The 72,089-nt window shown below is 47.0% G+C and overlaps 2 protein-coding genes across 2 annotated transcripts; both read right to left on the bottom strand.

The window, feature by feature from the left end:
- Positions 1-19,461: 19,461 nt before the first annotated feature.
- Positions 19,462-37,490, bottom strand: LOC140489411 (endoplasmic reticulum resident protein 27). Its single transcript, XM_072588939.1, has 7 exons — positions 36,549-37,490; positions 30,449-30,540; positions 28,711-28,848; positions 27,131-27,244; positions 24,892-25,017; positions 23,455-23,652; positions 19,462-19,579 (listed from the first exon to the last, which is right to left on the bottom strand). The coding sequence occupies exons 1-7, from the start codon at positions 36,688-36,690 to the stop codon at positions 19,538-19,540; spliced, it is 852 nt and encodes a 283-aa protein (XP_072445040.1). The 5' UTR covers positions 36,691-37,490; the 3' UTR covers positions 19,462-19,537.
- Positions 37,491-38,849: 1,359 nt separating this feature from the next.
- Positions 38,850-58,717, bottom strand: LOC140489410 (rho GDP-dissociation inhibitor 1-like). The gene is made up of 6 exons (XM_072588938.1): positions 58,612-58,717; positions 53,698-53,880; positions 52,826-52,909; positions 46,935-47,011; positions 44,925-44,988; positions 38,850-39,846 (listed from the first exon to the last, which is right to left on the bottom strand). The coding sequence occupies exons 2-6, from the start codon at positions 53,873-53,875 to the stop codon at positions 39,647-39,649; spliced, it is 603 nt and encodes a 200-aa protein (XP_072445039.1). The 5' UTR covers positions 53,876-53,880; positions 58,612-58,717; the 3' UTR covers positions 38,850-39,646.
- Between the last annotated feature and the right edge of the window lie 13,372 nt (positions 58,718-72,089).

Genomic DNA, 72,089 nt, shown 5'->3' with positions numbered 1-72,089 from the left:
CATCTTGAAAAATGTCCATATTACAGAGGAGGAAGTGCTGGATGTCTTGAAATAGTTAAAAGTGGATAAATCCCCAGGACCTGATCAGGTGTACCCGAGAACTCTGTGAGAAGCTAGAGAAGTGATTGCTGGGCCTCTTGCTGAGATATTTGTATCATCAATAGTCACAGGTGAGGTGCCTGAAGACTGGAGGTTGGCAAACGTGGTGCCACTGTTTAAGAAGGGCGGTAAAGACAAGCCAGGGAACTATAGACCAGTGAGCCTGACCTCAGTGGTGGGCAAGTTGTTGGAGGGAATCCGGAGGGACAGGATGTACATGTATTTGGAAAGGCAAGGACTGATTTGGGATAGTCAACATGGCTTTTTTGCGTGGGAAATCATGTCTCACAAACTTGATTGAGTTTTTTGAAGAAGTAACAAAGAAGATTGATGAGGGCAGAGCAGTAGATGTGATCTATATGGACTTCAGTAAGGCGTTTGACAAGGTTCCCCATGGGAGACTGATCAGCAATGTTAGATCTCATGGAATACAGGGAGAACTAGCCATTTGGATACAGAACTGGCTCAAAGGTAGAAGTTAGAGGGTGGTGGTGGAGGGTTGTTTTTCAGTCTGGAGGGCTGTGACCAGTGGAGTGCCCTCTACGTTTTGTCATTTACATAAATGATTTGGATGCGGTGCTGGGTCCTCTACTTTTTGTCATTGATATAAATGATTTGGATGCAAGCATAAGAGGTACAGTTAGTAAATTTGCAGATGACTCCAAAATTGGAGGTGTAGTGGACAGCGAAGAGTTTACCTCAGATTACAACAGGATCTGGACCAGATGGGCCAATGGGCTGAGAAGTGGCAGATGGAGTTTAATTCAGATAAATGCGAGGTGCTGCATTTTGGGAAAGCAAATCTTAGCAGGACTTACACACTTAATGGTAAGGTCCTAGGGAGTTTTGCTGAACAAAGAGACCTTGGGGTGCAGATAGATAAGATAGTGAAGAAGGCGTTTGGTATGCTTTCCTTTATTGGTCAGAGTATTGAGTACAGGAGTTGGGAGGTCATGTTGCGGCTGTACAGGACATTGATTCAGCCACTGTTGGAATATTGCGTGCAATTCTGGTCTCCTTCCTATAAGAAAGATGTTGTGAAACTTGAAAGTCTTCAGAAAAAGTTTACAAGGATGTTGCCAGGGTTGGAGGATCTGAGCTACAGGGAGAGGCTGAACAGGCTGGGGCTGTTTTCCCTGGAGTGTTGGAGGCTAAGGGGTGACCTTATAGAGGTTTACAAAATTATGAGGGGCATGGATAGGGTAAATAGACAAAGTCTTTTCCCTGGGGTCGGGGAGTCCAGAACTAGAGGGCATAGGTTTAGGGTGAGAGGGGCAACTTTTTCATGCAGAGGGTAGTACGTGTACGAAATGAGCTGCCAGAGGATGTGGTGGAGGCTGGTACAATTGCAACATTTAAGAGGCATTTGGATTGGTATATGAATAGGAAGGGTTTGGAGGGATATGGACCAGGTACTGGCAGGTGGGACTAGATTGGGTTGGGATATCTGGTCGGCATGGACGGGTTGGACCGAAGAGTCTATTTCCATGCTGTACATCTCTATGACTATAACTCACCATTTGGATACAGAACTGGCTTAAAGGTAGAAAACAGAGGGTGGTGGTGGAGGGTTGTTTTTCAGACTGGAGGCCTGTCACCAGTAGAGTGCCACAAGGATCGGTGCTGGGCCCTCTACTTTTCATCATTTATATAAATGATTTGGATGGGAGCATAAGAGGTACAAATAGTATGTTTGCTGATGACACCAAAATTGGAGGTGTAGTGGACAGTGACGAAGATTACCTCAGATTACAACAGGATCTTGATCAGATAGGTCAATGGGCTGAGAAGTAGCAGATGGAGTTTAATTCAGATAAATGCGAGGTGCTGCATTTTGGGAAATCAAATCTTAGCAGGACTTATACACTTAATGGTAAGGTCCTAGAGAGTGTTGCTGAACAAAGAGACCTTGGGGTGCAGGTTCATAGTTCCTTGAAAGTGGAGTCGTAGGTAGATAGGATAGGGAAGGTGGCATTTGGTATGCTTTCCTTTATTGGTCAGAGTACTGAGTTCAGGAGATGGGAGATCATGTTGCGACTGCACAGGACATTGGTTAGGCCATTGTTGGAATATTGCGTGCAATTCTGGTCTCCTTCCTATCAGAAAGATGTTGTGAAACTTGAAAGGGTTCAGAAAAGATTAACAAGAATGTTGCCAGGGTTAGAGAATTTGAGCTATCGGGAGAGGGTGAATAGGTTGGGGCTGTTTTCCCTGGAGCATCGGAGGCTGAGGGGTGACCTTATAGAGGTTTACAAAATTAAGAGGGGCATGGATAGGGTAAATAGACAAAGTCTTTTCCCTGTGGTGGGGGAGTCTAGAACTAGAGGGCATAGGTTTAGGGTGAGAGGGGAAAGATATAAAAGAGACCTAAGGGGCAACTTTTTCACTCAGAGGGTGGTATGTGTATGAATGAGCTGCCAGAGGAAGTGGTGGAGGCTGGTACAATTGCAACATTTAAGAGGCATTTGGATGGGTATATGATTAGGAAGGGTTTGGAGGGATATGGGCTGGGTGCTGGTGGGTGGGACTAGATTGGGTTGGGATATCTGATCAGCATGGACGAGTTGGACCAAAGTGTTTGTTTGTGTGCTGTACATCTCTATGACTATGATAATTATTTACTGTCTACGTTAACAACTTGGAAGCTAAGGTAGAGTACAATGTATCCAAATTTGCTGACAATACAAGCTAGATCGGACAGCATGTTGTAGAGGACATAAGGAATCTGAAAGAAAATATAGATAAAACAAAACAAAGAACTGTGGATGCTGGAAATCTGAAACAAAAACAGAAACTACTGAAGAAACTCAGCCTTCACTGGAACATAGAACATTGCAGTGCAGTACAGTCTCTTTGGTCCTCGATGTTGCACTGACCTGAGAAACCAATCTGAAGCCCATCTAACCTACACTATTCCATTTTCATCACTGCGTCTATCCAGTGATCATTTAAATGCCCTTAAAGTTGGCGAGTCTACTACTGTTGTAGCAGGCCGTTCCTCGCCCCTACTACACTCTGAGTAAAGAAACTACCTCTGACATCTATCTTATGCCTATCACTCCTCAATTTAAAGCTGTGTCCCCTCGTGTTAGCTATCACCATCAAAAAGGCTCTCACTGTCCACCCTATCTAATGCTAAGGTTATCTTTTATGTCTTAATTAAGTCAATTCTCAATCTTCTTCTCTGTAATGAAAACAGCCTTATGATTAGATTAGATTACTTACAGTGTGGAAACAGGCCCTTCAGCCCAACAAGTCCACACCGCCCCGCCGAAGCGCAACCCACCCATACCCCTACATCTACCCCTTACCTAACACTACGGGCAATTTAGCACGGCCAATTCACCTGATCTGCACATCTTTTGGACTGTGGGAGGAAACCGGAGCACCCGGAGGAAACCCACGCAGACAATGTGCAAACTCCACACAGTCAGTCGCCTGAGGCGGGAAATGAACCCGGGTCTCTGGTACTGTGAGGCAGCAGTGCTAACCACTGTGCCACCGTGCCGCCCACAGCTTTTATGTCCCTCAGCTTTTCCCCATAAGACCATAATGGTGCTGCTGAACCAATCTTGAGGACTTAAAACATTAATCCTGCTTTCTGTCCAGGGGATATATGTAGATTGAGTGATTGGGTAAAAGCTTAGCCTTTGGAAATTAATGTATGAAAATGTGAGGTAATGTACTTTAGGTGGAAATAGTCAAAAGGCAGACTTTTATTCAAATGGAGGGAGACTCCAAAAAAGAGCAGTGCAGAAGGATCAGTGTGTTTCTGTGCATGAGACGCAAACAGTTTACCTGCAGTGCACATATCAGTGAGACCTTCAATCAGAGCTCCTGCTATGGAGCTCAGTTTTTGATTAGATTCCCTACAGTATGGAAACAGGCAATTTGGCCAAACAAGTCCACACCAACCCTCCAAAGAATAACCCATCCTGACGCATTCCCCAACCCGATATTTACTCCTGACTAATGCACCTAACACCATGGGCAATTTAGCATGGACAATTCATCTAACCTGCACATCTTTGAATTGTGTACATACTGCTCTCAGAACTAACATTGTCTGAGGGCAAGTACCTCCTCGCCCCCCCCTCGCCTTCTTAGATGTTGGCACTTGCTCTCATTGATAATGAAATTCCACCCAGCCCCCCGTGTTATCCCATTGGTCATTAGGCTTGATGACAGAGACTTCACACTCGCCCAAAACTCCTGGTATACAGTAGTACAATCTGCTCTTCTGGTTGTATCAGAGACTTGGACAATGCACAGCAGATATCTCATATCTCTACAGTGATATCACCAGCCATGTCTCTGCAAAGTCCTACAAATTCACCAGCAGGATAGAATCTTCAATATCAGTGTCCTTTCTCAGGCCAAACTCCTCAGCACTGAAGCACTGGCTTCTGTCAATCAGCTGCATTGATTGATCCACAACATCTTTTTTTTCCACAAGTTTACAAAAGAAAACTAAAAAAAAGACCCAAGTATTAACATTGATATACAGTTAAAATCTTAAATAAATGATAACCAAAATCTATCAAACAAGAAAACAGAAATACCAAGAGAAAAAAAAGACAAAACTCAACTAACTACTCATCTAACTTACAACTAACCAGAGTGTATCATTAAAATTCTTACATTATTCAAGAGAAAAAAAAATCCAATGGATAACACATAAATTGAGCAGTGATATACAAGCTCGGAATGTGTTAACATCAGATCACAACAAAACCCATATTTATCCAAAACATCTCGAGCATATAGCATTTAAAATTCACAAATATAAAAGCTCTTTAGTACATTCAGATCAATATAATTTTTAAAAAATTTCTAAATAGTGAAAAAAAAGTATAAACGTATTTAAATGGAGATCTTCCCCCTAATTCCCAGGGGGCATCACTTCCTTTCCAAAAAAACCATCATAACCTCTCCCAACCAGTACTCCACGCTTGACCCAGGCACCCCACGATAGGACAAAGAAAATTCAAGTATACTACTGAACTAGAACTAACAGTGAGTACCCTATCCCCCACCCACACCAACACTTGGATATATTTGGTAATGTTAATACCATATATGAACATATATGACTATAAAATTACAATCTCAGCAAATAATAATTAAATGTATTAATACAAAATAACGGGAAAACAACTCCGCTCCCAAGCACAAAGATAAAATAAGATAAGGTAGCCACCTTCTCCCCATCTATATTAACTAGATTCCCTGGCCTATATATATATATATATTAAAAAAGTGGGGGGGGAAAGGAAATTGCTAAGTAAAGGATGAATAAATAAGCCCTTCTTCCCACCCCTTCCCCCACCCTGGAGATAATATGAAATAGATAATGAAAGGAAAAAAAAGGGGGGGTAAACCGGGGTGGGAATAGGGCAAAACAACATCAATTAACTCTTATAATTTGTCTAAGAGAGTCCAAAAGTTCCTTGGCCTTCTCCGGTGATCCGAAGTTATACACAGACCCTTCATGGCTAAAGCGTAGTATAGCTGGGTAGCGCAAGGAGTATTGAATGTTTAAATCCCTTAAACACTTATTTGCTTCATCAAACACCTTCCTCTTTCGAACCAAAGCTGGGGAAAAGTCCTGAAATAGCATAATCTTGGATCCTTTATGAGTCATGGCTTGTGGATCTTTCCCAAGATTTCTGGAGGCTTCCAAGAGCATCACCTTATATCTCTGCAGCCAGAACAGGACTGGGTGGGGGCGCTGGTTCAAGCTGGGCCTGGGTATTGCGACCTGGTAGGCCCATTCTACCCTTACCCGGCCTGATCCAGCCTCCAGATTCAATAACTGTGGAAGCCACTGTTCAAGGAACCTTGTAAGCTGGCCTTCTTCCCATTCGGGAAGGCCCAGCAAACAAATATTTTTTCGATGACCTCGATTCTCAAGGTCATCAGTGTGGTTCTCTAAGGTCCGGACTTGCTGCTCGAGAGTCCGGACCCAATCCATGGCTGATTCTGCAATGGCCTCGGAGGTGGCGGCCATTAGCTCCACCCCTCCAACTCGGCATTCAATTTCTTCGATGTCTCGGCCGTGCTTTTGAAGCGCGACCAAGAGTGAATTCCACCGACTTCGAGACTCTTCTATGAAAGCATCGATCTTTGCGTTGAGTTTGGAGATTATTTCCGCGAGGCTCGCCACTGTAGGTAAGTCCCCCGGGGCGGCTGCGGATGCCTCTGCTGCAGCTGGGGAGGGTGTGGGAGGGGCTCCTGCCTGCTGAGAGCTGCAGGCTCCTTTCCCCCTAGTCATTTTTACAGGGGACTGAACTGTATAAATTTAGTACTAAACCACTAATTATATTAAATAAAAACTTTTTAGTTGATTTGGTGAGTGTGGTGGGAGAGAGTGGCCCACTTTGCCTAGGTCTTGGGAGCAGCACTATAGACTCAAACTTGCTGAATCGCCGCTATCTTGGATTTCTGGTCATAACATCTATATACCTTCTAAAACAAGCACTCTACTCTGAGCTCTGGCACCATAAAACGGTTACCAGGAGGCCAGAAACATTACTTCAAAGATGTCCTTAAAACGTCTGTGGAAAATGCAATGCCCCCACCAACTGGTGGAAATCTCTAACCCAAGATGATTAACTACAGAAGAAACATCTACAGAAGTTCTAACTGCCTTGAGCATCTCTGACAGGCCTAGGCCAGGCCCTACAGCAAATACTGAAAGGAGAGGATGAAAACCAGCCCACCTCCTCAAACAGCACATAGACCACCTGACACAGGGTCTGTGGATCCACCATTGAACTGCTCTCTCACCTTAGGATCCACACTCTGCGCTGAAAACAAGTTAACCCTGACCTTGATGGACTGCCTCAGAAGAAGGAGACTACTCAGTGAAGAGCAGTTAGATGTCAGGACTGTTCCTCCACAAGGGTCACTTGTACAATTACCTCATCATGGAAATCACTTAAGAATGTTGCTAAACTACTGGCAGAAAATTGATAATCTCCAATGATGACATCACCCATTTGCGATGTGGCATTAGTTTAATCTTGTTTCCACCAGGGAAGTTGACTGATCCAGAGAGAGAGAGGGGGTCAGAGAGGAATCATTGTTTGGGTTGAGAGTGACACTGGTAAGAAGTTAACATATTGCTTGTCCCTAGTTGCCCCTCGAGAAGGTGGGGATGAGCTGCCTTCTTGAATTTGCTGGGTCCACGTGCTGTAAGTAGACCAACAATGCCTTTAGGGAGGAAAATGCAGGAATTTGACACAGCGACACTGAAGGAACAGCGATATATTTCCAAGTCAGGATGGAGGGAAACTTGCAGGGGGTGGTGTTCCCATTTATCTGCTGCACTTGTCCTTCTAGATGGAAATGGTTGTGGGTTTTGGAAGGTGCTGGCAAATTGCTGCTCTTGTCTGACATTAGTTGGTGTGTATTGAGCAATGGAGCTCTGTCTCTGGTCACCCGCCTTGGATCTGCCCAGGATGGCCAGAGGCTCTTTGGGGGACTTCCGTGCTGTTTACCTACATGAACATTTCCCTTGACATTTTCTGAATATTAACTTCCAACATTTCACAGGAATGTCTCCACCAGCTCTACACACGTACATGGGAGGAAAACATTCAAAAATGACGTTCCACATGGCTGTGGTGAAAGCAGGAAGAGGAAAGTTATTTTAATCAAATGGAAATGATTGCTGACACGATTCAGCCAGATGCATTGATGGCTAACTGGAGAGAATGAGCTGTTCTCTTTGATCACAGTGCCTGACATTCCTGTTGGGGCATGTTTTCCATCTATAAAGGTGTTTGGATTTATCTGAAACACACCCCACGGTGATCTGGTGTAACCCTGTCCCCTTACTCCCTCTAAACTGCTGTGGTATCTACTCAGTAACAGCCCACAGTCACACCTCTGTGTGCTAACACGGATTGCTGGCAATTGCCTGATGTTCAGTCGCACGCACTGCCCTGTCTCACAGATCATTCCTGTTCAATCTCTCAAGGCACAGCTCATTATGTAGTCAGCTGGTTTTGTCCAAATGAAAAGTACCATGCCTCCGTCTGCAAGCCAGCTGGGAGTTTGTGACTCAGTGGGTAGCTCTGTGACCTCCAAGACAAAAGGTAACGGGTTCAAGTCCCACTCCTGAGACTCGAGAATGTACCTCTGAGCTGGTGTAGGAGAGCGAGCAAAGGGAGGAGGCATAGTAAATGAGAGAGAAATCAGGGTGAGAAAGGGACTGGTGTGAAGCTTTAACGCAGCGTGGACTAGTTAAGCCAAATGGCCTGTTCCTAGAATTCTATGAAAGATGCGACAAGGTTAGAAGTGGGATGGTGCACGGATCTCAAAGTTGTATCGTTGCTGAGATTTGGCTCTCATTTTCTCCTTTTCAGTTTGAATGTTGGGGGGGGGCGAGGGCTCTCTTTAAGGAGCAAGACTTGCCCCACCCCACCAGAGAGGAGACTGAGGGCCAATCAGATGTGGTGCCCCCATGTGGCTCCCAGCCAATCATTCCCTGGGGCTGCCTGAAGCAGCTGGCCAATTGGAGGCAAGCAGCTGTTTGGGAGAGGCTAGTAACTGGCAGGATAGCTCCATCCAGGATCAGGGCAGGAGGAAGGCAGAGGATTGCAGCCTGGTGACTGCGGGGTCTGGGAGAGTTCAGAGGCAAGAGCAGGGGCATGGCTTCCAGCAGTTACCCCTTCATCTCCATCCATGACCCTGATTAACCCCCAAACCCCAACCCCAGATTGTTTTAAAAATTCATTCCTGGGCCATGGGCGTAACTGGCTGGGTCCAGTATTTATTGCCCATCCCCTGAGAAGGTGATTGGGAGCTGCCTTTTTGAACCACTGCAGCCTATGTGGTGTAGATAGACCCACAATGCCCTTCGGGAGGGAGTTCCAGGATTTTGACCCAGCAGTGGTGAAGAAATGTCAATATATTTCAAATCAAAATGGTAAGTGGCTCAGAGAGAAACTTACAGGGGATGGCGTTCCCTTGTATCTGCTGCCCTTGTCCTTCTAGATGGAAATGATCATGGGTTTGGAAGGTCCTGTCTGAACATCTTTGGTGAATTTCTACACTGTATCTTCTAGATGGTACACACTGCTGCTGCTGAGCATTGTTGGTGGAGGGATGTTTATGGATGTAGTGCCAATCAAGTGGGCTGCTATGTCCTGGATGGTGTCAAGCTTCTTCAGTGTTGTTGGTGCTGCATCCATCTGGGAAAGTGGGGAGTATTCCTTCACACTCCTGACTTCTGCCTTGTAGATAATGGACAGGCTTTGGGGTGTCAAGAGGTGAGTGACTTGCCACAGTATTTCTAGCCTCTGACCCACTCTTGTAGCCACTGTGTTTACCTAGTGAGTCCAATTGAGTTTCTGGTCAATGGTAACACCATTGAATGTCAAGGGACAGTGGTTAGATTCTCTCTTATTGCTGATGGTTATTGCCTGGCATTTGTGTGGAGTGTATGCTACTTGCCACTTGTCAGCCCAAGCCTGGATATTGTCCAGATCTTATTGCTTCAGTATCTGAAGAGTTGCAAATGGTGCTGAACATTGTGCATTATCATCAGCAAACATCCCCACTTCTGACCTTATGGTGGAGGGAAGGTCATTGATGAAGCAACCGAAGATGGTTGGACACTGTCCTGAGGAAGTCCTGCAGAGATGTCCTAAAGCTGAGATGACTGCTATCCAAAAGCATCTTTTTATGTGTCATGTATGATTCCAAACAGTGGAGAGTTTGCCCACTGATACCCATGATCCCAGTTTTTGCTCAGGCTCTTTGATGCCACACTTGGTCGAATGCAGCCTTGATGTCAAGGCTGTCCCTCTCCCCTCCCCTCTGGAATACAGCTCTTTGTCCATGTTTGAACCAAGGCTGTAATGAGGTCAGGAGCTGAGTGACCCTGGCAGAACACAAACTGGGCATCACTGAGCAGGTTATTGCTGAGCAGGTGCTTCTTGGTAGCACTGTTGATGTCACCTTCCATCACTTTAATGATGATCGAGAGTAGACTGATGGGTTGGTAATTGACCGGATTGAATTTGTCCTGTTTTTTATGTACAGGACATACCTGGGCAATTTTCCACATTGTTGTGTAGATGCCAGTGTTGTAACTGTCCTGGAACAGCTTGGCTAGGGGAGCGGCAAGTTCTGGAACACAGGTCTACTGTACTATTGCCAGAATGTTGTCAGGGCCCATAGCCTTTGCAGTATCCAGTATCTCCAACTGTTTCTTGATTTACTTGGAGATATTCGAATTGGCTGAAAACTGGCATCTGTAACACTGAGAACCACTGCAGGAGGCCGAGATTAGATTCCCCACAATGTGGAAACAGGCTGTTCAGCCCAACAACTCTACACCGATCCTCCGAAGAGTAACCCCCCCCTAACTAATGCATCCACAACTATGGACAATTTAGCCTAGCCAATTCACCTGACCAGCATATCTTTGGAAAGTGGGAGGAAACTGGAGCGCCCGGAGAAAACCCACGCAGACACGGGGAGAATGTACAAACTCCACACAGACTGTCGCCCAAGGCTGGAATCAAACCTGGGACCCTGGTGTTGTGAGGCAGCAGTACTAACCACTGAGCCACCGTGCCACCCCATGGCACAGATGCATCATTCACTCGGCACTTTTGGCTGAAGATTACTGTGAAAGCTTCAGCCTTCTCTTTTGCACTGATATGTTGGGCTCTTCCATTATTGAAGATGAGAGTATTTGTGGAGCCTCCTTCTCCAGTGAGTTGTTTTATTGTCCATCATCATTCATGATTGGACATGCCAGGACTGCAGAGCTTAGATCGCATCCATTAGTTGTGGGATCACTTAGATCTGTATGTTACTTGCTGATTGTGCTGTTTGGTATGCAGGTAATCTTGTTTGGTGGCTTCACCAGGTTAGTACCGCATTTTTAGGTCTGCCTTGTATTGCTCCCAGCATGCCCTCCTGCACTCACCATTGGGCCAGGGTGGTCAAACCACTCTTTTCACAGTGCAGCACTCCTTCAGTATTGACCCTCCGACGGTGTAGCACTCCCTCAGTATTGACCCTCCGACAGTGCAGCACTCCCTCAGTACTGACCCTGCAACAGTGCAACACTCCCTCAGCACTGACCCTCTGACAGTGCAGCACTCCCTCAGTACTGACCGTGCAACACTCCCTCAGCACTGACCCTCTGACAGTGCAGCACTCCCTCAGCATTGACCTCCGATAGTGCAGCACTCCCTCAGCACTGACCCTCTTACAGTCGGCACTCCCTCAGTATTTACCCTCCAACAGTGTGGCACTCCCTCAGCACTGACCCTCCAATGGTGTGGCACTCCCTCAGCACTGACCCTCCGACAGTGTGGCATTCCCTCAGTACTTACCCTCTGACAGTGCAGCATTCCCTCAGTATTTACCCTCCGACAGTGCAGCACTCCCTCAGTATTTACCATCCAACAGTGCGGCACTCGCTCAGCACTGACCCTCTGACAGTGTCCGCTCCCTCAGGACTGACCCTCCAAAAGTGTGGTACCCCCTCAGCACTTACCCTTGGACTGTGCAGCACTACCTCAGCACTGACCCTCTGACAGTACCTCCTCTCTCAGAATCCCTCCCTGGATCTGTGATGGTTAGTGATTGTGAACTCAGACTGAAACTCACAAGCTGTGACTATGGGAACTGGAGGCTGAACATTCTGCCTCCATTCACTTTTCTTGTTGAAACTGCACAGAGAGAATGGGCTTTTTACTGAGATACTGGAGGTGGCCCTAAGTTCAGAGACTGATGGCAGGAGCTAACTATCTGGTCCACCTGTTAAACAAGGTACTTTGAGGACCCAAAGGAGAGTTTTCCTCTGACACACTTATAAAACTCTGTGATCACATGGAGCAGCGCAGGCACACTCATTACTCACTTCAAAGGCTGGAAGGTTCTTTGAAGTCCAGCTTTCTTTCCCGTGGCCATCACCTGGTTGGAACTTTACAGGTCTGTGATGGATGAGGATTAAACGGAGAAACCTGGACCTGATGGAGGGGAAACTGCCGAATTTCATTTCATTGTTCGATTATGAGAAACAGCTTCATTTTGACTGAACACTGTTAATGCAATGAACTTATAACTGGCAAAATTAGCTTGCGTTCCTGAAATCAATACTTAATTCCCATTTAAACGTTTTTCATTAGCTGGACACAGTGCTTCATTAAGCTCACAATTGATTGTATTTTTCTCACAACGTGGCAGTTTTCAGTATGTTTACATGTGAATGTAATGTTTGTACCAGTCTTACTCTCTGTATGTTATCAGACACAGCCCCAGTCTTGTTCAGCTTGCACTGGATTGAGACAGAATCTCGAAATCCACCGAGAAGGACACAGGCAGCAGATACATGGGCACACCACCCCCTTCAAGTTCTCTTCAAGCCACTCACCATCCTGACTTGGAAATATATCACTGTTCCTTCAGTGTCACAGAGTCAAAATCCTCGAATTCCCTCCGTACAGCACTCTTGCAGGGGCACCCACATCCTAGAAACAAATCACACACTGACTGCATGTCTCCTGAACCACAGAAATGATCACAGCACCTCTGCCTGCATTTCCTTAAATCATAGCATCCCTACAATGTGAAAACAAGCCATTAGGCCCAGCAAGTCCACACTGACCCCCAACCCTCTGAACAGCTTCCCTCCCTGTCCCCGTATTCCCACATTTCCCAGGGCTAACCCACCTAGTCTGCACAACCCTCAACACAATAGGTAATTTAATATGGCCAATCTACCTAATCTGCACATCTTTGGACTGTGGGAGCAAAACCCATATAGACACAGGGAGAACTCCACACAGACAGTCACCCGAGACTGGAATTGAACCTGGAACCCTGGTGCTGTGAGGCAGCAGTGCTAACCACTGTGCCACCCTTAAATGTAAAGGGGCTGAGGGAGGGTGAAGGGCTGTGGTGTGTGGAGCCTGAGGTAGTATTGTTGAACAGAGAGACCTAGAGTTTCAGGTACATAATTCTTTCAAGTTTGCGTGATAGATAGACAGGGTGTGTATGAAGACATTTAGCACACTTGCCTTCATTGCTCAGACCTTTGGGTATAGGGGTTGGGATGTCACATTGATGTTATACAGGATGTTGGTGAGGCCTCTTCTGGAGTATTGTGTGCAGTTCATGTCGCCCTGTTATAGAAAGCATATTATTAAATGGGAGAGGGTTCAGAAAAGATTTACCAGGACATTGCTGAGAATGGAGAGTTTGACTTATAAAGATAGACTGGTACTTTTATCACTGGAAAATGGGAGGTTAACAGATGACCTTATAGAGTTTATAGGATAATGAGGGGCATAGATAAGGTGAATGGTAAGTGTCTTTTCACTAGGATGAGGGATTTCAAGAGTATGAGGACATATCTTTAAGGTGAGAGGAGAAAGGTTTCAAAGGGACAGGAGGGCCAGTTTTCTTTTACACAGAGTGGTTCATGTGTGAATTGAACTTCCAGAGGAAGTTGTGCATGTGGGTGCAATTACAATGTTTGAAAGACATTTGGAGAAGTTCATGAATAGAAAAGGTTTGGAGGGATATGAGCTAGGTGCAGGGAGACTGGACTAGTTTAGTTTGGGAACATGGTCAGCATGGATTGGATGGGCCGAAGGGTCTGTTTCCATGCTGTATGACTCTATGAGTGAGGGTGAGGGGCACAATATAATTACCTGCCTGAGGGGCACAGTCTGAAATTTAGGGAGTGGGTTGTGGAGAGGGTGTTGTGGGAGAATGGTAGGGAAGGAGAGATGTAAAGGAAAACAAATGAGGAACGTTTTGGAGAAGAGGTTGTGGTTTAGGAATGGAATGGTTAACAATTGGTGAAAAGAATGGAAAATGTACAAAGCGACCGTGAGTGCAGCTTTCATCTGAGATCAGCAAGGAGTCAGCAGCGAGTCTGCGAAATCCCTGGGACATGGAACAGTTTACTGGCTGATAACCCTGATTCCACTTAAAGGCTGCCATTAACTGGGGGGTTGAGGCTCTGTAGCGAGTTAATTCATCTTTTGTAGCAGCTTAATTTTCCAAACAATAAATCTGGTTATGTTCAGGAACACAATTACTCGGAAGATTATCATAGACTGAGATCAGTGAAGGGGACACTGCCATATCCCTGTGTTCAGCTCAGAGTTAACATTCCAACAAATACCTCTGTCTAGAGCACAAAGGGACACTTTTACCACATCCATCTTTCAGCTCCTTCTCTTGTAGCACTCACTGGGTGTCTCACCTTGTGTCTGCTGCTGACCCCCGGCCTCTCGCCCCGAGATTTGTCCCCAGGAAGCAGCACCCTTGGAGGGGGGGGGTCAGGGTTAAGCTGCAGCAGAACCTGTGTGTGGCCGAATGTCTCCACTGAGTCAGAGCACAGACAGTGACCAGGAGCAGGAAGCCAGGCTAATCTCCCCCTCACAACCCCAAGTAAATATGTTAATGTATGTAATGTTATTTTTGTGATACGTATAAACAATGAAGATAAGAATGCGTGCCTGTGAGTATGTGTGGGTGTGTGACTGGCTGTGTGTGCAGGTGTCAGTGTGTGGAGGGGTGTAGGGGAAGTGCTGATATGGATGACACAGACTGTCCAGGTGGTTGACAATGCAGAGGAAGGTGTTCGGTTACAGGAGGATATACACCGATTGGTCAGATGGGCAGATTAGTAGCAGATGGAATTAACTTAAAGAAATGTAAGTCAAGGGGCTGCTCAATGTATGGCATGGCACCAGAAAGCTCAGCATGATCTTGGAGTATTGGTCCAGAGATCCCTGAAGGTGGCAGGTCAGATTGGATGGGGAGTTAAGACAGCAGATAGGACACTTGCCTCTCTCAGTCATGATGTAGATTAAAGGAATAAGGAGGTTATGTTGGAGCTGTACAGACTTTGGTGAAGCTACAGCAGGAGTATTGTGTGCAGTTCTGGTCACCATACTGTCGGAAGGATGTGATTGTACTGGAGGGGGTGCAGAGAAGATTCCCCAGGATGTTGCCTGGGATGGAGCATTACAGCGATGAAGACAGGCTGGATGAGCTCGATTTGTTTTCTTTAGAACAGAGAAGGGTGAGGAGGACCTGATAGAGATGTGTAAGATTATGAGGGACATGGACAGGCTGGATAGGAGCAGCTGTTTCTCTTAGGTAAAGAGGCAATAACAAGGGGACATCATTATAAACTGAAAGGCAGAAGATTTAGAGGGGGATTTGAGGATCGTTTCACACAGACGGTGGTGTGGGTCTGGAATGCACTGCCTGGGACAGGTTTGATGCGGGAAACCTCACAACTTTTAAACAGTCCTTGGATGAGCCACTTGCGGTGTTATAACAGTCAGGACTAGGGGCTTAGTGTGGGAAAGTGGGGCTAGTATGGTAGATAGGTGCAGACTCGATGGACAGAAGGGCCTTTTCTGTGCGACTCTATGCCTCTAGCCCATGGTGTTCCTGGACAGGGATCAGAAGCAAGCTCATTGATTGTTGTATGACTGTCATTCCGGCATGATTTATGTTGATGGTCAGGAGCAAGCTCCTATCCAGGGCAGGGACTACAGCAGTGAGCAGATAGACAGTGGGAATAGGAGGGAATGCCCTTTTCCAACATGGTGACATCCTGAAGTGATTTCTGATCATTTCACTAAGTTAGAATTCGAAAGCATTTCCACAAATAGGTATCCAGCTCCTGATTGGATGTAAGTTGGTGAGGAGTGTCAACATTACATTTTACCATTAATTTACCATCCCCTTCAAACACTCCCCTGATAGGGACAGCACGGTGTTAGATACAGAGTAATGCTCCTTCAACACTGTCCCTTTCAAACACTTCCCCGATAGGTACAGCACGGTGTTAGATACAGAGTAATGCTCCTTCAACACTGTCCCTTTCAAACACTTCCCCGATAGGTACAGCACGGTGTTCGATACAGAGTAATGCTCCTTCAACACTGTCCCTTTCAAACACTTCCCCGATAGGTACAGCACGGTGTTCGATACAGAGTAATGCTCCTTCAACACTGTCCCCTATCAAACACTCCCCCGATAGGGACAGCACGGTGTTCGATACAGAGTAATGCTCCTTCAACACTGTCCCCTATCAAACACTCCCCCGATAGGGACAGCACGGTGTTCGATACAGAGTAATGCTCCTTCAACACTGTCCCCTATCAAACACTCCCCCGATAGGTACAGCACGGTGTTAGATACAGAGTAATGCTCCTTCAACACTGTCCCTTTCAAACACTCCCCCGATAGGGACAGCACGGTGTTAGATACAGAGTAATGCTCCTTCAACACTGTCCCCTTCAAACACTCCCCCGATAGGTACAGCACGGTGTTCGATACAGAGTAATGCTCCTTCAACACTGTCCCTTTCAAACACTTCCCCGATAGGGACAGCACGGTGTTAGATACAGAGTAATGCTCCTTCAACACTGTCCCCTTCAAACACTTCCCCGATAGGGACAGCACGGTGTTAGATACAGAGTAATGCTCCTTCAACACTGTCCCCTATCAAACACTCCCCCGATAGGGACAGCACGGTGTTAGATACAGAGTAATGCTCCTTCAACACTGTCCCTTTCAAACACTTCCCCGATAGGGACAGCACGGTGTTAGATACAGAGTAATGCTCCTTCAACACTGTCCCTTTCAAACACTCCCCCGATAGGTACAGCACGGTGTTCGATACAGAGTAATGCTCCTTCAACACTGTCCCTTTCAAACACTCCCCCGATAGGGACAGCATGGTGTTAGATACAGAGTAATGCTCCTTCAACACTGTCCCCTTCAAACACTCCCCCGATAGGGACAGCACGGTGTTCGATACAGAGTAATGCTCCTTCAACACTGTCCCCTTCAAACACTCCCCCGATAGGGACAGCACGGTGTTCGATACAGAGTAATGCTCCTTCAACACTGTCCCCTATCAAACACTCCCCCGATAGGTACAGCACGGTGTTAGATACAGAGTAATGCTCCTTCAACACTGTCCCTTTCAAACACTTCCCCGATAGGGACAGCACGGTGTTAGATACAGAGTAATGCTCCTTCAACACTGTCCCTTTCAAACACTCCCCCGATAGGGACAGCACGGTGTTAGATACAGAGTAATGCTCCTTCAACACTGTCCCTTTCAAACACTCCCCCGATAGGGACAGCACGGTGTTAGATACAGAGTAATGCTCCTTCAACACTGTCCCCTTCAAACACTCCCCCGATAGGGACAGCACGGTGTTCGATACAGAGTAATGCTCCTTCAACACTGTCCCCTTCAAACACTCCCCCGATAGGTACAGCACGGTGTTAGATACAGAGTAATGCTCCTTCAACACTGTCCCCTATCAAACACTCCCCCGATAGGGACAGCACGGTGTTCGATACAGAGTAATGCTCCTTCAACACTGTCCCCTTCAAACACTTCCCCGATAGGGACAGCACGGTGTTAGATACAGAGTAATGCTCCTTCAACACTGTCCCCTTCAAACACTTCCCCGATAGGTACAGCACGGTGTTCGATACAGAGTAATGCTCCTTCAACACTGTCCCTTTCAAACACTCCCCCGATAGGCACAGCACGGTGTTCGATACAGAGTAATGCTCCTTCAACACTGTCCCTTTCAAACACTCCCCCGATAGGTACAGCACGGTGTTCGATACAGAGTAATGCTCCTTCAACGCTGTCCCCTTCAAACACTTCCCCGATAGGGACAGCACGGTGTTAGATACAGAGTAATGCTCCTTCAACACTGTCCCCTTCAAACACTTCCCCGATAGGTACAGCACGGTGTTCGATACAGAGTAATGCTCCTTCAACACTGTCCCCTTCAAACACTTCCCCGATAGGGACAGCACGGTGTTCGATACAGAGTAATGCTCCTTCAACACTGTCCCCTTCAAACACTTCCCCGATAGGGACAGCATGGTGTTCGATACAGAGTAATGCTCCTTCAACACTCCCTTTCAAACACTCCCCTGATAGGGACAGCACGGTGTTCGATACAGAGTAATGCTCCTTCAACATGTCCCCTTCAAACACTTCCCCGATAGGGACAGCACGGTGTTAGATACAGAGTAAAGCTGTTTCTGCACTGTCCCCCATCAAACACTCCCCTGATAGGCACAGCACAATGTTAGATACAGAGTAAAGTTCCCTCTACACTGTCAACCATCAAACACACGAGGGAAAGGGACAACACTGGGTTAGATACAGAGTAAAGCTCCACCTACAGTGTCCCCCATCAAACACTCCCAGGGACAGGGACAACATCAGATTAAATACAAATAAACCCCCTCCCCCAACACTGTCCCACATCAAACATTCCAGGGAAAGGGAAAACACGGGGTTAGATCAGAATAAAGCTCCCTCTACACTGTCCCCTATCAAACACTCCCAGGACAAGGACAGCATGGGGTTAGATACAGAGTAATGCTCCCTCAACACTGTCCCCTTCAAACATTCCTCCGATATGGGTAGCACCTTGTTAGATACAGAGTAAAGCTTTCTCTACACTGTCCCCTATCAAACACTCCAGGGAAAGGGATAACATGAGGTTAGATACAGAATAAAGCTCCCTCTATGCTGTCCCCTATCAAACACTCCTAGGACAAGGACAGCATGGGGTTAGATACAGAGTAATGCTCCCTCAACACTGTCCCCTTCAAACACTCCCCCGATAGGGATAGCACGGTGTTAGATACACAGTAAAGCTGTCTCTACACTGTCCCCTATCAAACACTCCCAGGACAGGGTCAGCACAGGGTTAGATGCAGAGTAATGCTCCATCTACACTGTCCCCTTTCAAATTCTCCCAGGACAGGGACAGCACGGGTTTAGATACAGAGTATTCCTCCCTCGACTCTGTCCCCATCAAACATTCCCAGGACAAGGACAGCACTGGATTAGATACAGAGTAAAACTCCATCTACACTGTCCCCCATCAAACACCCCCAGGACAGGGGCAGCACGGTGTTAAATGCAGAGTAATGCTCCATCTACACTGTCCCCTTTCAAACTGTCCCAGGATAGGGACCACACTGGTTAGATACAGAGTAAAGCTACCTCTACACTGTCCCCCTTCAAACATTCCCAGGACAGGGACAGCATGAGGTTAGATACAGAATAAAGCTCCCTCTACGCTGTCCCCCATCAAACACTCCCAGGACTGGGACAGCACGGGGTTAGATACAGAGTAAAGCTCCCTCTGCGCTGTCCCCCATCAAACACTCCCAGGACTGGGACAGCACGGAGTTAGATACAGCGAAAAGGTTAAGATTGCTGGAATTATTCTATAGCAGTTGCATGACTGGTTACATTTTGTTTTTGATGCTGATGTCTGTGTGAGATCATTAACCATTTATTCCGCAGTGAATCATATTGCTTTATTTTGCTGTGATGGTAATGTAGGAAAATGCAAACAAAACAACATCCACTCCCGATTAGCTACAGCTCTTCAGACGGAGGTCTCGGTGGTTTGATAGTGCTCTGAAGAAGAGAAAAATAAGTTTCAGCCATCAGTAACAGTTTAAATTCTCTTTGTCTCTCCCTTTCTCAGGCTTTTCCCTGTGTTTCTGTTCCTGGCTCCACACACTCCTTTCTCTGTTTCTGTCTCACTCTTTTTCTTCACTGTCTCGCTTTCTCTCTGTGTCCTTTCTCTCAATTTCCTCTTGCTTTCTCTCTCTCTCAATCACCTCTCTTCCTCTCACTCCATTCTGGCTCAGTCTACTTTCTCTCTCTCTTTCTTCCCCTTTCTGCTTCTAATTAGATTATGGCTGGTCTCTACCTAAAATCCATTTAGCTAACTTTGTTGCACATCCCTCCTGTCAACTTTTTATTTCCAAAGCATCAACAGATCTTAGCTTCCACAATTCTGCTGAGGGTGGGACAGTTCAAGTTTTCTAACAACCCTTACAAAACCTAAGGATTTATAGTCTGAGGTCACCCGAACTGATTTTAAACAATGCAGACCCCCCTTCCTCATCACCAGCAGAAACAATTCATCTCCATCTACCCTGACAAACTGGAAGTATTTTTAAATTGACTTGATCAGAGATACTGTGACACACTCTGGACCTCACAAGTTAACATTTCACCCTTAGGACAGGAGTGATGCTAATGTTCCCTATATCGTTCCATTTCTAGTATATGTAAAAACACTGAGATTGGAGAGAGGATCCACGGTTTATCTGAGACAGGAGTAAAAGATCCCAGTCGGATAGGGAACAAAAATAGCAATTGCCGGAAAAGCTCAGCAGGTCTGGCAGCATCTGTGGAGAGAAATCAGAGTTTTTGTTATGCTCACATAAGGGCTGCTCAAGAAAACAGCTTGTGGGAATAGCAATACAGATGCCATACTGTAGCAGATGGGAAGAGGAATGCGGTTATGGAGTGAGGTCTGGGTACCTTTGACCCAGAGGTGGAATGGCCACACTGTGTGGATGCCACACTCTGCTGTTTATTGAACACAAGCCATGACATCCTGATTCAATCAGAACTTGGCAAACAATGTGGATCAACTGCACCGGCTTCGATCGGAAAGGCAGGTGAGAAACTGACAATCTCTGTCTCGAAGTTTACTGATTGGAGAGAACCACTTCACTCACTCTTCCTTTGGTCAGATTGTCACTCAACGCTCCAGCGGGAAGGCCATGAATATAAATTTATTTTAGATTCGACATGACTGTGGATAAGATACTCCCCACACAGTGCTGCTTACTGGTCAACATCTGTTACTACACTGTGACAGGGAAATGTTTACATTTTTCAATTTTCAAACCTTAACAAAAACAGTTTCAATGCTGGCTTAGAAATGAATGTGACCATTGAAAAATGGACAAGAATTGAGCACCTGAATAAAACATATGATTGACACACTGAGTGTGATTTTCTGTCTCTCAGCCCTTACATTTTCTGTCCTCCTGGAATCACTGACTCCCCCTAGTGTACAGTCGATAGTATGGTGCTGAGGAAGCCCTTCATCAGGAATGCTTATGCCCAAAACATCAATTCTCCAGCACCACACTCTCTGATCTCCAGCATCTGCAGTCCTCACTTTCTCCCCCTAGCGTACAGTATTATCACCCCATTTAACTGCATCTTCAGACACACAATTAGTCCAGGTATGAGCAGCGGGCTATTCAACTGTCAGCATCGCGGCTAGGCCTGTCTGACCGGATTTGCAGGTACACAGATTTTTCACCAGACAGAGAGACTGTGGGGAGTTGTGGATATATCTAACTCAGGTGACCGATACCCTGGGGAAGTGAAGCAGGGCATTTATCACAGGCAAGGTAGTAATAATGTTCAACCTACACTTTTTATCCACAGTTAATCCATACAACCATAAGATGTAGGAGCAGAAGTAGGCCATTCAGCCCATCAATTCTGCTCCCACCATTCGATCATGACTGATGTGTTATTCCTGCCTTTTCCCCACTGATCAAGAAACTATCTATCACTGTCTCAAATACACTCAACAGCTTGGCCTCCACAGCCCTCTGTGGCAATATGTTCCACAGATTCCCCATCCTCTGGCTGAAGAAATTCCTCCTCATTCTCAGTCCTAAAGGGTTGTCCCTTCACTCTAAGGTTGTGCCCTCGGGTCCTAGTCTCTCCTACCAGAGGAAACATCTTCTCCATGTCCACCCTGTGCAGGATTATCTCTGTCTAGTTATGAATTGTGCACTTTCCAACTGACCTCAAAGCTTTATAGGAGAGTTACACAACAATAAATGACACTCAGTTTCAGGTAAAGTGAATTTTGATTGGAATGGACAACATGATCAACATCCGTGTCTACAATCCTGGGTCATCTGAGGTCACCATCAGTCTCCAGCATGATCTCAGTGAATTGTCTGTCACAGTGAGTTAGACAGAAACTTCCTCTCTGACACCTGGGCTGTGTACACACGACTTAATAAATCTCAACCCAGATTTCAGCAATCACAAACACCAAAAATAACCCAACACAGTAAATACTACTCAAAATATTCAGCTTTCATACTGCTGACAGCAGGGATTGAAATGGATTTGGGGAGGTTTTCAGGGACTAAGCATTTTAGGAATAAACAGAGCTTTATTCTGTATCTAACCCTATGCTGTCCCTGTCCGGGAAGTATTTGATGGGGACAGTGTGGAGAGAGCTTTACATTTTATCTAACTCTGTGCTATCCCTGTCCTGGGAGTGTTTGATGGGGGACAGTGTAGAGGAAGCTTTACTCTGTATCTAATCTTGCCTGTCCCTGTCCTGGGAGTGTTTGATGGGGGACAGTGTAGAGGGAGCTTTATTCTGTATCTAATCCTGTGCTGCCCCTATCCTGGGAGTGTTTGAAGGGGGACAATGTAGAGGGAGCTTTACTCTGTATCTACCCTTGTCTGTTCCTATCCTGGGAGTGTTTGATGGGGACAGTGTAGAGAGAGCTTTACTCTGTATCTAACCTTGTCCGTCCCTGTCCTCAGAGTGTTTGAAGGTTGGGGCAGTTGCTGACTGGATTCCCTTCACTTTATGAACTGAGGTGTGAGTGCCCTCTGCAGGCTGCAGTACAAATTGCTGCAGTGAGGGTGTGGGATAATCTGGTGGGGTATATAGGGGGGACCCTGGCAACCAGCATTTCTCTAGAGTCTTTGACATAATTTCACAGTTTGACAATATGGTTGTAGGAGTGTCATGGTAAAATCTCTCAAGGTGTATCATTAGGAAAAAAGATCAAACATCACAAAAATGTTTGCTAAAAAAATGGAAGAACTGCCGATGTTGGAAATCAGACACACTAACAGAAATTGATGGAAAAGCTCAGCAGGTCTGGCAGCATCCATGGAGAGAAATCAGAGTTAACATTTCAGGTGAGTGACTCTTCCTCGGAACACCGTTCCTCAGTGTTCTCAGGAAGGGTCACCTGATCCAAAACGTTAACTTTGATCTTTCTTCACAGGTGCTTCCAGACCGGCTGAGCTTTTCCACAATTTCTGTTTTTGTTACCAACAAATTTGATTTGATTTATTATTGCCATATGCACCTCAGTACAGTGAAAAGTCTCGCTTTGCATGCAGTACAGGCAGATCAGAGCATACAAAGTTACGCCTGCAAAGAAGATGCAGAAAAAGCAAGATCAATATTAAATTTGAAATTTGGAGATATTGGGAAGGAGACCAAAAGGTTGGATGAAGGGGTCAAAGAGAATCAGGCAGAGGAGAGTCTTTGGGAGGGCATTGCAGACATTCAGACCCAGGGAGCTTAAAGGGTGGGGATGAATAGTGAAGCGATGGTAATGGGCAATATACAGGATATTGGAATAAGGGGCAGATCAGAGAGAGTGAGGCAGAAGGAAGGCCCATGCCATGTGTTAATGAATATCTCTCACCGTATCTTTCCCTTCCATGAAGTTGGTGCAGAATTCCCGTAAGGAGTCCGAGCTGATATTACTGGCTTTCATCACAGCCACAGCCTCTGTCGCCACATGAAAAAGACAGAGGGATGGATATTCGACTTCCTTAACTTTGAAATATGAGCTCACACGGCTGTTTCCTTTCACATCTGTGTCAACCAGGATAAAGATCACCTGCGAGAGAGGAGAGGAGTCATTGTGTCTCAGAACTGACTTTGAACAAGAACCTTCCATGGGTGCATCACTTTTGTCATTCTCCCAGTAACTGGCCAGTGTGAGTTGCACTAAACTGCTATCCACACTGCTGCGGAGGTGGTCGCTCAGTACTTTTTCACTTGACTATTAATCCAGAAACCATTGTTTTTTGATCGTCGGAAAACCCTGACTGGTTCACTAATGCCTTTGGGGTAAGAATCTGCCGTCCTTACCTGGTCTGGCCTACATGTGACTCCAAACCCACAGCAATGTGGTTGACTCTTAGCTGCCCTCTGGGCAATTAGGAATGGCCAATAAAAACTGGCCTGGCTGGCAATGTTTACATCCTATGACTGAATAAAAAGAAAGGATTTCCCTGCCCCCATCACCCACTCTGAGGAATTACAGTAATTACAGTGCAGTAGCTAAGACAGCAGAGTCTCTGTGTAACATTCCCCTGTGCCCTTATCACACTGAGCCTAAAACATTCGGCTTCACAGGTACCCAGCTGGGAACAGTTCCTGCCGTTTCTGGGAAATCTGGATCAGGAGCTCACTCCCCAATGTTTAACTGGGCAAAGTGGGGTATAAGTTCCCAATGGGATTAAAATTATTAGATTCCTGCACAAATTAGGGTCAAATGACTCATCTCCACCTCACTCTCCCTGGTGTCAGAACCAGAAAGCAGCCCCTGAGTGTGGGTGGGTGAAATGTAGGATTTCAGCTCCCCCTCTCCACCTGGGACAAGTTTCAGCTTTTACTGTCCTTTCCTGGCCTAACTCCGCCTTTTTTCACGTTGCCAGGCTGTTAGATAATACACAGGCAGGCTGTGTATTATCTAACTGAGGTTAAATGTTCAAGCGAGCTGGATTAGCCATGAGAAATGCAGGGTTACAGAGAAATGGTGAGGGGGGGGGGGGGTGTGTAGGTTGGGTGGGACAGTCAGTGTGGACTCAATAGACCAAATGGCCTGCTTCCATACTATATGGATTCTGTGATTGTATGAAATATTGATAAAAATGCAGAATATATTCCCACAGCCATGGAACATCCCAATGCATTTTACACCAGTTAAACATTATTGAAGTGCAGATGTCATTGTGATGCAGGAAATGCAGCAATCAATTTGTACAGAGAAAGCTCACATCTCAGATCTGCAGTTTTTGCTTCGATTACAATCTTTTCCAAATTGTGTGTGTCCCTGAATCTTGTGACTCACCTTCCCCCGAAACTCAGGGGCAACGGTTTTCAGCTGCTTCAAGAGCGGTCTGTATTGTGCAGATCTCTTGCTCACCAGGAGCAGGAGATGAATTGGAATTCCTGACCTAAAGATCTGGCTGGCATCCTGAGGAAAAGAGGAGAGGAACAACGTCAATTTGCGCTTGAGCTTGTTTCCAGAAAATGTGATGCCTTCAGAGTCAATGTGAATGCTGAGGAGACATGATGCCTGAGCAGGGAAGTCAGGCAATGGTTCACTGTGCAGGCAGTGAGCCTTCAGCAGCTTTGGATCTTGGCGAAAGTGAGGACTGCAGATGCTGGAGATTAGAGTCAAGATTAGAGTGGTGCTGGAAGTGCACAGCAGGTCAAGCAGCATAGAGCTTTAGATCTTGGCTTGGCTGGTCTGAGTTGGACTGAGCTGGATTTACCTAGGACTCAACAGGGAGACGTGCCGGAAGGATGTTCCTGATGAACAGGGAGTCCAGAACCAGGGGGTAACAGTCTAAAGGATACAGGGTAGGACTGAGATGAGGCAATATCTTCACCCAGAGAGTGGGGAGCCTGTGACTTTCAATACAGAGGACCCTGGGAGTTCAAATCCATAGCAGCCTCAAAGAGGCCACACAAGTAGATACGGTGATAAGGAAGGTGTTTGCCTTTTTGGTTGGGGCATTGAGTACAAGAGTCAGGATACCATGTTGCAGCTTTATAAGACTTTGGTTAGGCCACACTTAGAATAGTGTGTTCAATTCTGGTTGCCACATTACAGGAAGGATGTGGAGATTTTGGAGAGGCTGCAGAAGAGATTTACGAGGAAGCTGCCTGGATTAGAGGGTATGAGCTATAAGGAGAAGCTAGAAAAAATTGGGTTTTGTCTAGGGCAATGGAGGCTGAGAGGAGACTTGACAGAAGTCTATAGAATTAAGGGATACATTGATGGGTTTGACAGTCAGAATCTTTTTTCCAGAGTTGAAATGTCTAGTACTAGGGGATATGCATTTAAGGTGAGAAGGAGAAAATTCAAAGGAGATGTGAGGGACGAGTTTTTTACACAGAGAATGGTAGGAGTCAGGAATGTGCTGCTAGGGATGGGTGGTGGAATTAGGGATGATAGCAATGTTTAAGAAACCTCTAGATAAGCATATGAATATGCAAGAAATGGAGGGATATGGACGAAGGGCAGGCAAAAGGGATGAGTTTAATTTGGCATCATGTTCAACACATCGTGGGCCGAAGGGCTTGTAATGGTGTAATGTTCTATGTTCTACTATCGGGGAAGTGGTTGAGGCCAAAGTGTTCTCAAGGGGGAGTTAGTTACAACTCTTAGGGCTAAAAAGATCAAAGAGAGAGAATGTGAGACACAGTTGGATGATGGAATGGTAGAGCAGGTTCGAGGGGATGAATGGCCTCCAGCTGACGTGGATGAGATTCATTAAGGTGGGCCTGGCTGGATTGGGGTGGGGTTGGGAGGTGTTTAGGCTCCTGGTCAATGGTGCCCAACTTGTCCCAAACCTGAGGTGCATGAGGTTTATCCCTGGGACCTCTCACCTCCTCTCTCCCACCATTGGCTGCCTGACCTGCCCATCACCAGAATTTCCCATCTTCCAATAACCAATCAGATAGTCCTGAGGAAGGGTCACTCGGCCCAAAACATTATCTCTCTCTCTCTCTCCCTCCACAGATGCTGCCAGACCTGCTGAGGTTCTCCAGCATGTTTTGTTTGTGTTCTAAGTTTTGTCTTTAGCTGACTGTATAACCTTTCTCATCTTCTAAACCCTTCAGTGGCAAGGAATTCCCCTCCCCTGGGAGTTCAGTATCTTCTGGATCCCAGGAAATTTAAGATTAATTTCCTGACAGGTTTATCTTCACAGGTTCTAAATGGACCAGGAATGTCATTGGCCCGTCTGAACCCCTCCATTAAAGAATAACTTTCCACCCAATCACAGCCTCCAATTCTTCCCACTTACACAATCCTGGGGATTCCCCACTGGGAGTCAATCCTTATCTGAGATCTCACTGGCATCAAACCAAAATTAATTGCTTTCATTGTGTTCCTCTTGTTATAGTTTCTTTTCCCAGCCTCCCATTTCTGCCCAATATCAGTCCAGTGATCCCTGTTCCTGCCTTGGAGTTTCTACCCCCCTAAAGAGCTGAGCGTGCTGCAGGGTGATGTACCACACCCCCACTTCCCACTCCGACCCTCTCAATGTAGGGGGCTGGGAGCTCAATGAAGATATTACCAGGTGGTTGTACTCAATGACCAGGCGCATCTCATTCTGTCGCAGAAACGGAATGATTTGGTCGTGATCCAGTTCCCCATCATTAAACGGAAAGTCCACACGCCCTTCGTCAAACTACAAGAAAGAATGAAAAACATGTTCAACGCTTTCACAATCGCATTCCCATCCCCAGCTTCCAGCCAGCTCCCCTCCCTGCCCCGCCACTCCCATCACTGAGCTCCAATTCTAGGGATTCCAGTAGCCTCCCTTCATCCGTGGCTCAAAGTCTCACTCAACAGGCTATTTAACAAAAGAGGGCATCGCAGCTGTGACTAAGCTTATTCTAAGCTTTAGGGTGGCACGGTGACTTAGTGGTTAGCCCTCCTGCCTCATGGTGCTAGGGGCCCAGATTCAATTCCAGCCTCGGGAGACTGTATGTGTGGACTTTGCTCATTCTCCCCGTGTCTGTGTGGGTTTCCTCCCATAGTCCAAATATGTGCAGGTTAGGGTGGATTGGCCATGCTAAATTGCCCATAGTGTCCAGGGATGTGCAGGCTGCATGGGTTAGTCTTGGGAAATGCAGGGTTACAGGGATTGGAGGGGGGTGGGGGAATGGCTCTGGGTGGGATGTTCTTTAGCAGAAGAATGTGGTCTCACTGGGCCAAAAGGCCTGCTTCCACACTGTAGGGAGTCTATGATTTTCATCTGATGAGGGCTTTTGTGGCACAGTGGTAGTGCATCTACCTCTGAACCAGGAGGTCCACATTCAAGTCCCACTTGTTCCAGAGATGTGTAATAATGTCTCTGAACAGATTGATTCGGGAGTTTCTGCCCTGAGGAAATGTCTCTGCTCGTCTAATATCCATCCCATTTCCAGGCTGAACAAGGTCATGAGCCAGTGATCAGGACTTTGGAGCTACCTCAGCAACTGTGGTCCCATTTCCAACTGACTCAGACCCAGGCTGTCCATGGGAGTTGAGCAAGAGTTGGGACAGGACAAGGGAAGATGGCATTTCCATACTTCATAAGGAGTGCCTTGGTGGGGCTGTTAGTGACATGACGGCCTGAACTAAAATATCGTCAGATCAGGAGGCGAATTTGCTCAGAGACACAGGTCAGAGTCCAAGATTAAACAGCAAACTGAGAGAAAATAATCACATCTGAACCACCTTGTAACCAACTCTCTGTTTCTGAGGAGAAGTTTGTGTTAAAGTTTGAACGGCAAGTCTTGGAGATATACAGCCTGGAAAGATGATTGTAGATGGCCACTGTTCCAGTCTGTGTACTTAAACAAGAAAACTACTTGGGGCAGGATCAAAATCCCTGGGGGCAGTGGTGGGGGGTGCATAGATAAAAAGACAGTCGTAAGTGAAATCAATATCAAATTCAGGAAGAAAGAGAAGGGGAAGATGTTAGCGGGGGAAGGGAGGGGAGATAGGGAATTGATGAGCATGGAGGTCTAGAACAGAGACAGATTGATGTCCCTGGAATAATTCGGGATGGAGGAAGCAGGGTTTGCTGCTGGACTGAGCTGGAGGTGGGTGACAAAAGCTCAGGTGGGGTTTGCTTTTGTTGGAGCTGAACCTGGGATTGGCTCTTACCTTCTTGAAGAGGCTGATGGTGTTCTGGCTGATGTTGTATTTCTCCCAGATGGCGCTGTCCGAAGTGATAGCGAAAGGTAAATTCCTGACGATGTCAACCAGGTCATTGAAGGTCATTGCATCACCGGATTCCAGATCCTGAGAGAATGGCCAAAGGAAAACTCAGGAAGGAAGCAATCCCAAAACATTCGCCGTTCAGAGCCAGCAAATATGGGAACAGGACTGGACAGCACCACCACCACACCCAACCCCCATCCTGAACAACCCTGTCTGGAGAGTGGTAGTGAGGCTCAATGGGAACAGCAGCTTTCCCAGATAGCAGCTGCTGCTGTTTAAGGGAACAAATATGAAACAGAAGCAGCAGTTGATGAAGAAATGTCACAGAACCACTCAGGAATGATGGACAAATGGTAAAACTCTGTCAAGTTACCCTCCCTAGAGTCATGAGTGCATAGGGTAATGGTCAGAATGGGAGCTCACATCCTTCACTGCAACTCTCAGGCTGCCCCGTGGCTGAGCCAATGAAGATCCACTACGGAGAGTCACTGGGTGAGGAGTTTACCCCAGGAGCTCACAAACAGGAACAGGCAAACGGCAAGACCATCTCCACCCATACTGCTGGTGAGAGACACATGCTACTGTAGAAAATACCCATTATTCTTCCAGTGAGAGCATTTTAAACACATCTCAGTTGGAAATCTAAGCATCACTATCACATCACACCTTAAAGATGGCCCCTTGTACTGACCCTCCGACAGTGCGGCACTCCCTCAGCACTGACCCTCCGACAGTGCGGCACTCCCTCAGCACTGACCCTCCAACAGTGCAGCATTCCCTCAGCAATGACCCTACAACAGTGCGGCACTCCCTCAGCACTGACCCTCCGACAGTGCAGCACTCCCTCAGCACTGACCCTCTGACAGTACGGCACTCCCTCAGCACTGACCCTCTGACAGTACGGCACTCCCTCAGCACTGACCCTCCAACAGTGCAGCACTCCCTCAGCACTGACCCTCCGACAGTGCAGCACTCCCTCAGCACTGACCCTCCGACAGTGCGGCACTCCCTCAGCACTGACCTTCCGACAGTGCGGCACTCCCTCAGCACTGACATTCCGACATTGTGGCACTCCCTCAGCACTGTATCTCCGACAGTGTGGCACTCTCTCAATACTGACCCTCCGACAGTGCGGCGCTCCCTCAGCACTGACCCTCCGACAGTGCAGCGCTCCCTCAGCACTGACCCTCTCATAGTGTGGCACTCCCTCAGCACTGACCCTCCGACAGTCCGGCACTCCCTCAGAACTGACCCTCTCACAGTGCGGCACTACCTCAGCACTGACCCTCCGACAGTGCAGCACTCCCTCAGCACTGACCCTCCGACAGTGGGCACTCCCTCAGCACTGACCCTTAGACAGTGCGGCACTCCCTCAGCACTGACCCTCCAACAGTTCAGCACTCCCTCAGCACTGACCCTCCGACACTGCAGCTTTCCCTCAGTACTGACTCTCCAACAGTTCAGCACTCCCTCTGCACTGACCCTCCGACAGTGCGGCACTCCCTCAGTACTGACCCTCCAACAGTGCGGCATTCCCTCAGCACCAACCCTCCGACAGTGTGGCACTCCCTCAGCACTGACCCTACGACAGTGCGGCACTCCCTCAGTGCTGAGAGGCTGGTGTGTGGTACAACGTAGAGGGACTAAGATTGATTATGTTGGAATGAAGTGTATCACTAACCTTGATAAAACCAATGACACAAATTGAAGCCTCATTGATGAAATCTTCAGTGGCCGAGACATTTTTTAGGTACCATATTCTTCTGGGTGTATCTGTAAAACACTCATAATTAGGCAATTCAGATGGAGAGCAATCCTTCTGATAACATGGGACTCCCTCAGCACTGCCCCCCCGCCCCCGACAGACAGTGCGGTGCTCCCTCAGCACTGACCCTCCGACAGTGCGGCACTCCTTCAGCACTGATCCACTGACAGGGCCCACTCCCTCTGCACTGATCCTCCAACAGTGCGGTGCTCCCTCGGCACTGACCCTCCGACACACATCATTTATTGCATCCGCTGCACCCGATGTGGCCTCCTCTACATTGGGGAGACAGGCCGCCTACTTGCGGAACGTTTCAGAGAACACCTCTGGGACACCTGCACCAATCAACCCAACCGCCCCGTGGCTGAACACTTTAACTCCCCCTCCACTCCGCCAAGGACATGCCATTCTTGGCCTCCTCCATTGCCAGACCATGGCAACACAACGCCTGGAGGAAGAGCGCCTCATCTTCCGCCTAGGAACCCTCCAACCACAAGGGATGAATGCAGATTTCTCCAGCTTCCTCATTTCCCCTCCCCCCACCCTTTCTCAGTCCCAACCCTCATAGTCAGCACTGCCTTCTTGACCTGCAATTTTCTTCCTGACCTCGCCGCCCCCACCCCTCACCTTAACCTCCTTCCACCTATCATATTCCCAACGCCCCTCCCCCAAGTCCCTCCTCCCTACCTTTTATCTTAGTCTGCTTGGCACACCCTCCTCATTCCTGAAGAAGGGCTTATGCCCGAAATGTCGATTCTCCTGCTCCTTTGATGCTGCCTGACCTGCTGCGCTTTTCCAGCAACACATTTTTAACCTCCGACAGTGCGGCACTCCCTCAGCACTGATCCTCCAACAGTGCGGCACTCCCTCAGTACTGGCAATTGAATTTATTTTAGATGGGACTCAATCCTTTACCCTTCTCCCTGAGGTGGCATAGTGTGACCTTCTAAGCTGCTTAATGGAGTGAATATGTTTCTGGTTATATATGATAAGTTGTGACGTGGTTAATGCTGTTCACTCTGGGAGTTGGATGATTTGGTTTTGTTACTTTGAGAAAGTGAGCGCTGCAGATGCTGGGTACCAGTGTCAAGAGTGTGGTGCTGGAAAAGCACAGCAGGTCAGGCAACATCCAAGGAGCAGGAGAATCGATGTTTCAGGCATAAGCCCTTCATCAGGAATGAGGCTTGTCCGCCAAGGGGGCCTAAAGATAAATCGGAGGGGGGTGAGGTTGGAGGGGAAGATAGCTAATAGTGCGATAGGTGGATGGAGGTAGGGGTGAAGGTGATAGGTTGGAGAGGAGGGTGGAGCAGATAGTTGGAAAGGAAGGTGGACAAGCAGGACAGGTCAAGAGGGCAGTGGAAAGTTGGATCTGGGATAGGGTGGGGGGGGGGGCAAGAGAATTGAGGAAACTGGTAAAATCCACATTGTTCCCATGTGGTTTCAGGGTCCCAAGATGGAAGATGAGCCGTTCTTCATCGAGACAGTGGGAGGTTAGGGTTTGGCAGTGGAGGGGACCCAGAACCTGCATGTTTTTGGGGGAGTGGGAGGGGGAGTTAAAGTGTTTGGCCACAGGTTGGTGGGGTTGCTTCCTGCCTGTATCCCGGAGATGTTCTCTGAAACGTTCTGCAAGTAGGCCAATCCACCCTAACTTGCATATCTTTGGACTGTGTGAGGAAACCAGAGCAAACCCGCACAGACACGGGGAGAATGCACAAACTCCACACAGTCATCCAAGGCTGGAATCGAACCCATGTCCCTAGCGCTGTGAGGCTGCAGTGCTAACCACTGAGCCACCGTGCTGCCCCATTTGTCTTTGCAAATTGTCCTTGCTCCTACTCACATCCTCCAGGTCAGAGCAGTTGGCCAGGCTTTCCCTCCTGACCCTGGTAATGTTGCTTTATCACATTGACCTGACATAACCATTGCTTTTTCTTTGTTGATATGATCAGATGCTGAGCTCCTTGGCTATTCTGTACAAGCCACGCAACTAGATTTATAAGTACGCACCTGATATACGGCACAGTGGCTCAGTGGTTAGCACTGCTGCCTTATAGTGCCAGGGTCTCAGGTTCAATTCCAGACTCTCTGTAGAGTTGGCATATTCTCACCGTGTCTGTGTGGATTTCCTCCAGGTGTTCTGGTTTCTTCCCATAACCCAAAGATGTGTAGGTCAGGATGGATTGGCCATATTAAATTGCCCATAGTGACCAGGAAAGTGCAGGCTAAGTGGGTTAGCCATGGGAAATGTAGAGTTACAGGGATAGGGTAGGGGCGAGACGAAGCAGGCTGCTTTTCAGAAGGTCAGTGTGGACTCAATGGACCGAATGGCCTGCTTCCACATGTAGGGATTCTATGATAGCATGAAGAACACTAACACAAAGCCTCCTGCTAACAGGTTCAGTCCCAGCTAGTTTCGTCACTATCTGGGAGATTTTCATCTGATATCAGGCCCATTTGCGATCTTGCGAGAATCACTCACAGAACTCTGCTACATAGTCTACTGTGGGGGCTTCCTCTTTCTGTTGAAAATCTTCTCTTTGGTTATTTCTGAGGTCCCTGCACTCGCTGACCAAAACCAACTTTAATCTCTCGCCCACTAATCTCTCCGTTGCATCATCGCCAATGTCCACCTGTCAATCCTTTGCACTGTATAATCTACCACTTTTAAAATTTCAAGGTTTCTGTCTTACAGGTGAAATTTAAGTTGCAGGTGCATCACTGAATCTTTTAACTGTTTAAGGGAAAGAAGTTCTAAATCCTCAAAAATTCTAGGAGCTCACTGGCATTGAAGACTGCTGTCTTTATAATGTAGAAAAGCAAGAAAGCGTTTGCAAACAAATAAATCGGTTGGAAATTGACATTGACCCACTCTAATCCGTGTACTTTGCCTGTGAATTTGAATCATGGACGAGCTGTAGTTTGGACCAAACAGTCTATGGGTGAGCCCCAGACACAATACCCCAGACACAATACCCCAGACACAATACCCAACGTGAATACCTCCTGGGTGGGGGAAAAAGAATCAGCCCCTTCTTTATTCACCTGCCACTTCCCTTGTTAGATCCCAACAAGGTTCATTTACAAATAAGTCCCTTGTTAATATTTTCTTACAAACCAAAGTTTTATTCTACAAAGAAGCCAATTGAACTGAGTTTTCCTGAGTTAGATCAGAGTGAGTTTAACAGTCAGTGAACACAAGAAGAAATAATAACTGAACACACAGATTGGGACTAAGAAGTAAGTCCAAAAATAAGTTTTTAAAAAAGGTTCAATCTCTGCTTGTCCATGAAGACTGGGTAGTTGAACATTGCCGCTGTATCTATGGATGTTGCTGTAGTATCAGCATTAGTAATGAAACAGTCAGTCCTGAGATTCTCACCCTTACAAGTTGGTTGAAATCCCAGTTGGCCTGGTCCATTTCAACAATGGCTGGTTGTAGCTCACAGAGTGTGCTGAGCCCTTCCCCTTTCTTTGCAGTGCAGGAGTGTGTAATGGCAAATCCCAAAGCTGTGACCTTGACACTCACCAGGACACATTAGGATGTTAGGTTACTAACAGCCATGGATCAGGGTAAAGCTCACACTTTTATCTCCTGTCCCAGTGTGTTCTTTAAAGTGGGGGGGGGGATGCAAATATGTCTCTCTTCTAGACTGCTGTCTTTTTTCTCATTATGTTCACAGTTTGAAATGCTCAGAGGTTTACAGTTCCATTTATACAGCGTTTCTACCTTTCAAGCTTCCTTGATATCTGCAATTTTTCAATTTCTGTCTCTTTCTCTGTCCTTTCTTTCTTGCTTTACCTTTCTTGCTCTCTCTCTCTCTCTTTCTCTCTCTCTTTCTGCCAGGTATTTGTTTTTCCTTTGTGTTGCCAACTTCAGTTGAATAATTAGCTTTGAAATCAATAACTCGTGAGCTTCTTGCAACTTTCTCACGGGCAGCGTGTCTCCAGTGGCTTAGCTACAGAGTAGAGATCGAGGGGGAGATTGTTCCAGGTGGGTGAACACACTATAAGATCTTTGGCCGCTGAATGTTTTATGCCATAAAGGTTTGTTGGAACAATTAATGTATAAGAACACAAGAAACATGAGCAGCTGGAGGCCATTCAGCCCCATGAATCCTGTCAAACTTTTCATCACATCGTGATTGATTCTCAGTTTCATGGTCTCTTTCTAACACTCTGATTTATGTTTTCTGAAAAATTGGTCCATCCTCAGTGTTAAATATGTTCCACAGCCCATTGGAGGAAAGGTTACCAAATATTTGGGTGGCTCAGTGCTGCCTCACAAGCGCCAGGAACCTAGGTTCAGTGCCAACTTTGGGTGATTGTCGGTTTGCACATTCTCCCCGCGTATGTATGGGTTTCCTCCAGACATTCTGCTTCCCTCCCACAGTCCAAAGTTGTGCCAGTTAGGTTGGATTGGCTGTGGGAAATTGCCCATAGTGTCCAGGAATGTGCAGGCCAGATGCAAAGTTACAGGGATAGGGTAGGATGGGGGGATTTTAACAGAGGATCAGTGTGGACTTGTTGGGCTGAATGGTCTGCTTCAACAGTGTAAGGATTCTATTAAACCTTTTGAGTCAAGTCTTTTCCTATCTTAGTCCAAAATGATTGTCCACTTTAACCTGAGATTGTGTCCCGTATTGTCACCGAGATGTCCTTTCAGTGTTGACCCTGCCTAAGCCCCTTTCCTTGAAATCACCTCCTGTTCTTCTGAACTCCAAAGAATATTGACCCAATTGGTCCCCATTGGGCATCTCATTGCAGGGACCAGCCTAATGACCCTTCCCTGCATCTCCTTCGACCTGGAGATTGACACTGCCCCTGCTGCCTCCTCAAAGCCCTACTCAGAAGAAAGACTTCTTTATGTTTGTGTTCCAGTGAAAATCAATGTACCAGTTACCCTGCTGAGTATTGGCTGCACCCACTCATTTCCCATGTAAGAATCAACCCAAGAAATTTACAAGTTTCACACATTTTAAAAGATGTTTTGCTTTTCTGTTCTTACAACAAGGGACTAATGTCCCACTTCCCAAAATAATGCTCCAAAGAAATTCACCAAAGATCCTCCTTCCAAATCCACGACCAATTCCATCTGGAAGGACAGGGACAGCATACACATGGGAACACCACATCTGCAAGTTCCTCTCCAGGCCACTCACCATCCTGACTTGGAAATATATCGCTGTTCCTTCACTGTCCCTGGATCAATATCCTGGAACTCTCTCCCAAAGGGCATCATGGGTCAACCCACAGCAGGTGGACTGCAGTGGTTCAAAAGGCAGCTCACCACCACCTTCTCAAGGGGCAACTAGGGATGTCCATAAATCCTGGGACCAGCCAGTGATGCCCACATCCCACAAAATGAATAAATTAAAAAACTCAGTCTGCCACCTTGTTGCCCAGTCCGTTAACCTGTCCCTATCTCTCTGCCCATAATGAGAACCAACCACCTGGCATTTGTATTGCCGATGTTGGCACTGTGCTGAATGTTTTGACCATCCCTCCAGGTTGCTCTGTGACTTGGGCAGTTATTCACCGGGTGACAGTGAATGATGCCTGTTTGTGATACCCAGTCTGTGTCAGAGTGAAGGCTGAGCAGACAGCACATTCCCCACAGAATCCGAGGGTAAAGCTAGAGCAGTCCACATTCTGTGAGTTTCATCAGTTGGAGTTTGAGGCAGCAAATGGTTAATGAACTAGTTACTGATGCTCTGAACACTGTGACACCAAAACTGAACATCTCATGACAGAAAGAATTTATCGATACAATCCTTGGACATGAATCTCCTCTTGACTGGCCCTCTCTAATCCTTCCAGCTGATCACTCATGGAGTGTTTGTTGGCATCTGCCGGAAACTTATTTCAAAAATAATTTTAAAAGAAGGAACTTAATAATGAGGAAGGACAGAGTTACAGACATAAAGCAACTATGTGGAGTTAAACACATGCACATTCAAAGAGCCAGCATTCAGCATGGTGGGTAGAATGGCCAGCTGTAAATTTCTATGATTCCTACCTTTGAGGGAGTTTGGTTTTTCAAATTGTTTCTCTTCGTCGTCCGGGTTCTCCTCCCCTTCCCCCTTGTTAATCACCTCATCCTCAGCCCAGATGGAGTTCAGGGAGAGCAGGGTGAGGAGGATCAGGGTCTGTGGGGTCATACCGAGCGTCAAAATCCACACAGTGCCAGCTGCCACCACTCAAACTCCACAATGGACGTGCAACAGAGAGACCTGGCATTGATGTAATGGCCTACTCACAATACCCACTCCAGAGCCAGCCACTCCCCTCCACCAGCCTCACCAATAACACTACATTGAGTAACCCTGAACCTTGCAGAGGTGTGAGAAACCTCCCTCTGGGGGAGCTCGTGACTATGGGAACCGTCCAGCTGAGGGAGGTGGGGGGCGGGCAGCGAGAGTCACTGATTCTCATTTTAATAACGTCCTTCTGGCTTGTACTGAGCTAAAACACCATCAACTCACAGTGTTGTGTGGCTCAAGGTTTACTGAAAATCGATACAGCACACAGCTGGCCTTTCCATGGTGAGTGCAGAAATAAAGTCTCCAGATGATGGGAAACTGGAATTAAAACCTGGATATGCTGCCCTCGGTGCCAAGGATTGATGGACAAGCCCAGTCCCAGCTTCAAGCCCAAAGCTTGATTCCCCATGAATGACCGAGCTATTGGAAACACTGCCCAGTCATTCCTACAGGACCTCGCGAGGCCATTCAGTGCATTGAATCTGTGCTAATCTATTTGTCGTACTCCCCCCTTCTCATGTGACGCTTGCCACAAAGCCTGGCAATCCTCCCCCTCCTCTGCAAGGGCTGCATTATATTCGCCACCCCCCTCCCCCCTGGAATGGTTTTGTTGGGAAGGGGGTGAGGGGGCAGAGGCATTTAGATTAGATTAGATTACTTACAGTGTGGAAACAGGCCCTTCGGCCCACCAAGTCCACACCGACCCACCGAAACGCAACCCACCCATACCCCAACATTTACCCCTTACCTAACACTATGATTTGTAATTGGTCAGGTGACTTCCTGATCACAGTTCCCACCCCCCTCCCCCACCCCCCCCGGTATGCTGAGGAAGTGGGGGGGCAGAAATCTACAGCACCCCCAACCCATTCTTACATAAATTATTAAGGGAATGCCCCTCCACAACCCCCCACCTCCCACCAATCATGACCCCACCATTATGCGGTCAGTAGGGTCAGTGCAGTGTGAGTGGACACCCCTATTTTTGTGAAAAGTGCTTTTAAAATGTCAGAAGAAAGGTGGGGGGGGTGGTGTGGTGGGAGTGGGGAGAGGGGTGTTCTACACACACAGGGGTTGGGGGTGGTGTGGTGGGAGTGGGGAGAGGGGTGTTCTACACACACAGGGGTTGGGTGCGCTGCCCTGAAGGGAGTAGACACCCCTCCTTTCCTAACCTCTGGCCCCACTATTCTCATATCTCACCCTGCACCAGCCCACCCCCTCCCTCCCAGCAATCAGTCATTCCCTACTCTACGTCCCTCTCTTTGGGATCTCCACCACCAAGCTGTTGGCATTTCCGGATCACTGGGCTATCCTCCCGCTGATGGGCCAAAGTCCCACCCTACATCAATGTACCTGCTCCCTTTCAGTGCCTGAGGGGGGAGACTCGCCCTCCCCACGTCACCCTTTGCCCTCAGTATCCAGCCTCCTCCTGAATGTTCCTGTTCAATTGTACCATTGTCCTTTCAGGCAGCACGTTCCAGATCACAGCAAAGCTCTGTCTCAATGCTCTCTCTGGGTCATTTACTAATTCTATGAAATTTGTGTCACTTTGGTTCTGACTTTTTTGCCAACAGCCTCTTGTTATTTATTCTGTCTTTAATTTTACTCAATCTCTCTTTAATCTTACCTGCTGTATACGAAATAAGTTCGGAAGTCACAAAACACCAAGTTATATTCCAGCAGGTTTAGAGTAGTAGAGACGTACAGCATGTAAAGAGACCCTTCAGTCCAACTCGCCCATGCTGACCAGATATCCTAACCCAATCTAGTCCCACCTGTCAGCATCTGGCCCATATCCCTCCAAACCCTTCCTGTTCATATACCCATCCAGATGTCTTTTAAATTTATTTGAAATCACAAGCCTTTGGAGCACTGATTTCAAATAAACCTGTTGGACTCTAAACTGGTGTCCTGTGACTTTGGAACTTGTCCACCCCAGTCCAACACTGGCACCTCCACATCATGTATACAGAATAATCTCAGGGTCTCCGGGTCTGCGTGTGACTGAAACCCCTCGACCCAGTTCCCATTTCAGTGAAATCTCTTTCTGGGTCATCTTGAAGGCCTTGACGTATTTATTCAAAAGGTGCAGAGGTATTTTTTGCATCTTTGACAATGCTTGAAAAAGAGGGGATTGTCAAATTTACTGAAAAACACATCAGAAAACAGAAGTTAAATGTGTCTTATTAACAGAATGGCAGCTGTGTGACCTGATAAAGAATACTTGTAATTTACAATGAAACCAGCAAATCAGCAACAGACTGTGTCTTAAATAGAGTTCATACAGCATTACGTTGTCACAGAAATTGTAGTCTTATTACAAGGTGTCAGCTCAATCACATCACCTAATCCTTGATCACACAACCTGGGTTTGGAGTGTTTCAGAGACCCTTTTACACAACACTGGGGGAAGGGGAGAGAGAGGACAGAGAACAGGAACAAATGAGAGTAGATAGGGAAGTGAAGCAGAAAGCCAAAAATAGAAAAGGGGAAGAGATTGAAAGTGGAGGGAAAGAGAGAAAGAGAGAGAAAAGACAGAGAGCCAACACACAGAGTGCGGGAACAGGGAGAGAGAGAAAGGATGAAGGCAAAACAAGAGAAGAGACAGAGAGGAAAGATGGAGGGTGGAGGAGAAAGAATGGACTGTGGGAGATGGAGGAATGAGAGGGAGAGGAAGTAAAGAACGATATTCCTCTCATTATTCCCTCACGTGGTGGGTTGTGGTTTACTGGAATGGTGTAGGGTTCTGGATGATTTGATTGAAGAGCTGAACTGGGTGTGTCTGGCATAGCAGGGAGGGTGCTGAGGGGGATGGCAGGGTGTTCTCGCAGGAAACTTCTCTCTCCCATATTGACTATTCTTTCCACTCCTTCTTCAGGCACAGGATCCACTCCCAGCTCAGGTGATCAGTCTTGTCATCATCTGTGAAGCTAGATTTCACAGAGTACTGGCCACGGGCTGTCAGACCCTTCGGGGCTTCATCCAAGGGGGATACAAACTCATATTCTTCAGTACGTGGGCCATAACTACCCACCATGAAGGTCGTCTTCTCCACTATGGGGAGGAAGAGAAGATTAAAGAGAGAGTGAACTTTGACAGCAGCTATCATCACAGCCCAGACTGCGGGCTTTCTAAACCACTGCTTAATGTAGGAATCACAACCGACAACATTCACACAACAAGATCCCAAAAACAGCAAGAAGATAATGCCATTGCAGCACTACCTCAACACTGACCCTCCAACAGTGCGGCACACCCTCAGCACTGACCCTCCGACAGTAAGTCACTCCCTCAGCACTGACCCTCAAACAGTGCAGCACTCCCTCAGCACTGACCCTCAAACAGTGCAGCACTCCCTCAGCACTATCCCACCAACAGTGCCCACTCTGTTGGCACTGACCTTCCGATGGTGCCCACTCCCTCAGCACTGACCCTCCAACACAAAGTCACTCCCTCAGCACTGACCCTCCGACAGAGTGGCACTCCCTCAGCACTGACCCTCTGACAGTGCGGCACTCCCTCAGCACTGACCCTCCGACAGTGCGGCACTCCCTCAGCACTGACCCTCCGACAGTGCGGCACTCCCTCAGCACTGACCCTCCAACAGTGCGGCATTCCCTGAGCACTGACCCTCCGACAGGGCGGCACCTCCGCAGCTCAGACCCTCCAACAGGGTGGCACTCCCTCAGTACTGACCCTCTGACAGTGCGGCACTCCCTCAGCGCTGACCCTCCAACAGTACGGCGTTCCCTCAGCACTCACCCTCCAACAGGGCGGCACTTCTGCAGCTCGGACCCTCCAACACTGCGGGGCTCCCTCAGCACTGACCCTGCAACACTAAGTCACTCCCTCACCACTGACCCTCTGACAGTGTGGCACTCCCTCAGCACTGACCCTCCAACAATGCAGCACTCCCTCAGCACTGACCCTCTGACACTGCGGCAGTCCCTCATCACTGATCCTCTAACAGTAAGTCACTCCCTCAGCACTGACCCTCTCACAGTGCAGCACTCCGTAAGCACTGACCCTCTGACAGGGCGGCACTTCCGCAGCTCGGACCCTCCGACAGGGTGGCACTCCCTCAGCACTGACCCTCCAACAGTAAGTCACTCCCTCAGCACTGACCCTCCGACAGTGCGGCATTCCCTCAGCACTGACCCTCCGACAGTGCGGCATTCCCTCAGCACTGACCCTCCGACAATGCGGCACTCCTTCAGCACTAACCCTCCAACACTGCGGCACTCCCTTAGCACTGACCCTCCGACAGGGCGGCACTTCCACAGCTCCGAACTCCAACAGTAAGTCATTACCACAGCACTAACCCTCCGACAGTGCTGCACTCCCTCAGCACTGACCCTCCGACAGTGCAGCACTCCCTCAGCACTGACCCTCTGACAGTGCAGCACTCCCTCAGCACTGAACCTCCAACTGTAAGTCACTCCCTCAGCACTGACCCTCCAACAGTAAGTCACTCCCTCAGCACTGGCCCTCCGACAGTGCAGCACTCCCTCAGAACTGACCCTCCGACAGTGCGGCACTCGCTCAGCACTGACCCTCCAACAGTAAGTCACTCCCTTAGCGCTGACCCTCTGACAGTGCGGCACTCCTTCCGAACTGACCATCCAACACTGCAGCACTCACTCAGCATTGACCCTCCAAAACTAAGTCACTCCCTCAGCACTGACCCTCCAACAGTGCTGTGCTCCCTCAGCCCAGACCCTCCGACAGAGCAGCACTCCCTCAGCCCTGACCCTCCAACTGTATGTCACTCCCTCAGCGCTGACCCTCCGACAGTGCGGCACTCCCTCAGCGCTGACCCTCCGACAGTGCGGCACTCACTCAGCACTGACCCTCCAACAGTAAGTCACTCCCTCAGCGCTGACCCTCTGACACAGCGGCACTCCGTCAGTACTGACCCTCTGACAGTACGACACTCCCTCGGCACTGACCCTCCAACACTGCAGCACTCCCTTAGCACTGAACCTCCGACAGGGCAGCATTCCGTCAGCACTGACCCTCTGACAGTAAGTCACTCCCTCAGCACTGACACTCTGACAGTGCTGCACTCCCGCAGCACTGACCCTCCGATAGTGCGGCATTTCCTCAGCACTGACCCTCTGACAGGGCAGCACTCCCTCAGCACTGACCCACCGACACACGTTTCTCCCTCAGCACTGACCCTCCAACACTCCCCAGCACTGACCCTCCAACACGGCAGCACTCCCTCAGCACTGACTTTCCAACAGTAAGTCACTCCCTCTGCACTGGCGCTACGACAGTGCCGCACTCCCTCAGTACTGACCCTCCGACAGTGCCGCACTCCCTCAGTACTGACCCTCCGACAGTGCCGCACTCCCTCAGTACTGACCCTCCGACAGTGCCGCACTCCCTCAGTACTGACCCTCCGACAGTGCGGCACTCCCTCAGCACTGACCCTCCGACAGAGCGGCACTCCCTCAGCACTGACCCTCCGACAGTGTGGCACTCCCTCAGCACTGACCCTCCGACAGTGCGGTACTCCCTCAGCACTGACCCTCCGACAGTACGCACTCCCTCAGCACTGACCCTCCAACAGTGCAGCACTCCCTCAGCACTGACCCTCCAACAGTAAGTCACTCCCTCAGCACTGACCCTCTGACAGTGCGGCACTCTCTTAGCACTGACCCTCCAACAGTGCAGCACTCCCTCAGCACTGACCCTCCAACAGTAAGTCACTCCCTCAGCACTGACCCTCTGACAGTGCGGCACTCCCTCAGTACTGACCCTTCGACAGTGCGGTACTCCCTCAGCACTGACCCTCCGACAGTGCGGCACTCTCTTAGCACTGACCCTCCAACAGGGCGGCACTCCCTCAGCACTGACCCTCCGACAGTACGCACTCCCTCAGCACTGACCCTCCAACAGTGCAGCACTCCCTCAGCACTGACCCTCCAACAGTAAGTCACTCCCTCAGTACTGACCCTCCGACAGTGCCGCACTCCCTCAGTACTGACCCTCCGACAGTGCCGCACTCCCTCAGTACTGACCCTCCGACAGTGCCGCACTCCCTCAGTACTGACCCTCCGACAGTGCGGCACTCCCTCAGCACTGACCCTCCGACAGAGCGGCACTCCCTCAGCACTGACCCTCCGACAGTGTGGCACTCCCTCAGCACTGACCCTCCGACAGTGCGGTACTCCCTCAGCACTGACCCTCCGACAGTACGCACTCCCTCAGCACTGACCCTCCAACAGTGCAGCACTCCCTCAGCACTGACCCTCCAACAGTAAGTCACTCCCTCAGCACTGACCCTCTGACAGTGCGGCACTCCCTCAGTACTGACCCTTCGACAGTGCGGTACTCCCTCAGCACTGACCCTCCGACAGTGCGGCACTCTCTTAGCACTGACCCTCCAACAGGGCGGCACTCCCTCAGCACTGACCCTCCGACAGTACGCACTCCCTCAGCACTGACCCTCCAACAGTGCAGCACTCCCTCAGCACTGACCCTCCAACAGTAAGTCACTCCCTCAGCACTGACCCTCTGACAGTGCGGCACTCCCTCAGTACTGACCCTTCGACAGTGCGGTACTCCCTCAGCACTGACCCTCCGACAGTACGCACTCCCTCAGCACTGACCCTCCAACAGTGCAGCACTCCCTCAGCACTGACCCTCCAACAGTAAGTCACTCCCTCAGCACTGACCCTCTGACAGTGCGGCACTCTCTTAGCACTGACCCTCCAACAGGGCGGCACTCCCTCAGCACTGACCCTCTGACAATACGGCACTCCCTCAGCACTGACCCTCCGACAGTGCAGCGTTCCCTCAGCACTGACCCTCCAATAGTAAGTCATTCCCTCAGCATTGACCCTCCAACAGTGCGGCACTCCCTCAGCACTGACCCTCCGACAGTGCGGCACTCCCTCAGCACTGACCCTCCGACAGTGCGGCACTCCCTCAGCACTGACCCTCCGACAGTGCGGCACTCCCTCAGCACTGACCCTCCGACAGTGCGGCACTCCCTCAGCACTGACCCTCCGACAGTGCGGCACTCCCTCAGCACTGACCCTCCGACAGTGCGGCGCTCCCTCAATACTGATCCCCCGACAGTGCAGCACTCCCTCAGCACTGGCCCTCCAACAGTAAGTCGCTCCCTCAGCCCTGACCCTCTGATGTTTTGTTAGCACTCCTTTGGAAAGTTTACAATCCTCAGAGTATTCCAGCCAGTTCTTTCGCTGACAGCTTTGGGTGCAGCAGATCCTGCTCGGAGGTTGAGGTTGTGTTTTCGGCTGTATCCACCTTGTTTGACAGCAGCTACTGTATCTCCTTCCTTCCCCAGATTCCCTGAGCTGACCGTCTCAGGAAAATTTCCTATTTCCTGTCAGGTAGGAGCTGAGGCACGCCCTCCTCTGATTGGAATCGAAAGTGCATTAGTGAGGTGACCTTCACATGCCACCCATCCGTGGTTCTCTTTTGTCACGTTTCCCTTTACAATGTGCCCAGCTCAAAGTGACATTTCAACACTGACCAGCTAGTACTAAAGTCATGCGGGCACACAGGGCTACAGCCATTCGGCACATCTTGTTCATGTTGGTCCAACAAACCCTGCTGCCTGTTCTAATCCCTTTCTCAGCTCTTGCCCCCCAGCCATGTCTCCCTTGGCATCACATCAAATGACATATTCAGTCTTCTGAGGATTTCTGCCTGTCCCCTGCCCACAGGTAAGGGGGCACTTACTGAAAAACAGATTGTGATTCATCAGCTTGATTTGATGGAGGGGTTTACCATGTTATCCCGGAGGGCGGTTAGAGGTCACCTACATTGTTGTGGGTCTGGAGTAATGATGGGGCAGATTTCCTTCCCCATTGTGTATCAGAACGGTTTTTTATAACAATCTGTGACCTACATCAATCCCAGCTTCATATTTTTAAACCAAATACAATCTCTCACTCTGACACCGTGGGATTTGAGTTTATCCTGTAGATTATTGGTGAACGTGTACCTCATTCAGGAATATAATCCCTCCAACACTCTCCCTCCCTCCATTGGCTGGCTCCCAGTGACCAAACCCAAAAACAACCCTTTACAAACGTCACTCAGAAACCAATTCCAGTGACAAAGGAAAGATTCCCTTCCAGTCTCAGCCGCCTCACCTTTTATCAACTTCCTGAAGGTGGTTGCTATGTATTTCAATCCAGACACAATTTCTTTATTTACCTAGAGAGAGAAATAGGTTTTAGTTCCCGGCTGGTAAAATACGAACAAAATAAAATGAGACTCAGACCTGGGGAATCTGTTGAGCTCACTAACCAAACACTGCCTGTTTCTATCAACTTTTCATTTCTTAAAATACAATTTCTGTTGGGTTGGAGAGAAACTGCTTTTAGTAATAGGACTTCATACTAGAGAGGTTTTCTGACACTCATTTTCCCATCAAATATACCCAGAACAGTTACAGCTCCAAGTTAGGTACAGAGTAAACCTCCTCAATTCTTTTAAACTGAAAGCAAATCCCCCTTGACACTGTCCACATCAAATGGTCCCATGACAGGGACAACATGGGGTTAGGTACAGAGTAAAGGTCCTCTACAGTATCTCCATCAAACATTCCCAAGGTATCTGAAATCAAATCATAGAAACATAGAAGAGGCCATTCAGCCCTTTTAGCCTACTCTACCATTCAATAGGATTGTGGGTAATCATCCAACTCAATCTCCTGTTCCTCTCCCCAAGCTATTTGATCCCTGTAGCCCCAAGAACTATACAAAATTAATCCTAATCATCGCTGCCAGTCACTGATTTGATGAGAGTTGAATTGGTTACAAGCAATAACAACATTTCTCTCTCTCTCTCTCACTCTCTCTCTCTCTCTCTCTCTCTCTCTCTCTCTCTCTCTCTGCTGTCTGCTCCATTTCATTTTCACTTACAAACTGGAACATTATCTCATTGGGACTGATGGTGACAAACATGGTTTGCAGTTTTGGAACAGGTTATTGACATTGGAATACAGGTTTGGCATTTTATGGTCAGGTTTCACAGAGTTCGGGCTGCTCTAAATGAGGTGGTTACAATGATTAAAGGATTTAATATGCTGGCTGGAGAAGAGCCTTTTCCCCATGGGGAGAGTGTGGTGTCCAGATCCCAGCAGGTCAACCTGAAGATTGGAACCAGATCATCCCGGTGCAAACACTTGTTCACATAACAGGGAGTGGAAATCTAAAATTCCCTTCCCAAAGACAAGCTGGAGATTTGTTGGAAATGGAGATCAGAGGATATGGGGCAGGAGTTCTTGCATTTTTTGATGGATGATGAAACAGCAGCCCCCTCCTGGGTCAAAGTAAACAGAGATACAGGGACAGAGGTCCAGACTTCCCTTGGGTCAAAGATTTAACCCTGGACCATCAGCCTGTGTGCTAATTCACACTAATGTGGATCAGTATGGAGTATAACCCCCTCCTCTGGGGAAAACAGAAGAAAGATTCACTCAGAGGGTAACATCAACCAAACCGCAGAGATATGAGGCTTCCAAAATGGGCTAGAATTGGAGGAAATATATTGAGTCATACAGCACAGAAACACACCCTTCAGTCCAATTCATCCATGCCTACCAGATATCCTAAATTAATCTAGTCCCATTTGCCAGCATTTGGCCCATATCCCTCTCAACCCTTCCTATTCATATACCAATCCAGGTGCCTCTTAAATGTTGTAATTGTACCAGCCTCCACCACTTCCTCTGGCAGCTCATTCCATACACGCTCAACCCTTTGTGTGAAAAGTTGCCCCTTAAGTCCCTTTTAAATCTTTCCCCTCTCACCCTAAACCTATGCCCTCTAGTTCTGGACACACCCACCCTAGGAAAAGACTTTGTCTATTCACCCTATCCATGCCCCTCATGATTTTATAAACCTCTATATGGTTACCCTTTAGCCTCCAATGCTCCAGGAAAAACAGCCCCAGCCTATTCAACCTCTCTCTTTAGCTCAAACCCTCCAACCCTGGCAACATCCTTGCAAATTGCTCCTGAACCCTTTCAAGTGTCACAACATCCTTCCTATAGCATGGTGACCAGAATTGTATGCAATATTTATTTTTGTCTCAATGACCGGATCAAACCAACATTGTGTCAAATAGGAAAAGAAATTGCTGGAGGTGAGACTGACTTTGAAATGGATTTTCACTTTGTAGGAGACGCCTTCCTTTAACACAAACTTTGTGTTCTTCAAGGCCTGGAGGTCACCTGTTAGGGCAGAAGATACAAAACCTTAAACACACGCACCAACAGATTCAAGAACAGCTTCTTTCCTATAGTTATTAGTCTGTTAAATGGACTCTCTAACTTCAATTAATGTTCATTTTGTTAATGTTGATCTTGCTTCACACACCTCCTGTACAGTGTAACCTGTATGCCTCATTCTGTCCAAGTACCCTTGATCTATCTTTGTTTGCTATGACCTGCCAGTACTGCTCGCAAACAAAGCTTTTCACTGTACTTAGGTACATGTGACTACAATAAATCAATTCAGAACAAATCAAATCAAAGATAAAAAATGAAATAAATGTGGATGCTGTAAATCAGAAATAAAAACATAAATTGCTGGAAAAGCTCAGCAGGTCTCGCAGCATCTGTGGAGAGAGAAACAGAGTTAATGTTTTGGATGGAGTGTTCTGAGAGAAGGTCATTGGCCACGAAATGTCAACTCTGATTACACTCCACAAAGACTGCCAGACTTGCTGAGCTTTTAAAGCAATTTCTGATTTTGTAACAAATGAAAGTAATCTGCAGTGCCAGGAAGAATAGAAAGCCACCAGAATGAGGGACCTGCATTTCTCTAACACATTTCAGAACCACAGGATTACAAAGTGCTTTATCTGAACAATTTTCAGGTCGAGTAAAGAAGGAAACATAGCACAGCAAGCTTCCACAAACAGCAATGCGATAACAGCCAGGAAACCCATTTCAGTCAAATTCATTGTGGAATAAATGTTGAATGTGACACTACAGGTGATCACCCCTGCTGAGCTTCAAGATAGTGGCCATAGGAACCTCTGCATCCATCCTGAAAAACAGAGAAACCTTGGCTTGACTTTTCAACCTTATATTGGAATTTCTGACTGTGCAGCACTCCCTCTGCACTGACCCTCAGACAGTGTGGCACTCCCTCAGCACTGACCTGACAGTGCCCACTCCCTCTGCTCTGACCCTCCGACAGTGCAGCACTCCCTCAGCACTGACCCTCCGACAGTGCAGCACTCCCTCAGCACTGACCCTCCGACAGTGCAGCATCCCTCAGCACTGACCCTCTGACAGTGCAGCACTCCCTCAGCGCTGACCCTCCGACAGTGCAGCACTCCCTCTGCTCTGACCCTCTGACAGTGCAGCACTCCCTCATCACTGACCTGACAGTGCCCACTCCCTCAGCACTGACCCTCTGACAGTGCAGCACTCCCTCTGCACCGACCCTCTGACAGTGCAGCACTCCATCTGCACTGACCCTCCGACAATGCAGCACTCCCTCAGCACAGACCCTCTGACAGTGCGGCACTCACTCAACACTCAATGACCTGGTTTCCACTGCCCTCTGTGATAATGAGGTCCCCCGATATTTGATCTGCTGAGCCTTCACTTTTGAGTTAAAACCAGGAAGAATGAGGATGGTGCCCTGAACATGAAATGGTGAAGAGCTGCTGAGGCTGGATTGGATTTTATTGAGTTGCATTGTGGATGGGGAGTGGTCTGTCGTGGTCCTAATCCCTGGTTCGCTGTTCAGTCACGTGTTCGAGACATGTGGTGGGCAGGAACTGCAGTGGGCAGTTCACAATTCGTGCTGGCAGGGGGCTCTGTGGTCTGGGCACTGCTGGCAGAGTGACCTTGGCAATGGGGTGGAGGTGCCTGGCAAGTGGTCAGTGCAACATCACTGTGGCCACACTAAGGATTTTCAGAGGGAGCCCACAAGCTGTTACTTTGAGCAGAGTTTGGGAGGAAGGCTGTGTGTGTGAACGAGTAATCCTGAATCCCAGACTCATTTTTAAAACATTATTTATTCAGACAAAGGATGAGGGCATCACTAGCTAGGCCAGCATTGTTCATCCCTAATTGCCCAGAGGACAGTTGAGAGTCAACCACATTGCTGTAGGTCTGGAGTCATATGTAGGCTAGACCAGGTATTGTTGGCATTAGTGAACCAGCTGGGTTTCTCCCTGAGGATCAGTAATGTTTTAAAGTCATCATTAGACTCTTATTTCCAGCTTTTTATTGAATTGGAATTCCACCATCTGCCTTGGTGGGACTTGAACACAAATCCCCAGAGTCTCTTGATTAACAGTTTAGTGATGATACCATTGCATCTTGTTCTGTTCTGGGGAAATTGCTCAAACCCCACCATGACAAAGTGAATTCGATAAAATTGTGAAATTTTTAAAAAGTTGATCTAATGGCGACCATATAACTGTTTTCACTCATTGTTAAAACCCATCTGGTTCACTAATGTCCTTTAAGGAAGGAAATCTGCCATCCTGACCCGGTCTGGCTTACATGTGACTCCAGACTCACAGCAATATTGATTCTTCACTGCCCTCTGGGTAATTAGAGATGGGTAATAGAAGTTGGCCCAGCCACATCCTGTGAAAGGATAAAAAAATTGTTTTCACAAATGCTGAGCGGTTCCATGTAGGAAGTGAATGCAAGCTGTCCCCACAGAGTGCGATCTGTGCAAGTGACTGACAGACAGACTGTCGCAAGCTGTTTCTGACAAAGTCCTTTTAAGGGAGAAACTGAGAAATGGAACACAAGCACATTTGTCAGGTGTCAGCCTGAAAGATCTAATCAGCAGCCAACCCAGCCCAGCTTCCTGAGTCAGAGCTTTCAGTCACACTGAGAAACAAGCACAAAGCAACGCCAACTTTAGATTCCCCTCCAAAACTCAAAGGGTCTTCACTTATTGAAATATCAGCCGTCCTTAAGCAGCAAGTTTAACATTAATATGCCGTGAAAAAGAATGTATCTGTCAGTTCTGATTTATCTGGGATCTTTCAGCATTTGGTGCTATGGTTTGTTTTGTGAATTGCAACAAACGATGCTACCTCACAATGTCCTGAAATGTAACCACATCCTGAGGGGGGAGGTTGGCACGGGGGGGGGGTGGGGGGAGGTGGAGGTGAGCTTGTGAAAGGTTGAGGTATTTGTCTGTTTGTCGGAAGGACACAATTTATTGAGGAGATTGTCAAATAATAGTGGATGACATTTCCCTGACTGAATTAAAACCCAACCTGCAAAAATACACTGTGTTCAATTTGTGTTCCATCTATGATGCCCTGGAATTGAACAATAAAACTGAAGATGTGCATTTATGTAGCACCTTTTACAGGAAATACTGAAGCCAGTTTGTACACAGCAAGATCCCACAAACTGAAATGTGAGGCAGCTAAGAGACAGCTGTTGGCCCAGAGCCCTGATATGTTATGCCCACCCGAGAGGGCAGACTTCGCTCTTGTCTAAAAGCTACCACCTTCAGCAGTGCAGCACCCCCTCAGTACAATACCAGCATCAGTCTAGACCTTGGTGCACAGTTCCTCAGGCGGGTCTTGAACCCTCACCCTTTGAGTCACAGCCACCCAATGGCTGCTGTCACTGCTCAGAGGTCAAAGTGGTTTTGTCACTTTTGTAAAAAACCTGCTTCTCGTTTCAGGATCCCGGACGCATAATTGAATCCTTATGTTCCATTCACCCAAATACCAGTAGATGGACTGACTGGCCTCTTTCTGTGCTGGAAATGCTATTTTGCTCAATAGAATTTATTCTAGATGTTGTTTACTCGGTCTGTAGTTATGCCTTTGACAAGGTTCCACACGGTAGGCTGATTAGTAAAGTTAGATCACATGGGATTCAGGGTGAACTTGCGAATTGGATACAAAATTGGCTTGACACTAGGAGGATGCTTGTGGAAAGTTGTTTATTGAACTGAAGACCTGTGACCAGCGGTGTTCCATCGGGTTTGGTACTGAGTCCACTTTTGTTTGTCGTTTATATAAATGATTTATACAGTCATACAGTCATTTAGATGAGAATATAGGAGGTATGGTTAGTAAGTTTATGGGTGACACCAAAATTGGTGATATAGTGGACAGTTAGTAAGGTTATTTAAGATGACAAAGGGATCTTGATCAATTGATCAACGGAGGAGTGACAGATGGAGTTTAATTTGGATAAATGCAAGATATTGCATTTTGGTAAACTAACCAAGGACAGGACTTATACAATTTAAAGTAAGGCCCTGCATAATGTTGTCGAACAGAGAGACCTAAGTGTTCAGGTACATAATTCTTTGAAATTTACATCACAGATAAACAGGGTGGTTAAGAAGGCATTTAGCACACTTGTCTTCATTGCTCAAACCTTTGAATATAGGAGTTGGGACATTATATTGAGGTTGTACAGGACATTGGTGAGGCTTCTTCTGGAATACCGTGTCCTGTTATTAGAAGGATATTATTAAATTGGAGAGGGTCGAGAAGTGACTTACCAGGATGCTGTCAGCAATGAAGGGTTTCAGTTATAAGGAGTAAGTGGATCTTTTCTCACTGGAGCATAAGAGGTTGAGGGGTGACCTTATAGAGGTTTATAAAATCATTTGGGGCATAGAAAAGGTGAATAGCAAAACCGTTTTCCCTAAGATAGGGGAGTTCAAAACTAGGGAACAAATCTTTACGGTCAGAGGAGAAAGCTTTAAAAAGGACATGAGGGGTAACCCTTTTACACAAAGTGTGGTTACTGTGTGGAATGAACTACCAGAGCAAGTGGCAGATGCAGGTACAGTTACAACATTTCAAAGACATTTGGAGAAGATCACAAATAGGAAGGGATTTGGAGGGATATGGGTCAGGAGCAGGCAGGTGGGACTAGTTTAGTTTGGGATTATGTTCGGCATGGACTAACTGGACCGAAGGGTCTCTTTCCATGCTGTATGACTCTACAAATATTTTGTCAGTCAACACTGTGCAAACTCTAGAAAGTGATTCTTTGCTGGGAGAGGTATTTCTGTGATGGGTCACAGTTGGAATCAATGCCTGGGCAATGGTTTGGTTTGGCCATTACTCCTTGCCCCAGTTCATTGCACTCAGCAGGCCAACATGATCTGTTTGTGTTTGAAGTTATTGGAATTGTTATCCTTATCAATAATTCAAAATGAGTGAAGTAGGAGAATTGGTGGCAGGGTCCTGGAGTCAGTGAGAATCACCAACTGCCCAGGATTCTCCCTGAGGTTAAAGATTAACATCCACACTGTGACAGGCCACACCAGGGAGAAATATCATTGAGGTGGTAGAGAAACTGTTTCATTTTCTTTGAGTTAGCTTTGTTTCTCACTGTTTGGGGGAAAGGCCTGTTTGGGTGGAACAGGAGGAGGTCACACCCCACTCAGTGAAGCCTCTAGGAATACATCCAACCAGAGTTAGCATCTCATTAACAATCCAGTGGCATCGAGTCTGAATCTCAGATGAGACTCGGGTGAGGCAGTTTTCACATCTTCTAGTAACTGGTTCACAAGGAGAGTGCTTGTGGTTAATGAGTGACTCAAGTATTGGGATCAGAATAGATTTAAAGCAAAATTAGATGCAAATTTATGCAATGTTTATAATCCACAAAGTCCCCTCAGTTATTGGACTGTTTCATGGTCTGTCAAATTACCAAGGCTATTTTCTCATGTATAAAACACATCATACTCAGTTTTTTTACTGCTCTGGGTAGTGGGAAATGGATTGTTTTCCTTATTCATTCATGGGATAAGGGCGTCGCTGGCTAGGCAGCATTTATTGCCCATCCCTAATTGCCCAGAGGGCAGTTAAGAATCAACCCCTTGCTGTGGGTCTGGATTCTCATGTACGTCAGACCAGGTAAGGATGGCAGTTTCCTTCCTATAGGACATGAGAGAGCAGATATCTCTGTGTTCCACTGTCTGAGGGAACCTCCCCAACCCCTCACTATCCAAAATACTGGCTATCAGCAAAGGCAGCTTCCTCGATGGATTACCAACATGTACAGGCCCCAACAACTTACCAGTAAGGTCCATGGTGATTGGTTCTGGTGCTTCAGTGCAGATGAGTGTCATTCGTGTCACAGTCACATTGGGAACATTCGGATCTAGAACAGAGTTTTCAGGCATTACAGATTGTAAACTGACCACTCAGTCCCAGCATCAAACTTTCCATCTGTGTCCTTCACTGTGCTCAAATGCAATCTCATTCCATTCTCAACCCTCACCCTGTCCCCACCCTCTCACTATACCTCCAAACCCCGCATTACCCAACTCCTTCTCAACATGTCATGAACCCTACATTCCCCTGATCACTTACCCATCCACCTCCGGAAACACAGGATTCCCTCTTTGCCTCATTGCCTTCTCCCCCCTCACACCCTCGGGGTGGGGGAATGCCTCCTGCCACACCCCCATGCTCATTGCCTTCCGTATCTACCTCCTGCCTCCCAATTGCCTGCATTCCTCAGGGTTAGGAGCTTGGGTTAGGGTCAGGGTTTAGGGTTTATGTTAGGCTTAGAGTAAGGATTTAGAGTTTAGGGTTATGGGCTAAGGTTGGGAATTAGGGATAGGGTTAGGGGTTAGAGAGTCAGGGGTTAGAGTTTAAGGGTCAGGAGTTCAGGTCAGGGTTAAGGGTTAGAGTTTAAGGGTTAGAGGTCATGGTTTAGGAATAAATGTTTGGATTAGAGTTTAGGATTGCAGTTAAGAGTTAGGGTCAGGGTTAGGTTTAATGTTAGCATTTAAGGATTAGGAGTTCGAGTCAGGGTTAGGGTCAGGGTCTAGGGGTTAGGAGTTCGAGACAGGGTTAGGGTCAGGATTTAGGGTTTAGGAGCTCAGGTTAGGGTTTAGGGTTAGAGTTAAGGGGTTGGGGATCAGAGTTCTAAAGCACACTGACCTGACACCAGGGGTAAGTCTGCTCCCAGGAGAGTTTTCTTGTACTTTGCCAGACTCTCATCCTCAGCATCAAGCTGCACAATCTCGGCGAGGGATTTCTGAGCTGGCGGCTTATAGTTGAGCGATTTCTCCTCTTCCTCATCAGATGCGGCTTTCTCGTTGTGTTTCTCTTCAGTCATTTCAGCTGAGGAGGTGGATGGAGCTGGGTCATTCCAGGAGAACCTCTCACCAGATGCTCAGTTCCCTTCCTCCCCCTTCCCACATCATCGCTACTTTCCCAAGGATCCAGAATCGAGTGGGCTGTTCATTGACAAAGTTGTCCAGTGTCCCAGTCTTCACCCAGTGACTGTGTCTGTTTCTGTGTATCTGTATGTATGGGTTTGTGTGTGAGAGAGGGATGTCCGTGCGTGTGTATGTGTGTGAGAGACAGAGAGTATGAGAGTGTGTGTATGTGAGAGAGAGTGTGTTTGTGAGTGTGTGTGTCTGAGTGAGTGTGTGTGTGAAAGAGAGAGTGTGTGACAGTGTGTGTGTGATGTGTGTATGTGAGAGAGAGAGAGAGCTAATATGATCACTGACTGCTGTGTGAGGCTCGAGAGCTCCATTTAAAATATAAATGAAATACTGTGAATGCTGGTGATCTGAAATAAAGACTGAAACTGCTGGAGAAACTCAGCAGGTCTGGCAGTGATTGTGAAGAGGGAAACAGAGTGAACATTTCGCTTCCTGAATGCATCTTCTTCAAATCTTTACTTTAGATTGTATCCTGGGCCACTGTTTGTTTTCTGTTGTTGTTTTACTGAGGTGGCCTTTGTCTTGTTGTCTCCTCCCTTCGTGTTACATTCAGGTGCCTGTTTCATGGAGGGATTCAGCCTCATTTGGATAAATCTGTGTGTCCTGCCTCCACTCACTCTGACTGGATCACCATGACATTAGTTTTTGTTTAATCTCTTGGCCTAGGTCCCTCTCTAACCTTCTCTACCCCTCTACCTCCCTTTCCCCTCTTTAATAGCCTCCTTGTAACTGCATCCCTTTTAGAAATATTTGATCATCAGTCTAACATTGTCTTGTGCCTGTGTCCACAGATCTTTGAGAACAACATGTGAATAAAGTGGTTAACAGGGCATATTGGGATATTTGCTTTTGTTAGTCAAGCCATTGGAGGTTATGATGAATCTGTGTAAGATATGAGCTAGGCCACAGCTGGAGCACTGTGTGCAATTCTGGTCACCAGGAGAGGAAGGATATGGCTGTGTGAGCAGGTGTGTAGAGGAGATTCACCAGGATTCTGCCTGGGCTGGAGTGGCTCAGTGATGGAGAGAGACTAAAGGGACTGGGGCTGACTTCCTTTGAACAGAGATGGTTGAGGGGGATTTGGTTAAGATGTATAAACTTATGAGGGGTATAGATAGGGTAGTTAGGGAGAAACCTTTCCTCTCATTAACCAGGAGACAAAGATTTAAGGGAAAAGTCAGGAGCTTTAGAAGGAATTTGCAGAAAAGTAGTTCCACCCAGAGGGTGGTGGATTTCTGGAACTCACTGCCTGAAAGGATCGGGAAAGTGGGAATCCTCAAAACACTGAAGAAATATTTGGATGTACACTTGAATGTCAAGGCATATAAGACTATGGGCCGAGAGATGGAATATGGGGTTAGAATAGAATATGTTCGATAATGGGCACAGACTGGATGGGTCAACAGGGCTCTTGCTGTGTTGTTATGACTCCATGTTAAATCTTCAGGAGCATTTTGGAGTATTTTACAGTATTAAAGCAGCTATGTAAATGCAGGTGGTTGTTTCATGGACCAGAGTCATGTGATTGATGTTGGTGAACAAATATGGGAGAATAAAGCAAAGAATTGCAGAGGCTAGAAATCTGAAAACAAAGACAGAAATTACTGCAGAAACTCAACAGGTTTGGCAGCATCTGTGAAGAGAGAAACAGAGTTAAACATTTAACCCCTCTAAACATTTCGGGTCCAGTAGCATTTGGTCAGAACTGACTGTAGCTTAGAAAAGTGCAGTATTTATACTGAAGGCAGAGGGGTGGGGGAAGGGAGAGAGAGAAAACATAGGCAGACAAAGGGATGGTTTTCTTTCTCTCTCTCTCTCTCTCTTTCTCTCTCTCTGGGCTCCATCCCCACCTGCTCACTTACTCCTACATCCACCTTACCACTTTTCCCCAGCTACTGTCAGTTCTGAGGAAGGGTCACTGGGCCCAAGATACTGACTCTCTCTCTCTCTCTCCACAGATGCTGCCAGACCTGCTGAGTTTCTCCAATACTTCCCAGGAAGGACGTGTTTTCCTAGGTGTCCAAACACAGAAGTGGATCATTGGAGTTGAATAGTTGAAGCTGCTGAAGTTGTTTGAGGAAGGTTCAGTAGAAAGCTGCACCTTGTGTTGTGAAATGATTAAGAAAGGCAGTGTGTGTGCCAACATCTTCCTGTTGCAAACGCTGAGGTCTGATGAACTGGGGACACTATTTGTAAAGTGTGAAGTTTTAATGCGTGTATTGGTTATAATGCAATTCTGACCCCTTTAGTTTAAATGGTGTTGGTATTACACAATTCTCTTATAACATGAGATTGCACAAGAACAGAACTACCGCATTATAGCAGAACTGACCATTCTTTAAAAGGGCCAGTACAGGCAAGGTGGGCTGAATGGCCTCCTGCTGCGCCATAATATTCTACAGCTCGTTTTCTACACTTGATAAGCAGCCAACATCCTGGAATTTGAGATTTCTGAAGCCACCGGGTTATGTTTGGGAGGGTGTGAGCAGCACAAGGAATATTTTTAGAACACCTCAAACTAATTCACAAACTAAGCACACCCACTCTAGCCTCCCCTCACCTCTTTCCCACCCACCCCCGGTGTCGAACTGCAATTTAATATTTCTCATCACCAAGCTCTGAGCACAGCGTTTCTGTGACAGGAAGTGGGTGAAATGACAGTTGGTTTTGTATCACGCAGAATGGAGACGTTAGAGGCACAGGGATAAAGAATCATGTTAAACTTATTAAAAATATCCTGAAGCATATCCCAGGTGGGATTGGGAAATGTGTGAATACAGGTTGACAGTAAAAGCACAGAAACCCTGTCACTCAGCTTCTAAACAAACAGTTCGGGGAAAAGGCCAGTTGGAACAGATCAGATTCAATCTTTGCTCCATGCAGAATTGTGCTGGCTTCCAAAAAAATGACCTCTGACCTAGGATCAGAGAGCAGGGTCAGAGTGCAACAGCCAGGCAATGGGGAAAGCAGTAGGGTATGTTCATGGGGGTGAGATGAAGAGAAGGTGGAGCAGAAATGCCAGTATATATTTGCTGGGCCGAATGGCCTTTTGCTCCTCTAGAAATTCAACATAATTTCAACAAATGCAAATTGTGATTTTTATTTGTATGCTATATTTTTCTCTGCTCACACGTTTGCTGCACTGTACTGCGCCACGAACTGGACATCAGTGAATAATCTTCACAAATACTCAGGCCCTGAGACAGAAAGAATTGAGGCTTCATTTTACCCGAATTAGGCCATTCAGCCCATTGAGTCTGCTGTACATTCGATCATGGTTGATCTGGTTTTCAACCTCATTCTCTCCTTAACTCTTGACCATCTCACTAAATAAGACCTTTCTATCCCTGTCTTAAATACACTCAATGACTTAGTCTCCACAGCCCTCTGTGGCAATGAGTTTCACAGATTCACCACCCTCTGGCTGAAGAAATGTCTCCTCACCTCAGTTCTAAAGAGTTATCCTTTCACTCTGAGACTCTGCCCTCGAGGCCTAGTCTCCCCAACAACTGGCAACATCTCAGTTTCTTGTCCAATTCTCTTCTCTTTGCTGCAGTTCAGCTTTCCCCCGTGTTGCTGATCCTTCAGTTCCCATACGACAGTGGTCATTATTCACAGGATAGGTTCCACAGTGAGGACTGACTGGCTTACCAACTGTGGGAGTCTTCACTGGCCAACTCTGACCATGTTTCCAATGCAATGCCACACCTTGCCATTAAAAACAATCTTCTGACTGATATTTCCCATCCACCCCAAACTAAGGATGGGAAGGTTAATTGCAACGCTGCAGCACTGAATGCAGCAGTGTAATAATGAGGCTAATAACCCAAAGGAACTCAGTTCAAACCCTACCCTGGGATGGTTGGGAGAAATGGATGCCGTAATGCAAATGACAAATTGCTGCAAATTATTATTAGATTGTCATCAAATTCTGCCTGAATGAATTACAGCAGAGTCTGCAGCAATGTGTTACTCCAGTGACAGACCGATTGGGTTGATGTTTGACTGTCCAGTGAAATGACTGAGCTTGGTTCTGTGCTGGGACAAAGCTATAGCTCAGCACTATTGAAAAACAATTAAGATACAGGTCAGAAACGCCCAAGGTACCCGTGAAAACTTTACTTCCAAACAGAAAACCCCTCAGCTCCAGCTGAAATCAGAGAGCTCAGTCCAGACCAGAACAAGCTAGTGGGCTCTGCAGACAGCTAGGAGTCCCCAGTTAAAGATGGGAATAAAGACAACCCCCTACCCCAGGCACAGCACCTTGTAAAGGACTGTGAGGAGCAACAGCTCACGGCCATTCTGAAAGCCCCACCCAGGGACCTGGCATCTCAAAGAGTAAAGAGCTGTCTAACTGGGCATTTACTGTGTAACCATCGCACCCACTGCCTAGAGATGCCTAGCTCATGGACAGCATCAGATCAATAAAACTGAGAGTTTTAGTTACTTGGAGCTCAATTGAACAGGAAGCATGTAGCAATCAGACCGGAAAAATTTTGCAGTTACAGACAGTGAGAGATATTAAACTGAACACAAACTCTCGTTGTGACTCAATGAGGATTGGCTCCAGGAAACTATCTGTTATAAAATCGAATCATTAGCTTCAGGAGGGTCTGCGACTCACCGTTGCAGTTGCTCGTCGATAGATCACACCTTGGAATCAATTCGAAATCTACTCAGAATCAACTCAGCAGAACCAGAGACAGGAAGTGTGGCCACTGATGTCACGGCACTGAAGCACAATGTTTGATTGGCAGATGTTTGAAATCCTACTTCCCGCCACCTCCTGTCTGTACCCCTAGACCCCACCCACCTATCTATCCCCCACTGCCTTTACCCCCAGACCCCTACCCCCATCCCCCACTGCCTATACTCTTAGACCCCACCCACTCATACCCCACTGTCTGTACCCTCATCTATCCACCCCCTCCAACTATCTGTACTCTCAAATTGCAGCCCCACAACCACTGGGGTAAAAACAATGACTGCAGATGCTGAAAACCAAATACTGGATTAGTGGTGCTGGAAGAGCACAGCAGTTCAGGCAGCATCCAACGACCAGCGAAATCGACGTTTTGGGCAAACTTTTGCCCGAAATGTCGATTTCGTTGCTCATTGGATGCTGCCTGAACTGCTGTGCTCTTCCAGCACCACTAATCCAGCCCAACAACCACTGTCTGCACCCTGACACTGAACCCCTGTCCTTTACCCTCAGACTGTGTTCCCCATCCTCACCCCAGCGTGAACAGCCAGTTGTCGTAGTGCATATAGGCACTAATGATATAGGTTAAAAAAACGAGATGAGGTCTGACAAGCAGAATTACGGGAGTTAGGAGCCAAGTTAAAAAGTAGGACCTCAGAGGTGGTAATCTCAGGATTGTTGCCAATGCCATGTGCTTGTCAGAGTAGGCATGTTAGAATCGGCAGGATGAAAGTGTGGCTTGAGAGGTAATGCAGGAGGGAGGGCTTCAGACTTTTGGGACATTGGGACTGGTTCTGCGGGAGGTGGGACAATTACAAATTGGCGGTCTACACTTGGCCGGACTGGAACCAATGTCCTAGGGGGTGCTTTTCCCCAATCATTATTGGGGAGGGTTTAAACTAATGTGGAGGTTAGTGGACAGTAAGGAGGTAGGAACTAAAGCCTGTAAGGAACTAGATAATGAAGTCAGAGTGACTAAGGGGAAGAGGAGGCAGGAAGCAGATGATGAATGCAACTGGTCTGAGGTGCATTTGTTTTAATGCAGGAAGTGTAGTAGGTAAGGCAGATGAATTTGGATTAGTAACTGAGAGTATGATGTTATTACAATTACTGAAACTTGGTTAAGGTAAGGGCATGATTGACAACTAAATATCCCAGGATATCGATGGTTCAGGCGGGATAGAGAGAGAGGTAAAAAGGGGTGGAGGAGTTGCATTACTGGTCAGAGAGGATATCACAGCTGTGCTGAAGGAGGGCTCTATGGAGGACTCGAGCAGTGAGGCAATATAGGCAGAGCTCAGAAACAGGAAGGGTGTGGAAACAATGTTGGAGCTGTACTACAGACCTGCCAGCAGCGAGCATGAGATAGAGGTACAAATATGTAAGCAGATTATAGAAAGATGGAGGAGAAACTAGGTGGTGGTGATGGGAGATTTTAATTTTCCCAACATTGACTGGGATTCACTCAGTTTTAGAGGTGTATATGGAGCAGAATTTGTAAGGAGCATCCAGGAGGGTTTTCTAGAGCAGTATGGAAATAGTCCAACTCAGGAAAGGGCCATACTGGACCTGGTGTTGGGGAATGAGCCCGGCCAAGTGGATGAAGTTTCCGTAGGGGATTACTTTGGAAATTACTTTCTGATCCCAACTCCGTAAGTTTTAGAATACTCATGGACAAAGACAGGGGTGGTCCTAAAGGAAGGATGCTAACTTGGGAAAAGGTAAACTATAGCAAAATTCGGCAGGAGCTGGGGAATATGGATTGGGAACAGCTGTTTGAAGGTAAATCCATGTTTGATATGTGGGAGGCTTTTAAAGAAGAGGTTGATTAGAGTTTAGGAAAGATATGTTTCTGTGAAAATGTGGTGTAGAAATGGCAAGATTAGAGAACTGTGGATGACAGGTGAAATTGTGAAATTAACTAAGAGGAAAAAGGAAGTGTACATAAGGTCTAGGCGACTGAAGACAGACAAAGCTTTGGAAGAATAACGGGAATGTAAGACCAATCTGAAATGAGGAATTAAGAGGGCTAAAAGGGGGTCATGACATATCTTTAGCAAACAGAGTTAAGGAAAATCCCAAAGCCTTTTTTTCATATACAAGGAGCAAGAGGGTAACTTGAGAAAGGGTTGGCCCACTCAAGGACAAAGAAGGAAAGTTATGCATGGAGTCAGAGAAAATGGGTGAAATTCTTAATGAGTATTTCACATCAGTATTCACCGAGGAGAGGGACATGGCGGATATTGAGGTTAGGGATAGATGTTTGATTACTCTAGGTCAAGTCAGCATAAGGAGGGAGGAAGTGTTGGGTATTCTGAAAGGCATTAAGGTGGACAAGTCCCCAGGTCCGGATGGGATCTATCCCAGGTTACTGAAGGAAGCGAAAGAGGGAATAGTTGGGGCCTTAATAGATATCTTTGCAGCATCCTTGAACATGGGTGAGGTCCCGGAGGACTGGAAAATTGCTAATGTTGTCCCCTTGTGTAAGAAGGGTAGCAGGGATAGTCCAGGTGATTATAGACTGGTGAGCCTAACATCAGTGTTAGGGAAGCTGCTGGAGAAGATACTGAGGGATAGAATCTATTCTCAATTGGAAGAAAATGGACTTATCCGTGATAGGCAACATGATTTTGTGCAGGGAAGGTCATGTCTTACCAACTTAGTAGAATTCTTTGAGGAAGTGACAACGTTGATTGACAAGGGAATAGCTGCAGATGTCATATACATGGACTTCAGTAAGGCATTTGATAAGGTTCCCCATAGTAGATTGATGGAGAAAGTGAAGTTGCATGGGGTCCAAGGTGTACTAGCTAGTTGGATAGAGAACTGGCTGGGCAGCAGGAGACAGAGAGTAGTAGTGGAAGGGAGTTTCCCAAAATGGAGACCTGTGACCAGTGGTATTCCACAGGGATCCATGCTGGGACCACTTTTATTTGTGATATACATAAATGACCTGTAGGAAGGTATAGGTGGTCTGATTAGCAAGTTTGCAGACGACACAAAGATTGATGGAGTAACAGATAGGAAGGGAACTGTCAGAGAAGGTGGCAATGAAGTTCAGTTAAGTGGTCAAGAAGGCATATAGCATGCTTTCCTTCATCAGACAGGATATTGAGTACAAGAATGGGCTGGTCATGTTACGGTTGTATAAGACTTTGGTTCGGCCACATTTGGAACACTGCTTACAGTTCTGGTCTCCACATTACCAATAAGATTTGGATGCTTTGGAGAGGGTGCAGAAGAGGTTCACCAGGATGTTACCTGGTATGGAGGGTGCTAGTTATGAGGAGAGGTTGAGCAGATTAGGATTATTTTCATTAGAAAGACGCAAGTTGAGGGGAGACCTGATTGAGGTCTACAAAATCATGAGAGGTATGGACAGGGTGGATAGCTAGAAGCTTTTCCCCCAGAGTGGGGACTCAATTACGAGGGGTCACGAGTTCAAGGTGAGAGGGGAAAGGTTTAGGGGAGACATGCATGGAAAAGTTCTATATGCAGAGGGTGGTGGGGGCCTGGAACACGTGTGGGCAGGGAGCAGAGGGATACAGATCCTTAGAAAATAGGCGACAGGTTTAGATCGAGGATATGAATCAGCGAAGGATCTGTTCTTGTGCTGTAATGTTCTTTGTTCTGTGTTCTTTTTTGTCCGTAGATTCTTTATTGAGTTTAAAATGTAAACACTAGAGACAGGGGCCACACACCTTCCTGTGATATAAGCAGCAGGGTTTGCTGCAGGAAAAGACATTGATAATTATATTCTGAGAGAAAGTGATCAGCTCTTGGTAATGGTTCCCTGTTGGAACTGGGAGCAGGTTATAACTGATTCCCATGGCTCCCCACTGCTCCAGGCTGGTTTCTGGAACTACATCAGCTAAAGGTTCAGGGGCTGAGGGTCAGTGAGTTACTGTGACCTAGGGGCTGAGGGGGTCAGCAAGTTACTGCGTCGCAGGGGCTGGGGGTCAGTGAGTTACTGTGACAGGGGCTGGGGGTCAGTGAGTTACTGTGACCCAGTGACTGGGGGCCAGTGAGTTACTGTGACCCAGTGACTGGGGGCCAGTGAGTTACTGTGACCCAGGGGCTGGGAAGGGGTCAATGAGTTACTGTGACCCAGGAGTGGGGGGTCAGTGAGTTACTGTGTCCCAGGGGCTGGGGGTCAGTGAGTTACTGTGACCCAGGGGTGGGGGGTCAGTGAGTTACTGTGTCCCAGGGTTTAACCCTGTACTGTCACTATCCTGGGTGGGTTTGCCATCCCTTGAATGAGAGTTTGAAGGAGGTCTCTCCCACTCTCTCTCTCCCCCACTTGTTCCAGTGGATGTTGACTATTCCATGATAGTGATTAAAGGGCAGGACCCTGACAACACTCTCATTAACCCAACAGGAAGTGGTGAGAGTTTCTCTTATGGATGGATCATTAGTCCAATGAGGAACGACTGGAAGATAGTCCTGCTCGGGCAATCGCTCCAGACAGCACAGTGGCTCAGTGGTTAGCACTGCTGCCTCACAGCGCCAGGGTCCCAGGTTTGATTCTAGTCTCGGGCAGCTGTCTGGGTGGAGTTTGCACATTCTCTGTGTCTGTGTGAGTTTCCTCCCACAATCCAAAGATGTGCAGGTCAGGTGAATTTTCTTTGGGAAATTGCCCATAGTGTTAAGTGCATTACTTATGGGTAAATATGGGGTAGGGGAATGGATCTGGGTGGGTTTCTCTTCGGTGGGTCAGTATGGACTTGTTGGCCAAATGGCCTATTCCATACTTTAGGGAATCTAATCTAACAAGAAGTCTCTCTGGGCAGCTCACCACTGGGCCGAATGGCCATGCTTCCACTCCTATGTCTTATGGTCTAATCATTTAATTTGATATTAATTAACTCTCATTACTTGGGCAAAAAATACAGCAACAAGAAAAAGTGTCTGATTAAGGTGGAATGACAGCCCAGATAGTGGCTGCTTTTCTGACACCCCCCAGAGTCCTCAGTAACCTGTATTTGATGGTTGATGATGTTAATTCCCCAAATTTATGCTTCCACAACCTTCTGATTGGAGGCTATCAACTGAGAAATGGAGGGAGAGCGATCTTGCAATTCCTCAACATTTCTGTACCACACCAATCTCGATTCAACAATGTGTAAAAATGTCAACAAAAGACATTTATTGATAAATTGCGCCATCTTGTGGAGAAATGCATTTCACACAAATGTCGGAAGTAAAGTGTCCCGGAAGGATATTCCCAAAGCTGTTCTCTACAATGATGTTTTCTATAGTGGGGAAATCGGGAAGGGAAATCCCAGCCAGGATTCCCATATCATTCCAATTCCAGTTTAGCAGTGACACATCCTAAGCCTTTCAGGATATCAGTGTGGATCAGTATGACTCTCACTCCCATGTGGGTCACACAGCTGGGCGTACAAACCCATTTCAAAAGCCTAAACCCATAACTCAGGCTGACCCTGAGCTGCAGCATTGTAGGAGAGTGAAACTGTTAAAGGTACCAGCTGAACTACCAAACTCAATTTCTCCATTGAGTGTGAAATTTGGGCACAGATTTAAAGTGATGTGTAAATAAAGCAAGGGTGATGCAAGAAAATACGTTCTCACCCAGAAGTAGCTGGGGTGTGGAATGTTTTGCCTGGAGACAGGTTCAACTGAGGCATTGAAGGGGGCATTCATATATTATTTGGATTGAAAGGGTATGCAAGGATATGGGGGGAAATGCAGCAGATTGGCACTAAGGAATAGAATCAATGAGCCAAATGTCCTCATTACGCACTGCAATGATTCTGCCACTCTGCTTCAGAACAGGGCCTGAAGGTAATTCTTAGTCTGTCGGGGTCTGTGTAACAAGTCAAAACATTAGTTTCACTTTCCTTCCTTCGTGGCTTTTGATCATCAACAGTTTGTAATGATTGGAATTCCAATTTCGAAATGTCTGTTTCAAAACAGGAACATTCCAGTGGCCTGTTATAGAGCAGATTTCCTCACAGCCAAAGACAATTGGATGAGTTCATTCCCAGGACATGTCTTGATGGTTAACCATCTCCCACAGCCTCACATACAAAGCCATTGTGAAGTATATGGCCCTGTCATATTCTCATTCCAGCTCTCCCTGTCAATGCCTGCCTGGAACCCGTGGTCAATTTGACTTGAACATGTAACAAGTTGTCCCTCAGCCAGTGCAGGAGGGTGGGTAATGACTGCATATTCCTGCACAAATGCTTTCAACAATAATTGGTTTAAATTTTGAGGAAGACCTCAAATATTTATTGATAAGTTGCCCCAACTTGTGGAGAGGTGCATTTTACTGTAGAGAATGTTGGGATGAGCTCACGGAGAGCACGGTGGTACATATCATGATCCATCAGTTCAGATTTAAGGGAAGCAGGGGCTTTCCAGGAACATATTCCCTTAATCCAGGTTCCTCCACAAGAATCCTTTTTTCAGTGGGACCTGCACAGCTCGCTCCCCCACATGAAGAAACATTCACACTGGAAAGGGAATAGTCAGCCTGCATTCCCACTCCTGGTCCCTGTCTGCTAATCCTGCTTCCGTTTCGTTGTGCTGTCCCTGACTCTTTCCCCGGTGTCAGTCTGACTCAGTGGGTAGCACCCACTCTCTCTCAATCAGAGGGTAGTATGGATTAGAATCTTTAATTCAGGGAGACCCTGCAGTGCAACATGAGGGTGTGCTTGACTGACTGTTTAGCGAAGATGCCAAACAGAAGACCTGCTTGCCCTGTGGATGTAAAACTGTTACAACCGTGAGGTTTATAAGACTGGGATGTTTTGGGTTATACATCAATGCAGGTTGGAATAGGTTAACAGGAACCTGGATAGTTTTACTGGGAAAGGAGGAGCCAAGGGTTTAAACGGTGAGACAATGGCAGTAGCATGTCAGCTAACACTGGATAAATAAGAAGGGTTACACCCGAAACCTCGGCTTCTCCACCTTCTATGCTGCCTGGCTTGCTGGGTTCTTTGAATCTCCAGCCTGTCTACCTGGATTCCAGCATTTGCAGCTTTTTTTTTCTCTAACGCTGGATAAAGCAAAGGTTTCCTAAGTCCCAGAAACCCGTCGAGAATGTTGGACTCTAAAAACAGACAGACTTTCAATTGTCCATTTAGTTTCAAATTGAAAGATATTTTCAGTTTGGACTGACTCTAGGAGAATTAAATGTTTCCTTAAAGAGCACAGTAACACACAGACAAGCCTGTTTTATTTTCAGTTGCGTTAAATGTTTTGTTTTGTAATTTAAAGTATAAGTGGCCTACAAAAACAGGGGTTGATCAATCTTGCTTTAGTCTGTTTGTTACAGTTAATATCTTAAAACATGAATACTTTGCTGTATTCATCTATTCAGCTATTTCCTGGAAATTTTAATTTCTTTTCAAGAGGCGTTAGTTTCCATGGGAATTGTAACAGGGATCCTACAGTGTTATTGCAATAGGAGCAAAGTTAAAATCACTGAGTTTTTACAGCATGGGAAAAGGCTCTCTAAGCCATTGTATCCATACTAGTCATCAAGCACCTATCTGTGCTTATTCTGTTTTCCAGCACTGGTTCTGTAGCCTTATATGCTCCGGTATTTCCAGACCGAATCTGATGCTGCTTTTTTGTCTGTACCCTCAGAACATGTCCCATGCCCCCCACTGTCTGTACCCTCAGAGCATGTCTCACGCCCCCCACTGTCTGTACCCTGGCACTGAACCCTCTGTTCTTTACCCACAGACTGTTCCACACTGTTTGCAGATTCATTATTGAATTTAAAATTTAACCACTAGAGAATGAGGCCACGCATCTTCTTGTGACAGGGTTTATTGCAGGGTTTATTGCAGGAAAAGGCTTTGATACTTATATTCTGAGAGAAAGTGATCAGCTCTCAGTAATGATTTCCAGTTGGAGCTGGGATTCCCACAGCTCCCCACTGTTCCAGGCTGGTTTCTGTAACTGCATCAGATCAGGGGCTAGGGGGTCAGTGAGTTACTGTGTCCCAAGAGCTGGGGGTCACTGCGCTGATCTAAAATAAGGTGTTTTCTTCCACTCAGTCTGGAATCAGCTTTAGATCATTCAGTAGATCCTGAATCCAAGATCAAAGAGACATTTCCCATCAGCCTGTGTGAGGCACTTCATCAGACTGTTCCCTGAGAGATGGTTTTGTGATTAATCAAGTCCTTTGTGAATTTTCATGAATGATGGATAGGTCAGGACATGGAAAAGGTGACGAAAGGGGTATCCTAGTGGACAGGAAGGAGAATCACAGCAAGAGGAAATTACAGCAGAATAGCAGCATATCGAGTGACCCAGAGGCTGGACTTCACATTGTGAGATCGGACAATTCAGGGCGAAATGGGGTAAATTCCACTCAGTAACCCCGAGTTATCATTTCCCTAAATCAGTGGGTGATCCAATGGTTTTGGGTAGAAACAGTGGGATCCCTCTGTCTGATGGGGATGGACTGTGGACAGACTGGTGAATATAATCCACCAATTGTGGCTTTATTTGGATTTGACTCCAAGGGGTGTTTGGTGCTGTCATCCTGAAATGGGTATTACATTAAATGGGAATGGTGAAGGGGGAGGGGGTCAATCTGAATGGGATAGGTCCACCCACAATGCATTTACATCAAATGCAGAATAAAGTTGCAGAGACCAATCTGGCATCGTTGTTTGCTCCTCAGACAAACCCTTCAGCAAAATCATTTATTTTGGGGATTATCATAAAAATTTGCAGGATTAAGGCTTTCAATCACACTTCTTGCCTCAAGAATGTCCGTTCCTGAGTTCAAACCACTCAGCGTCTCCTCCCAGGTCCACTTTGTGGTCTTTCAGCCTCTCATGGACTTGTCTTTCTAAACATTTCTCCTCTTGTTTCGCCACTCTCACTGAACAAAGCAGGACCCGTTTACAAGGGTTTCCTGTCGGAACTTGACTGATTCATTCTTTAGGCGTTTTGGAATGACCCATTTTGTAATAGTTGGTGCCGCTCTCAGAGACTAAATAGATGAGTGTCGCCTGAAGAGGAGAAAGAATTTGCATTTGTTAAACATCTTTCACAACCTCTGCATCTCTTAACCTTCTCAATGCTGTAATAAAAGCAAAACATACTGGAGATCTGAAACAAACACAGAAAGTACTAGCAGCATGTGTGGGCAGAAACAGAGTAAACCTTTCGTGTCCAAGGGCTCTTCTTGGGAAGTCAGAACACCCCAACAGTGAGACTTTTTAACATTATTTTGATGGAATGGGGATGTGGTTGATGTAGACAGCAGTTGTTGCTAAATCTAATTGCCTTCGATCAGGAAGGTCTGTTATTAACATAGAACATAGAAGAATACAGCGCAGTACAGGCCCTTTGGCCCTCGATGTTGCGCCGATCAAAGCCCACCTAACCTACACTAACCCACTATCCTCCATATGCCTATCCAATGCCCGTTTAAATGCCCATAAAGAGGGAGAGTCCACCACTGCTACTGGCAGGGCATTCCATGAACTCACGACTCGCTGAGTAAAGAGTCTACCCCTAACATCAGTCCTATACCTACCACCTCTTAATTTAAAGCTATGCCCCCTCATAATAGCTGACTCCATACGTGGAAAAAGGTTCTCATGGTCAACCCTATCTAAACCCCTAATCATCTTGTACACCTCTATCAAGTCACCCCTAAACCTTCTTTTCTCCAATGAAAACAGCTCCAAGTGCCTCAGCCTTTCCTCATACGATCTTCCTACCATACCAGGCAACATCCTGGTAAACCTCTTCTGCACCCGTTCCAGTGCCTCCACATCCTTCCTATAGTATGGCGACCAAAACTGCATACAATACTCCAGATGCAGCCGCACCAGAGTCTTATAAAACTGCAACATGACCTCAGGACTCCGGAACTCAATTCCTCTACCAATAAAAGCCAGTACGCCATATGCCTTCTTCACCGCACTATTTACCTGGGTGGCAACTTTCAGAGATCTGTGTACATGGACAACAAGATCCCTCTGCTCATCCACACTACCAAGTAGCCTACCATTAGCCCAGTACCCATCTTTTTGTTATTCATACCAAAGTGAATCACTTCACACTTAGCTACATTGAACTCCATTTGCCACCTTTCTGCCCAGCTCTGCAGCTTATCTATATCCCGTTGTAACCTGACACATCCTTCCTCACTGTCAACAACTCCACTGACTTTCGTATCATCCGCAAACTTGCTCACCCAACTTTCTAGCCCCTCCTCCAGGTCATTTATAAAAATGACAAACAGCAATGGTCCCAAAACAGATCCTTGCGGAATACCACTAGTAACTGCACTCCCAAGATGAACCTTTACCATCAACTACTACCCTCTGTCTTCTTCCAGCCAGCCAATTCCTAAACCAAACCTCCAACTCACCCTCAATGCCATACCTCCGTATTTTTTTGCAGTAGCCTACCATGGGGAACCTTATCAAACGCCTTACTAAAATCCATATACACCACATCTACCGCTTTACCCTCATCCACCTCCTTAGTCACCTTCTCAAAGAATTCAATAAGGTTTGTGAGGCACGATCTGCCCTCCACAAAACCATGCTGACTATCCTTGATCACATTATTCCTATCCAGATGTTCATAAATCCTATCCCTTACAATTCTCTCTAAGACTTTGCCCACAACAGAAGTGAGACTCACTGGCCTATAGTTACTTGGGCTATCCCTGCTCCCCTTCTTGAACAAGGGAACCACATTTGCTATCCTCCAGTCTTCTGGCACTATTCCTGTAGACAACGAGGACATAAAAATCAAGGCCAATGGCTCTGCAATCTCCTCCCTTGCTTCCCAGAGAATCCTAGGATAAATGCCATCAGGCCCAGGGGACTTATCTATTCAGAATTTCCAACACCTCTTCCCTACATACCTCAAAGCCGTCCATTCTAATTAATTGTGACTCAGTATTCACATCGGCAACAACGTCCTGTTCCTGAGTGAATACTGACGAAAAGTATTCATTCAGTGGCTCCCCAATCTCTTCAGCCTACACACGCAACTTGCCACTACTATCCTTGACTGGACTTATTCCTACCCTAGTCATTCTTTTATTCCTGACATACCTATAGAAAGCCTTTGGGTTTTCCCTAATCCTACCAACTAAGGACTTTTCATGTCCCCTCCTTGCTGCTCTTAGCTCTCTCTTCAGATCCTTCCTGGCTACCTTATAACTCTCGATGAACCTTCACGCCTCATCTTTACATAGGCCGCCCTCTTTCCTTTAACAAGGGATTCCAATTCCTTATTAAACCACGGCTCCCTCACACGACCCTTTCCGCCCTGCCTGACAGGTACATACTTATCAAGGACACTCAATAGTTGCTCCTTGAACAAGCTCCACATATCAATTGCGCCCTTGCCTTGAAGCCTACTTTTCCAAGCCACACATCCTAAGTCGTGCCTCACCGCATCATAATTTCCCTGCCCCCAGCTATAACTCTTGCCCTGCAGTGCACACTTATCCCTCTCCATCACTAGAGTAAAAGTGACCGAATTGTGGTCACTGTCCCCAAAGTGCTCACCTACCTCTAATTCTAACACCTGGCCTGGTTCGTTACCCAGAACCAAATCCAGTATGGCCTCACCTCTTGTTGTCCTGTCTACATATTGTGTCAGGAAACCCTCCTGCACACATTGCACAAACACCGACCCATCTAACGAACTCGAGCTATAGCTTTCCCAGTCAATATCAGGAAAGTTAAAGTCCCCCATAACAACCACCCTATTACTTTCACTCTTCTCCTGAATCATCCTCGCAATCCTTTCTTCTACGTCTCTAGGACTATTAGGAGGCCTGTAGAAAACTCCTAACAGGGTGACCTCACCTTTCCTATTCCTAACCTCAGCCCAAACTACCTCAGATGGTGAGTCTTCATCCATCGTCCTTTCCACCGCTGTAATACTATCTTTGACAAGCAATGCCAAACCTCCCCCTCTTTTACCCTCACCTCTGACCCTACTAAAGCATTTAAATCCTGGAACCTGCAACAGCCAATCCTGTCCCTGTTCTACCCATGTCTCCATAATAGCCACAACATCGAAATCCCAGGTACCAACCCACGCTGCAAGTTCACCTACCTTATTTCGTATACTTCTTGCATTGACGTATACACACTTCAAGCCATTTTCCTGTTTACAGGCACCCTCCTTTGAGATTGATGCCATGTTCCTAACCTCCCTACATTCCAGGTCCTGCACCCTAAGGCTACAGCCTAGGTTCCCGTGCCCCTGCAGAGTTAGTTTAAACCCTCCCAAAGAGCACTAGCAAACCTCCCCCCAAGGATGCTGGTGCCCCTCAGGTTCAGGTGTAGACCATCCTGTTTATAGAGGTCCCACCTTCCCCAGAAAGAACCCCAGTTATCCAGAAGAACTCCAGTTATCCAGAAATTAAAGTTATTAAAATACGCTCAAGGTAAATATCTGAAGGTGCTTCATGGCAACAGTATTTAGAGCAAACAAAAATAGAAATTGCTGGAAAAGTTCAGCAGGTCTGGCAGCATCTGTGGGGAGAGAAATGAGAGTTAATGTTTTGTGTCCAATGACACCTTCCTCAGAATATTTGACCCAAGATATTAGCTTTGATTTCTCCCCTATTGAGTTGCTCCAGAAATTTCTGTTTTTGTTTCTGATTTCCAGCAACCTTGATTGTTTTGGTTTTTATTTAGTGAGAACAAACACTGAGCCAGAGGGAGATAGTAAGCAAGTCACTAAAAGCCTCAGTTGAGGAATAATTCGAGGAGGATCTTGGGGTGGAGGGGATTCAAGAAATTCTGGATCCCTAGAATCACTTTTGGCATCAGCTGATTCTCAGCTAATAAAATGCAAGAGTGTAACCAGTAACACACCCCTTCCCTTCCCCAGAGCCCAGCAAAGATGTCAGGTCTCTCCCCATCCCGTGACTCAGGAAGGTACAAGAGCATCCTGCTGTCACACAGTCAACTGGAAATAATGCCAGAAATCAACATTGTATCTGAAATATGCTGCAGGTACACCATTAATCAGATAACGAATGTATCATTTTTAGTTTCTGTCCTATGTAAACCATCTCCGAGATTATTAACCTGGTTTTCAGCAATGTGTCTCATTTTTATTCATTTGTTGGACCAATCAGTGCATCAGCATCATCACCACAACAAGTTTCACATCCAACCAACTCGACAGAAATACACTGGGAACATAGGAATCTTTAGTGGGTACAAGGGAAGAAACACCAGGATCATTGGGGGTCTTCAGTGTGGACAGTGTTCCAGAGACTGGGCTAAATCAGGAGGATCCCATTATTCATCTGTGAAATGGTATCGACTGGGTTTTGAAGTTTTAAAACTTCCAGGCCTTGCCTTTCAGGCCTAGCTTTTCAGGTCTTGCTTTTCTTTCCTGACTCCTGGGTGTCA

This window comes from Chiloscyllium punctatum, chromosome 18, assembly GCF_047496795.1.
Source record: "Chiloscyllium punctatum isolate Juve2018m chromosome 18, sChiPun1.3, whole genome shotgun sequence".
Classification (NCBI taxonomy): domain Eukaryota; kingdom Metazoa; phylum Chordata; class Chondrichthyes; order Orectolobiformes; family Hemiscylliidae; genus Chiloscyllium; species Chiloscyllium punctatum.
The sequence above is the reverse complement of the archived record's forward strand: the minus strand, read 5'-3'. Positions and strand labels throughout refer to the sequence as shown.

Excerpts from the sequence above, each read along its gene's own strand:
- LOC140489411 (XM_072588939.1), bottom strand. The coding sequence starts at position 36,690 with ATGACCCCACAGACCCTGATCCTCCTCACCCTGCTCTCCCTGAACTCC. Across the intron at positions 30,541-36,548 it reads AAAACCAAACTCCCTCAAAG|ATACACCCAGAAGAATATGG; the intron begins GTAGGAATCATA and ends AGTGTTTTACAG. Across the intron at positions 25,018-27,130 it reads TCATTGAGTACAACCACCTG|GATGCCAGCCAGATCTTTAG; the intron begins GTAATATCTTCA and ends TCTTTTCCTCAG.
- LOC140489410 (XM_072588938.1), bottom strand. The coding sequence starts at position 53,875 with ATGACTGAAGAGAAACACAACGAGAAAGCCGCATCTGATGAGGAAGAG. Across the intron at positions 52,910-53,697 it reads AGACTTACCCCTGGTGTCAG|ATCCGAATGTTCCCAATGTG; the intron begins GTCAGTGTGCTT and ends ACTCTGTTCTAG. Across the intron at positions 39,847-44,924 it reads CTTCAGGAAGTTGATAAAAG|TGGAGAAGACGACCTTCATG; the intron begins GTGAGGCGGCTG and ends TCCTCCCCATAG.